Raw genomic sequence first — 72,089 nt, forward strand, 5'->3', positions numbered from 1 at the left:
TACTGTGGAGATGGGAGGTCTGACTTGAGAAACTCTACCATGTACTGACCAAGTGAAGATAATAGAAGCTCATCTCTTAGAAGACAGTGGCAGCTTATTCTATTAACTTTATTTTTTACAGATAAAGAAGAATTGGGATGTGGTTGTGTGACTTGCTTAGTTTATGCAGACTTGAAACACCTCTAGTTTTCTTGTGATGACTTTTTGTTCGGTCTTTTTAAAAACGAACTTTTGGAAAACTGAATTATAGCATACAGGTAGAAATATGCAAAAATCATAAACCTACAGCTCAATGAGTCACAAACTGAAAATATCCATATATCTACCAGTGAGACCAGGCTTAAATTTTAATTTTCCATTTTCATTGCAAGTAAAAAGTCCAAACCTCAAGCATTTCTGTACTGAGCTGTCAGAAATATGCTCTGTTCTCAAAAAGATGTTATGCGAACAACAGGTATTTATTATCCCAGTTGAGATTCTTTGATGCTGCAAAAAATGATATTCCAACCATGAAACTCTTCCAAGTGCCATTTTCTCCAGGAAAGAACCTGCACTTACATTCACATCACCAAAGGAGGAGAGCTTTTCTCTCACATGGGCAGACCGCTGGATCTGAGCTCATATCCAGCCCCTGGCACTTACTAAGTGCTGAATGATGACAAAAGCAGGGGTGTTGTGATAGTTTATTATATTACATTTTATAAATGTGAAAACATATCACAGAACATGGCACATGGTTGATGAAATTTTCTTCCTCTCCTCTGACAAGTTTTGTTTATCAGCTAACATTTTAAAAGACCTGCAATCCTTGCTTATGATGATAGTCATTTCATGATGTATGTTAAGTCAAATCATTATGCTGTACACCTTAAACTTACACAGTGCTATAGGTCAGTTATAGCTCAGTAAAACTGGAAGGAAAAAAAATCTGCAACTGCCTGTCCTTTTCCAGACAAGGAACAAGTTCAGAGTCCTATCAGAGTACTGTATTCCCTTGGCAGAATAAAACACTGTGTGCTGAACCCCTTCCCCAGCACCCCAACATTGTTATCCCGCTTCCCAAATAAGATGAAAATGAACAAGGGTGCAATACAATGCCATTGAAATGAGCAGAGGGACAGTCTGAGGGCTGTGTCTGGAACTAGGGAGGGGCAGTCACTCTTCACCTTGATAAAGATGGGCATTTATACAAGGACAGATGACTCAGATATCTTTGGCCCTAGCTACATGCGAAGCTCTCAGTATCCTCTGAATGTCTGCCCAGCCAGCAGCAAGGGGAACCCGAAGAACTGGGCCATGCAACCTGACCACCATGAACCGAATTGACTCCCTTTTCATGTCAATCATCCAAATCATAGGTTTGTATAGGTCAGCAAATTCTTTTAAAAATTATTTTAAGATCCCCATTCTTTATAGCCACTCATTTCTCTTCAAACACACAATCAATCTGTGATTATTCATTCAATATTTATTGGGTACACACAAAATGGCAAGTACTGTATATCTGCTACAAACAGAATAAGTGAGACTTCACCCTTTAAGAAGCAACTGAGGATTGAACTATTTTTAAAAATATTAAAAAAAAATACTCTATGATCAACCTTGCTATTTATAAAATATTTTATTATAAAAACAATATTAAAATGTTTAAAAATCATCTGAAACATTTACAAATCTGATTATGAATTTACTTTTGTTTATTTTCTATCTTTGTTTATATACATATATAATTTAATCTTGATACACTTTATTCATCAAACTTATATTGAGAACATAATATATGTAGATTTAATGCAAGATGTTGGCAATACATACAGTTCAATCAAAACAGTCTCCATTTTCAAGTAGTCTAATGAAGAAGATAAATACGTGGTGTGAATATTGTTATAAATAAGGTAATAGAACCTTAAGGAAGCACAGGAGCCATCAAAAATAAGGGTGAAATAGCACATTGTGTCCAGGGAACTGGAAGCATTTCTTAACTGGAGCTGAGAAGTGTGAGGGCAATAGAGTGAGGGGAGAGGATCTGCAGGTCAGTGTCCAGCACCGTGGCTCAAGCTTGGGGCATCCACATCATTTATCATCCACACTTGGACAGTTTTGAAAGTGGAAGTGTGGCCAATAATGAAGATTCCAGAAAACCGGTGTAAACAAAGATAGCCCTTGAATAATTGAACTATATGGTCTTACCCGGCTTCATGAGAGGACACTGGAGTCAGCTTCAGGATAAAAAATCAGAGGGCCAGATCTGCATGGCTGCTTCTCACATACTTCTACTGTCATTCACTGACATTCTCCTTTCCAGTCTTTCTAGAGGATAAACTAAGAAATCAGAGTTGTACACTAGAAGAAGCTGAATCCTAATCTGTCAATGAGGGAAACCAAATTGGGAAACCTACGTCATGCAGCAGAATCAGTCCTTAAAGACTCAGAAATAGACTGAATCAAGCCAGAAACTGGGCTAAGGGAAGATAATTAAAACAAAATGCTGAGGCCTTGTCAGTACAAGTGGGGGTAAAATACAGGACACCAGATAAGTGTGAATTGCAAAAGAACAATGAAGAACTTTTTAGTGTAAGTATGTTCCAAATATTAAATGGGGTATACCTAAAATAAAGGAGCATTCATTGCTTATCTTAAATTCAAATTTAATTGGTTGTTGTTTATTTTTATTTGCTGAATATAGCAACCTTACTTGGGATGGACACAGACCCCAGGAATGCTTCTCTACAAAGGAAAGAGAGAGGTGTAGAGAAAACAAATACTGGCTTCTCCCCTGTCCCTGCCTTGTGAGTTTCCAATGGTGTTTCTTACTAGCAGAATCTAACTGGAAGCCAACTGGCAAAAAAACACTTAGGAAATGTTGGATTTCAGGCCCCTAGTCACAGCAATACAGAGCAGAGGATAGAATAAGGCATCTGGAGATAACATAATTAGAAATCCTTTACATGAATGAAATAAAATTTTAGTTTAAAATACTTATGAAAACAAAGATGCCTCTTGGTTAATGTCTTTCTGGCCATGCTTTTGATTGCCTACTTTGGTGCTCAGACATTTTGACTACTTCTTTTGAAATGGGTAAAAGACAGCAATGATAACTGGAAAGTGCTGCTGCTGCTGCTGCTGCTAAGTCGCTTCAGTCGTGTCCGACTCTGTGCGACCCCATAGACGGCAGCCCACCAGGCTCCCGCGTCCCTGGGATTCTCCAGGCAAGAACACTGGAATGGGTTGCCATTTCCTTCTCCAGTACATGAAAGTGAAAAGTGAAAGTGAAGTCGCTCAGTTGTGTCCTACTCTTAGCGACCCCATGGCCTGCAGCCCAGCAGGTTCCTCCGTCCATGGAATTTTCCAGGCAAGAGTACTGGAGTGGGGTGCCATTGCTTTCTCCGACTGGAATGTGAGGTGTCATAAGAAAAAGAGGTCCACTCGGAAGTACCATAGGAATGCACAAGGACTGTTCATTCTGACCAGAAGTCCTTTTCAGGATGAGTGGCCTTTGAATGATATCTCATTTGCATAATGAAAGAGGAGGAAAGGGAAAGGCCTTCCCAGATGGACAATGAAATTGAAATCAGAGGAGAGGAAGTGTGCAGTGTGTTCTGAGAAGAGCTGAGGTTTGATATAGCTGAGTAAAGAGGATGTGTGGGTGTGGGATGGGGATCAAATCTGGTCATGTGTGAAGAGCACCTTGTTTGGAGGATGCTTGAATACCAAATTAACAATTTGGTTTTTGATCTGCCATATAATGCATAAGCAATGGGGACTCATTCAAAGACACTGAAGCCAAGGAAATAGTTAGATTTGAAGCACATGTATTTGAAGCCAGATTAATGGATGAGATTTCTCAGGAAGCAAATATAGAGAAATGGGTCTCAACCTTGTAGAGCCCATGGCCCTTATTGATAAACAATAAATATTCACAGATACCCATCTTGGGGAATCTTTATGACACTTACTATAGATCACTGCTTTCTTCTGCTTACCCCTGCCACATCCAGTTTTGTCAGTTTCTTTTTCTAGTACTTTGAAATAAATAATTAGCTTCTCTCTCCTAAATCAAAATATGTAATTCCAAAAACATTTTGTTTATCAAATTCTATTAATGCCATACTCATAAGCTATTTGGAGAAGGCAATGGCAACCCACTCCAGTACTCTTGCCTGGAAAATCCCATGGACGGAGGATCCTGGTAGGCTGCAGTCCATGGGGTCACGAAGAATCAGACATGACTGAGCGGCTTCATTTTCACTTTTCACTTTCCTGCATGGGAGAAGGACATGGCAACCCACTCCAGTGTTCTTGCCTGGAGAATCCCATGGAGAGAGGAGCCTGGTGGGCTGCCATCTACGGGGTTGCACAGAGTCGGACATGACTGAAGTGACTTAGCAGCAGCAGCAGCATAAGCTATTTGAGGTAATTGTTCAAAGTTATTTCATGAACAGTTTGGTAAAGCACATTATTTCTCATTGCAGTTAAAAAGAAATCAAAGTTGTAAGAGGACAGGGTGGGATAATAACATCTACATGATGTAGTTGTTATGACTTCATGCTTCTTCCAAGTAAAATGGAGCGGGACCCTATGGTCCTTGCCTTCCCCCACCTTCATCTCCTTTGTCTGCTTTTTGTCTGTGGAAAATTTTAGTCAAAGAATAAGTTTAATCAGATAAATGAGAAATGCAGAAACAAAGGAAAACAGTCAAAGGAGACAGTAATGATCATGTAGTCATTAAACCTAGTCAAGGGCCTTTAGTTCTTTCTCAAGGACTATAGATAATATTCTGGGCCATATTCATATTCTTATAGACACTGAAACCCCAGGGTGGAAAAGTTAACTACATGATGACCAGACTGTACCCAGGATATGAGCTTCCACAATTCTGAGAATTGGCCACAAAAAAATGGAAACAAATGGACCCTGGAACTGAAGATTGTTTTATTATTGGTCATGGGAATAGCAGACAGGTTTATATTTGCTTTGCCAAACGAATATTCATTGGAAGGACTGATGCTGAAGCTGAAGCTCCAATACTTTGGCCACCTGATACAGACGCATTGGAAAAGACTGATAACTCATTGGAAAAGACTCTGCGAAAGATTGAGGGCAGGAGGAGAAGGGGACCACAGAGGATGAGATGGTTGGATGGCATCACCAACTCAATGGACATGAGTTTGAGCAAACTCTGGGAAATAGTGAAGGACAGGGGATCGTGGTGTCCCACAGTCCATGGGGTCTCAAAGAGTTGTACACCACTTAGCAACAGAACAACAAAAACAATGAGATTTATTGTTAGCAACTTTTTTGAGAGGTAATGTAAAGTTGTATCTTGGCTCCTTGCAAAAGAGTACTATGCTCCATTTCCAGTGTCTGATGGTTAATTTTATGTGTCAATTTAAAGGGGTATGCCCAGGCAAAACATTACTTCAGGGTGTGTTAGTGAGAGTATTCCTGGAAGCGGTTAGCATTTGAGTTAGTAAACTGAGTAAAAAAGTTTGTCCTCACCAATGCAGGAGGGTATCATCCAATCCATCAAGCGCTTGATAGAACAAAAAGGCAACTGCTGCTGCTCAGTCACTTTCATCATGTCCAACCCTTTGTGACCCTATAGGCTGTAACCCACCAGCCTCCTCTGTCCATGGAATTCTCCAGGCAAGAATACTGGAGTAGGTTGCCATGCCCTCCTCCAGGGGATCTTCCCAACCAGGGATTGGACTTACATCTCTTGTGTTTCCTGCATTGGCAGGCAGATTCTTTACCTGGGAAGCGGGCACAGAGGCTACTAAGAAGCCTAGTGGAAGAATCTGTGACTCTGTCTCAGGTCAAGGGAGCCTTCCCAGGGCTGCTGCATCGTGCTGAGTCTGAGGCCCAGTGCATCATGCATGTTAGAGACAAATGGTAATCCAATATTCTCCAAGACTTGGACCTTTCTTGGCGAGTTCAGCTTGTGGGGGGCTTCCTTTCTTGAAAGCCACAGCTTTCTTTTCCATCAAAGTATTCCTCCTATGGAGAGTTGCTTCCCTAGAGGTTTGGGCAAAAATGGCCCTGAACAGAATCTTGATACCTTCTCTATGTCAGCTACCCTCCAGAGTTTCTATTTCAGGTTGGAGAACTGCCTCCATTCCTCAGATCATGTGTTGGAGCTAGCTGGCCAACATCAACCAGTTTGATGACCTGACCAAGCTTGTCCCCAGCTGGGGTTATTAGCTTCTTGCTTTTCCTCAAATGTTTACTGATGATGTTCGCTCCCACCCACATATACATGGTCTCCAGAATCCTTGTTACAGGCTCACAATAATCCAGTATCTGACACAGCCTATGAATAACAAACATCAGTTTCATAAGGAAAGAGGAGGGACATAACCTCTCAGCTGTGATCCAGAACACCAAATAAGTACATTTGTAGTATAGAAATAGCATAAAATACTAATTTAAATAATGTTCAGGGAGCCCCCAAATTATAAGCCAGTCACCCAAGAATCCCAAGTCACAGGGAAAGGCAAGGAAATTTGTAGACAATGTGACTGCATACCTACAAAACTCAGAGAACTGAACGACAAACGAAGACATTCTGGCCAAGACACAAGATCAACATACAAAGATAGTAGCATTCCTCATAGCCAGCAGTAACTGAGAAAAAACATTCTCAATAGCAATAAAAACTGTAAAATATTGAGCGGTAAACTCGGTAATATGTACACAAGGCCTGTATGAAGAAAATATTAAATCTTTACTGCTGGTCTTTAAAAAATCAGCCAAATAAAGAAAGAGATATAACATTGTAAAAATGCCAGTTCACTCCTAAAGTAATCTGTAAATTAAATTCAGCCTCAGTCGAAATCAACCAGTAACAAATATTTGTATAACATTTAATTATGAGTCAGTTACTATTTTAAGCATTGGAGGTACAGTGATGAGTGACACAGCACCTCTGCTCTCACGTTTACATTCTAATGCAAGGTGGGTGAAAGTCAAAGTCGCTCAGTCATTTCCAACTCTTTGCAACTATACACAGTCCATGAACTATACACAGTCCCTGGAATTCTCCAGGCCAGAATATTGGAGTGGGTAGCCTATCCCTTCTCCAGGGGATCTTCCCAACCCAGAGATGAAACCCAGGTCTGCTGATCCAGGGATCGAACTCAGGTCTCCTGCATTGCAGGCAGATTCTTTACCAGCTGAGCTACAAGGGAAGCCCAATGCAAGGTGGGAGCGGGGAGATAAATACATCAACAAATAAACAAGATGCAAGATTTCTTTCCTCATTCTGGGACCCAGGCTTATGGAGCAGCCACTGCCATGAACACTGCCAGTCACTATCTGAGGGATCTTACACAGCCAATTAAATGTTCTGGGCCACAGGCACCCCTTGCACTTCTGCTCACAATTCATGAGCCAAAATGAGTTCCATGGCCTCATGTGACCACGGGGAGGCAGGAAGTGCTGTCCCACTGTGCACCCAGCAAGGGGGCAAACCAGATCAGTTTGGCAAATAGTGTGAAGAACTACCTCATCCTAACGATGGTCTGATTTTTTTTTTTTAATCATTCTGCTTTTTAAGTTTAGATTCTTAATGTCTGGAATTTCTTTATGAACAGTATATCTGGTTTCCAAATGTATAGTAAATCTTTTCAATATTGCAAATTTAAAAGACCCCTACTTTTTAATAATTGTGTTTGGTTTCAAATAACAGACACCAGGAAAAAACCCAGGTGGTCAACAACTTAGAGGTTCTGTTTTGCTCGCATGCAGGGATTTTTTTTTTTTTTTTTTTTAAGGATAAGGACATATTGCCACTACTAGTAAATTTATTCGTGTATGTGATCAGATTTAAGATACAATTTGGAGGCAGTAGCCACAAGACTTGCTAATGAATTAGATATGAGTGAGAGAGCATTCAAGATATTAATAACTCCTAAGTTTTTTGACTAAACTAGGAGGATAATGATGCCATTTACTGAGAAGAGGGAGAACTGGGCTTTAAGGAGAAAAGCCATAGTTAAACTCTATGTCCTTTAATAAAATTTGACAAGCTGATTGAAATTTGGTATAGAAGAGAAAATAGGCAAAAAAAAAAAAAAACCACAAATAATCAATAATAAGCAGTTTAAAAACCTTTACATAGTGGGAGGTGCAGAGACAAGTACATCGTACACTGACACACACACACGCACACACGCACACACACACACACACAGTGTAAGTCAATCCCCAGGAGACAGGTAGCATAAGCATGAAAATATACAATTGTTGTTGTAAGCTACCAAGAATCTAAGTTTGTTCATTACTATTGCACAGCCTAGCTTATTCTGGTTGATATACTATGAAAACACACACACATCAGAAATGTGTGTGTGTACTTATAAAGAAAGTTTGCTAAGAGATATTATTAAGGGAAAGAAATTCTACAATAGTACAGCTGGTAAAATATTACTTTATGTTAACCTCCATCCCACAAAATAGTACACTATATGTTTCTCAGATATATGTATGTTAATGTAAGGAAAAAAAATCTAGAAAAAGACACATGAAACTGGTAAGAGTTTGTCTTCCTCTGAGGGAGGCTTGGTTATAAGGAGATTTTTGCTGTGTCTGCATTTAAAAAGTACAGTAAAAAAAAAAATTAACTAAAAAGTGCAAAACATTACAATATGAAATAAATTATATACTGTATATACACATTAAAAGAAAAGAAGAAGGGAATTCCCTGGCGGTTCAGTTGTTAGGACTTCAGCGCTTTCACTGCCAAGGACTCAGGTTCAATTCCTGGTCAGGGAACTAAGATCTTGAAAGCTGCACAGCATGGCCAAAAAGAAAATAGTAAGAAAGGAAGAAAAGGAGGGAGGGAAAGAAGAAGAAGTAAAAGGGTAAATGGTTACCAGGGTCTCTCCCACTCAGTTAAGGAAATAGAACATTGCCTATACCATGAAGACCTCTGGGGGCCCCTAAATGATTGTTTCCCCCTCCTCACCCAGAAAATAACTGTTAACCTGTAGCTAGTGTTACTCACTCCTTGCTTTTGGTTTTAGGTTTTTTTCTATAGGAAAAATATTCAGCATTATATAAGTAACATATAAAAAATAATACTTATTATTATTTTTACTATACTATACTCTTACTATACTATTAAGTATTAATTATTACTTAATTACTATACTTACTATAACTATTAAGTAATAATTATTTAATTACTATAACTTACTATAAATAAGTTACAGTACTATAACTTACTATATTACTATAAGTAAGTTATAGTACTATAACTAATAAGTAATAATTATTACTTAAGCTATATATTGTTTACTAAGTAATAAGACCTAAGTTATATATTACTAATGTATAAAAAGTAATATATATATTTCTAAGTAATATATCATTTAGTTTATTTTCTACTTTATTAATTTCTGTTTTTATCTTCATCATTTCCCACATTCTGCTTTTTCTGCTTTGTCTCTTGTTTTTGTTGCTTGTTTATAATATCGGAAAATGAGTTCTCATTTATTCTCATCTTTTTCTTTTCCATATAAGCATTTATCTGTAAATTCCCCCAAAGTAACATTTTAACTGCATGCCACACATTTTTACTCATTTTCTAATTACCATTGTAATTTTTTCCTTTGACCCTTCAGTTATTTAGAAGTTTTTTTCTAAATTTGCAAATATGTGGAAGTTTTATTATTTTTTTCTAGTTTAATTTTATGCTGGTCAAGAATACTGGTTCTTGGACATTTATTGAAATACTTTATGTCCTAGTATGTGGTAATTTTTTGTAAAAATTCCACATACATTTGAAAGGGATGTGTATTCTCTAATATTTGGGTACAATATTCTATGTCTGTTAGGCCAAGTTTTGTAATTGTTTCTCAGAACTTGTCTGCATGATCTATTGATCAAAGAAAGAAGAATGTTAAAATATTTCTAACAGTGATATGATCATTTCTTCTTCAACTTTTGACAATTTTGCATCCCATATGTTGAAAATATTTTAGGTGCTAACAAAGTTAAAATTTTTATATCTTGCCCATGGATTGAATTTTTTTTCAATATGTAGTGACCTAGTTGACCTCTAGCAATACTTTTTTTCTTGAAGTTTGTCTGTTTCTGCTTTAGCCATCTCAGTTTCCTTTTGGTTAGTGTTCGCTTGCATTCCTTTCAAACTTTCTGTGTTTGTTACGGTGAGATGTGTATCTTCTTGAAGCAAAAAGTTGAACTTTTAAAAAATTCAACTGCCAATCTTTGACTGCATCAGAAGAATGTAGTTTCTTGAGATTGGCTGTGATTTAGTTATCATTTTATTTTTATATTTTCCATGTACCCCACTTTTCAATGTTTTCACTCTTTGTTTTAGTTGACTATACTTTTTTCCTTTTTTTATTCTTTTTTCACCTTTATTGGTTTGGAAAGCATAGAATCAATTGTACTTCTTAATGGTTACTGAAAGAGGCAGAGTTCTGAGATAGCTCCTCCTGATTCCCATCCTGTCATGTATAATTCCCTTTCCATGAGTGTAGGTGGGGACTGTAAATATAATGGATATTACCATCTTGATTAAATCATATGGCAAAAGTGAAAGAATTTTGAAAATACAATTAAGGTTCCACTTTTGTTGACTTTGAGTTGATTAAAAGGGAGATTATCCTGGTTGAGCCTGACCTAATCAGGAGAACCTACTGTAGGAAAGGGTAGGTACTTCCAGAAAAGGGAAATTTGAAGCAGCAGACTTTTCTTGCTGGCCTGGAGGGACACAAAGAGTCATATCGTGACTTCCCTTGAGGGCAGTCTCTGGTAGCTGAGGCCTCTGGCCTACAACCACAAGACACTGAATACTGCCAGTAACCTGAATGAACTGGAAAAGGACCCTGAGTTCCCAGTGAGAATCCCAGCCTGGCCAACACCTTGATGGCAACCTTGTGAGAGAGACCCTGAGCAAAGGATTCAGCTATGCCCTGCCTGAGATCCTGACCCACAGAAACTGAGAAGCAGATATATATTATTCTCAGCAGATAAATTTGTGGGAATTTGCTAGGTAGCAATGCATATGAATGAATATACTTACCTTGGAAATTTTAAGTTTATATTTAACTTAATGCCTGAAGAATAATCAGTGTGGTTATCCACGCTTAGGAAAATTAAAGAACCTTAGAATGTTTTAATTGCTTCCACCACTCTCATTATACATTCTGTTGTTGTCTAGGTGTGTCTAGCTTCCCTTATTTAACCCTCAAAATAAACATTATCATTGGTTTATTCAATAAATGTTTGCTTAGATTTATCGACATGTTTACCATATTCTTTGCTCACTATTTTTTCTTATTCACTTTTCTCTTTCTGTGCTTTTTATCCCTCATCCTAAAGTGCATTCTCTAGATCTTCGAATAAAGGTTTGCTGTAATAAAAACTCTCAGTTTTTTCAGTCAGAAATTACTTAATTTTAACCTCATGTTTGAAAGATAATTTTGCTGCATATTATAGGATATTTTGACATTTATCTTCTCTCAGCACATTTAATGTACCATTCTGCTGTCTTCTGGCTTCCTTTGTTGCTATGGGAAAATCCTTCAGTCTAAATACAGTTCTTTTATAGATAACACTGTCTTTTTCTCTTCATGCTTCTAATATAGTCTTCTTCCTATGGCATTCTAAAATGTCACTCTAATATGACTAGTTGTGGATTTCTTTTTACTTACACTGTCTGCAGTTCTTTCTGTTTTCTGATCTGTGTATTGGTATTTCTCATCAAGAGATGAAAAGAAGAAATTCTCTCCTCAAATTTTAGGATTTTCAATATTATTTCTTGGAATAGTATAATTTCTCCCTTATTTGTTATCTCCTCCTGAAACTGCAATTAAACATTTCAGAACTTCTCTGTGTGTCTCTTAATATTTCTTTTGTAGTTTCATTCTCTTTGTCTTCTGAATTTGTTGTAATTTCCTCCAATCTATTATGTATTATTTCTTCAATTGAGCCTAATTGACTCTTCAAGATTTCCATTGAGTTTCTAATTTCAGTTATTACATCTTTAATATGTAGTAGTTCTTTTTGGTTCTTTTTCAAATCTCTGTGGCCAATTCTGATAATTTATAGTTTGGTATTCTTTCAATAATCTTTCATATACATTAAACATATTGGTACTTCTATTTTATTCTGTACCAGGTCATTCCATTATTTGAAGACTTTGATGCCTGACTTGGCATTGTGCTAGTTCTGCTATTTCCTCACATATTGCTTCCTCTTGGTATTAGGGACACTCCCAAGTACCTTTCTTAAAAGTCTTTTGTATTTATTTATTTCTGACTGGGCTGGGTCTTCGTTGCTGCGTGTGCTACTCTGCAGTTGCAGGGCACAGGCTTCTCATCTCAGTGGCTTCTTTTGTTACGGAGCACAGACTAGGGTGCACGGGCTTCGGCAGTTGCGGTACGCGGGCTCAGTAGTTGTGGCACACTGGCTTAGTTGCTTCACCTCATGTGAAATCTTCCTAGACCAGGGATGGAACCTCTGTCTCCTGCACTGGCAGGAGGATTCTTTACCACTGAGCCACGAAGGAAGCCCCAGCTTCATTTTTGGCCTGGGGCATTTTTTTTGAATGTACAGTTCTAAACACATGTGGAAGTAGGTTGATGAGTAAGAATTCTCAGGCCTTTCTCTTCTTGCTTCAGCTCTGCCCAGAGCCCAAGTGAGATTGGCAAATATTACCACTAACCCTCTGCTGTATGGGATTTTTCTAGTTCAGTCACCAGAAGAGTCATCCTTGAAGATACCCCATCCTAGCTCCCATCTTACTTTGGACCTTGGTATTCTCTTTGTCCCTGAAGCACTGGGCCCATTAAAACTTGGACTGTTGGCCACTAAGATCACGTAAACACTGAGGGCTTTGCTATCCCTCCAGATTTTGCTTTCTTTTCACCCAGCTTATAAAAAATTCCCTTAATTTCTTACCAGTTCAGCCTCAGACAAATATACATAAAATATTTTTGTTTGTTTTGATATTTTATATGGGATTTTTACATGTGCTATACTGGGAAGGATTTTACTTAAGGCCTAGTTCATCATATTACTAGAAATTGTTTACAGTTTTGTGAGAATGTACTCATATTTTAGAATTTTAAAGACATTTAAAATATTAGAGGAAAATGTTGAAGAATATGTTAATAACATTGGTGATACACAGCCTTCTTAAACTAAAATTCCAAAAATTATAAAGCCTATAAAGAGTTAATATTGATAGCTATACTTAATTAAATCAGCATTTCTGTATTAAAACACCTTAAATAAAATCAAAAGAACAAAAGAGCTTTAGGAAATATTAACAATATAGAATGAAAATTTCATATACATAATACCTAGTAAATTCATACGAGTCAACAAAGAAGAGGGGACACATGGTTTTGCAGCATTAGCCTGCTGTGGCTCCCTCTGCCTGGCAAATCAGTAAAGCTATTCTTAAAAGAAAAAGGAAATTCCCTGGTGGTCCAGTGGTTAGGACTCCATGCTCTCATGGCCGAGGGCCTGGGTTCTATCCCTGGTCAGGGAACTAACATCCCACAAGCCATACAACACAGCCAAAAAAAAAAAATGAATAAATAACAAAGATAAAAAAGACACACAAACAAATTAGAAAATGAGCTGAGGATATGAACAGACAATTCACAAGAGGATATACAGGTGGTGAGATATTATGTGAAAATATGCTGGATATCACTGGTCACTAGAGAAATGCATATTAAAATAGTAAGAAACTATTTTTCACCCATCAGACAAAAATTGATAATATGTTAGACTCAATCACTATTAGAGGGAGTACAAATTGATACCTGCCTTTTGGATGATAGTTTGGCAATGTATCTACTAAAATTTAAAATATATTATTTTGGGGGATTTTGAGCCAGTGGTTAGAGGATATACCCATTCCTGACAAATCCTCAGTAATTAGTAATTTCTTTATATAAATCAGTGAGTGAAAATTTTCTGAACTTCAAGAGACATATATCAGAAAAGTTTTTCAGAAAAGTCATTTTATTTCCTTTGCCAAATAATATTAAGTGCTCAGATATTACACACTTTGTTTTCTCACCACTTACATAGTGAAGTTTACCACATTAACTGTTGAGACATGTCCGTGGAGCAGATACAAGTCTTGAGGTCTATCACCTTGCCTATGACCTGGCAACTCTGATTCTCTTGATATGACCCACCTTCCCCTTCTTGAACAAGATGACAGACAGTAATGACTAATAACAACATTTCCTTTCTCATTCGGAGTATGGAAGGCCACTTCCTCTGTTCATTTATAAAGGTATCACAAAGTAGCAGGATGCAAAAATCTTTAAGACATAATGCAAATGCATGGGAAAGGGCTCTGAAGGATATTTTCCATACTGCTCTGCTGTGGAGAAAGACAACCACAGGATGGGATGTCAACGGGATGTTAAAGGACATCACGTGATTTTTATCTGTGGTCATACAACTTACATAAATTATCTCCTTGGATTGGGATAGTCTAAGTCTTGCCATGTCGTTCTGCCCTCATACATTTTAGCAAGCCTATGTGCTTTACAAGCAAGGAAACATTGCATGGCAAACGGCCAAGAAATCCTCCTTCTCAGGATATTCCCTAGAATTTACACGCACCCTTTAACCTAGCAAGTCAACCTCTAAGGATCTGTCATTAAAAAAAGCACTTGCACATGTCTCTAAAGAAACATGTAAATAAGTGGATGTTCATTGTTTATAAAAGTGAAAAATTACAAACAGTCTATAGTGTTATCAATAAGTGAGGTTGCTCAGTCGTGACCAACTGAGACCCCATGGACTATAGCCTACAAGGCTCCTCTGTCCATGGGATTTTCCAGGCAAGAGTACTGGAGTGGGTTGCTGTTTCCTTCTCCAAGGGATCTTCTCAACCCAGGGACTGAACCCGGGTCTCCTGCATTACAGGCAGATGTTTTACCGTCTGAGCTACCATAGGGTCATCAATAAAGAAGTTAAATATATTTTAGATGTATTTTCTTTCCTCTGTGCTACAGAATACTTACAGCAACTAAAACAAGAACAAGGGAGATGAATGGGCAGTGACATAAAAGGATATCAAGTAATTTAGTGGGGGGGAAAAAAGCAAGTTGTTAAACAGTACACAACAGCATAAAATTATTTAGGTTAAATATGTATAATATGTATATTAACATATATAATATGGTGGTAATAATGTATTAATACACACATTTATGTCTATTTTAGTAGGTACATAACGCATCTATCAGATCAGATCAGATCAGTTGCTCAGTCATGTCCGACTCTTTGCAACCCCATGAATCGCAGCACGCCAGGCCTCCCTGTCCATCACCAACTCCCAGAGTTCACTCAGACTCACGTCCATCGAGTCAGTGATGCCATCCAGCCATCTCATCCTCTGTCGACCCCCTCTCCTCCTGCCTTCAATCCCTCCCAGCATCAGAGTCTTTTCCAATGAGTCAACTCTTTGCATGAGGTGGCCAAAGTACTGCAGTTTCAGCTTTAGCATCATTCCTTCCAAAGAAATCCCAGGGCTGATCTCCTTCAGAATGGACTGGTTGGATCTCCTTGCAGTCCAAGGGACTCTCAAGAATCTTCTCCAACACCACAGTTCAAAAGCATCCATTCTTCGGCGCTCAGCCTTCTTCACAGTCCAACTTTCACATCCATACATGACCACAGGAAAAACCATAGCCTTGACTAGACGGACCTTTGTTGGCAAAGTAATGTCTCTGCTTTTGAATATGCCATCTAGGTTGGTCATAACTTTCCTTCCAAGGAGTAAGCGCCTTTTAATTTCATGGCTGCAGTCACCATCTGTAGTGATTTTGGAGCCCAGAAAAATAAAGTCTGACACTGTTTCCACTGTTTCCCCATCTATTTCCCATGAAGTGGTGGGACCAGATGCCATGATATTCGTTTTCTGAATGTTGAGCTTTAAGCCAACTTTTTCCCTGTCCACTTTCACTTTCATCAAGAGGCTTTTGAGTTCCTCTTCACTTTCTGCCATAAGGGTGGTGTCATCTGCATATCTGAGGTTATTGATATTTCTCCCGGCAATCTTGATTCCAGCTTGTGTTTCTTCCAGTCCAGCATTTCTCATGATGTACTCTGCATATAAGTTAAATAAACAGGGTGACAATATACAGCCTTGACGAACTCCTTTTCCTATTTGGAACCAGTCTGTTGTTCCATGTCCAGTTCTAACTGTTGCTTCCTGGCCTGCATATAAATTTCTCAAGAGGCAGGTCAGGTGGTCTGGTATTCCTATCTCTTTCAGAATTTTCCACAGTTTATTGTGATCCACACAGTCAAAGGCTTTGGCATAGTCAATAAAACAGAAATAGATGTTTTTCTGGAACTCTCTTGCTTTTTCTATGATCCAGCGGATGTTGGCAATTTGATTTCTGGTTCCTCTAGCTTTTCTAAAACCAGCTTGAACATCAGGAAGTCCATGGTTCACATATTGCTGAAGCCTGGCTTGGAGAACTTTGAGCATTACTTTACTAGCGTGTGAGATGAGTGCAATTGTGCAGTAGTTTGAGCATTCTTTGGCATTGCCTTTCTTTGGGATTGGAATGAAAACTGACCTTTTCCAGTCCTGTGGCCACTGCTGAGTTTTCCAAATTTGCTGGCATATTGAGTGCAGCACTTTCACAGCATCATCTTTCAGGATTTGGAATAGTTCAACTGGAATCCCATCACCTCCACTAGCTTTGTTCGTAGTGATGCTTCCTAAGGCCCACTTGACTTCACATTCCAGGATGTCTGGTTCTAGGTCAGTGATCACACCATTGTGATTATCTGGGTCATGAAGATCTTTTTTGTACAGTTCTTCTGTGTATTCTTGCCATCTCTTCTTAATATCTTCTGCATTTGTTAGGTCCATACCATTTCTGTCCTTTATCAAGCTCATCTTTGCATGAAATGTTCCTTTGGTATCTCTGATTTTCTTGAAGAGATCTCTAGTCTTTCCCATTCTGTTGTTTTCCTCTATTTCTTTGCATTGATGGCTGAAGAAGGCTTTCTAATCTCTTCTTGCTATTCTTTGCAACTCTGCATTCAGATGCTTATATCTTTCCTTTTCTCCTTTGCTTTTTGCTTCTCTTCTTTTCACAGCTATTTGTAAGGCCTCCTCAGACAGCCATTTTGCTTTTTTGCATTTCTTTTCTATGGGAATGGTCTTGATCCCTGTCTCCTATACAGTGTCACGGACCTCATTCCATAGTTCATCAGGCACTCTATCTATCAGATCTAGTCCCTTAAATCTATTTCTCACTTCCACTGTATAATCATAAGGGATTTGATTTAGGTCATACCTGAATGGTTTAGTGGTTTTCCCTACTTTCTTCAATTTAAGGCTGAATTTGGCAATAAGGAGTTCATGGTCTGAACCACAGTCAGCTCCTGGTCTTGTTTTTGCTGACTGTATAGAGCTTCTCCATCTTTGGCTGCAAAGAATATAATCAATCTGATGTTGGTGTTGACCATCTGGTGATGTCCATGTATAGAGTCTTCTCTTGTGTTGTTGGAAGAGGGTGTTTGTTATGACCGGTGGATTTTCTTGGCAAAACTATATTAGTCTTTGCCCTGCTTCATTCCGTATTCCAAGGCCAAACTTGCCTGTTACCCCAGGTGTTTCTTGACTTCCTACTTTTGCATTCCAGTCCCCTATAATGAAAAGGACATCTTTTTTGGGTGTTAGTTCTAAAAGGTCTTTTAGGTCTTCATAGAACCGTTCAACTTCAGCTTCTTCAGCGTTACTGGTTGGGGCATAGACTTGGATTACTGTGATATTGAATGGTTTGCCTTGGAAATGAACAGAGATCATTCTGTCGTTTTTGAGATTGCATCCAAGTACTGCATTTCGGACTCTTTTGTTGACCATGATGGCCACTCCATTTCTTCTGAGGGATTCCTGCCCGCAGTAGTAGATATAATGGTAGAAGCTATTCCCACACTGTTGTGAAATGAAGGAGATTGCCATGGAGTTGTAACGGGCTTCTGCCATCTCTTTTTAGTTTGTTTGTTGTGTTTTTTGTTTGTTTTGGCTGTGCCTTATGGCTTGCAGGATCTTAGTTCCCCAAACCCAGGCTCACTTCAGTGAACTGCCAGGGAGTTCTCAATTTCTTCATATTATCTTATCATGTTATATTGATAATATCTTCATAGAGTACTTGCGTAATTAATTGACTTTTAAAAATAATTTGTTTTTGTAAAGGAGAGGTTGGTTGAGATTAAAGGAGATGGAGGGAGATGCTTGATCCATGTCCAGGCTAACAAAAAGGTAAGAGAAAGTCTGAAGTGAGGATTTGAGGGCAGAACTTGTTGGATTCATGCATTCATTTAGTTTCATTCCTAAAACTTCCATTGTACATTAACTATATACCAGGTATTGAGTAAAGGAATATTCAGGGTTCACAGAGAAGTAAATACAGATTGATAGTGCAGTGAGGTGAGCAGTAAGACCTAGCTATGCTAAGTGAATCAGAAAAGTACAAAAGATAGGAGAAGCTCCCCATGCCCATCCACGCACAAGAGTTGGCTTTCTGGCATTCCACTGAATCTGACCACTGCCATGGTTGGAAGCCAAGACTGACCCTGTGTGTGCCCTGTGCATTATATCAGGAACTGTAGGACTTCTAGTAAAGTAAGATCTGTGCTAAGGGTGGACAATAAAATCTCCTCCATAGCTAACAAAACTTTCTGAGCTCTAATGACATGAACAACAGGATTTTAGTACCTTTACCCATCTCTCTCTACCATTACTATGCACTTACTGTGATATTTTCAACTTCTTTAACAGCTTATAGTATCTTTCATTATTAAAGACATGAAATTTTTAGTGAAAATGCTCTCTGAAAGCTATCCACACTAAAATATACATATCAATCTGTAGGCAACAAATAAGGAACAAATAAATGGATGACCAAATAAATAAAGTCAGATTCCTCCTGAAATTTGATAAAATGGGGAAAGAGAGAAAGTAACTGCTGTAGCAGATTAATATTATGATATCAATCATTCCCCCCCCCCCCCATACTTCCCATTTGTCCTGTGATCTCTCCCTCAACTTCAGGCAGCAGAGGGTAACTCCTTCTAAGGCCTCGGGGAAGGAAGGTCACAACAGAGACGCAAAGAGTCCATTTTCACTCAACTCTTGAGTTTCAAACCGGATTTTTAAAATGTCTGGCACAGACAGTTGATTAAGAGGAAGGGTTTTTAAGGCTCAAAAGCTAAAACCAATGCCATTGACATTTGGTTTTAAAAGAAGACATGATGTCAGAATGAGGTGTCCTTCCTCTATTAGTCTGCAAGGGCAGCTGTAACAGAATACCATGGACTAGGTAGAAGATAACAGAATATTAAAGGCAGAAACTGATATTCCCACAGTTCTGGAAGCTGAAAGTCCAAGATCAAGGTGCCGGCAGTGTGCCTCTGATGAGGCCTTTCTTCCTGGCCTGTAAACTGATGCCATCTCACTGTGTCTTCACATGGTCTTTCTTCTGTCGGTGCCTTCCTGGTGTCTCTTCCTTTTTTATATGGCTCTAATCCAATAGGCCCCACCCTTATGACCTCATTAAACACTAATTACCCCCTTAAAGGTCTTATCTTCAAGTACAGTTACATTGGGGGTTAGGGCTACAAATAGGAGTTTGCGCAATGGGGAGAGTCACAGTTCAGTCCACAACACTTCCTTAAATTTGTTAGATGAGCTCTGTCCAAAAGAAATACAATGTGATTTAAATTTTCTAGTAGCTACATTTTTTAAAGTAAAAAGAAACAAATGAAATGAATTGTAACACTATTTTACATTTAATTCAACATATCCAAAATAGTATCATTTCAACATGTATGTAAGCTATATTAAAAATATTAATGAGATATTTTAGAATGTTTGCTTCAAATAAATCTTTAAAATTAGTGTGCATTTTTGCTTTGCGTCCATCCCATTTTGGACCAGCCACATTGTAAGAGCTCAGTAACCACACATGACTAGTGGATACTGTAGTGTTAGATAATCTCAAAGGAGAAGAGAGAAAAAGTCAAATATAAGACAGCAAGGGAGAGTAACTTAAGACTGAGGCTCCAGAGGCAGTTGGGTGGGGAGGAGTCAGGATGACTGTTAGAATCCTCAGAGAGTTTTGGGGATCTGAGAGCAGAGGGACCTGTGTTCACTTCTCAGGTGAGACCAAGGTAAACAGGAATGGGTAGAAGTAGCAACCAGATGTGTCTAAGACAGCCCCACAAGTCTCCAGAATGGCACTGGAGGACATCCAAGTTTCCCAATCCCTAAGAGAGGTCACCTCATGTGAAGAGTTGACTCATTGGAAAAGACTCTGAAGCTGGGAGGAATTAGGGGCAGGAGGAGAAGGGGACGACAGAGGATGAGATGGCTGGATGGCATCACCAACTCGATGGACGTAAGTTTGAGTGAATTCCAGGAGTTGGTGATGGACAGGGAGGCCTGGCATGCTGCAGTTCATGGGGTTGCAAAGAGTCGGACACGACTGAGAGACTGAACTGAACTGAACTGAAGAAAAGTGAAGACATGGCTCAGGAAGAATCACCTCAGTCAAGATAAGGAGCTGCTGGGACTTCCCCAGTGGTCCAGGGGCTAAGACTCCTCACTCCCAAGGCAGGGGGCCCCGGGATCGATCCCTGGTGAGGGAAGTAGATCCCACATGCCTCAACTAAGAGCTCATATTGCACAACTAAAGATCCCACGTGTCACAACTAAGACCTAGTGCAGCCAAATAGGTAAATGAAAATAAATTAAAAATAAACATACAGGAGAGCATAGATAAATTGAAATTTTTAAAGAAGATAAGGAGCTGCTATAGCAGGACTGATGACTGGGGATCACAGGAGCATGGACATGAACACTGAATGTCAGCCTAAAGGGGCATTTGTGAACCTGGTACTTCACCTTGTGTGGCACCTAGAACTTAGATGCCATTCTGGGGAGACGGGGGTTGGAGTTCTGATTTCATGGAATTTACCAGACATGGTGGAAAAAACTCAGAAGTCAACTTATCTACAATCTTCTGAACTATATTTTCATTATCAGGCAGAATAGAAGCCTGAAATAGCAGGTTCAGTGATCACTTTTTACGTTCAGTTTTGCTAAATGAAAACATAGCTCTGGCTGCTCCAGACTCTGTGCAAAGGGGAGCAGTAATTGCCAAAAAGGTGAAAGAGTCCCTCAAAGCGCAACCAGGGCTTTAAAGCCATGTAGCGGGGAGGCCTCTGTCAAGGCCCCAAGCCCAGCCCAGCAGAGGGAATGTAGGTTCAGGAGGAGCCCCAGGTCACTTTGTGGAGGTATTTTATTCTGATCATCTTTTTTTTTTTTCCCCCACACCTTATTTCTTCTCTGTTGTCTCTGTATTGATTCCGCAGAATTAACTGTCCCTTCCGTTAAGTTGGTGTTCCTGGGACAGCAGGAAGTTAAGGTTGTGAAACTGTTGGAATTTATTGCCCTGAGCCAGAGAGGGTAGACATCAGAAAACAAAGGACTTCACAGTTTAGCTGTCAATGAATTTGATTGGCCTCTCCAACACTGGCTTCCAGATTCCCAGGTTTGTGGCCATTTCTTTGTTCCCTGGCACAGATCTTGTTAAGCCTTTTTCCCAGGGCTGGACTCCTGGAGTACCAAATACACCCTTACTCTTACACTGCCCACGAGAGCAGAGGCCTCCTTAAGCTTGTCACCCAAGGTACCGCACTGCCTCTGCCCAGCCTAGGCCCTGTGGCTTTCTCCTACCAGGAAGTAAAACTGCTTCCTGCCCAGCCCCTCCTGTGGTCTGCCTTTGTGGGCAGCCTTGCTGTTCTCTTCTCAGTGCCCCAGATCTCCCTTCCACACACATCTCATGCAACAATGAAGCAAATGCAAAGCAGCAGGAGGTCAGTCGTGTATATCATCCACTGGGTGGGTATGCATCACCCCACTTTTTTCCCTTAAGTTTTAGAATTACAGCATTTTGGACCCAAAAGAGACTTAACAATCATGTAATTTTATGTGCCTGCTAATATTCAGAATTTTGAGACTTTATATTTGTTTATTGGTTCATTTTACTTTGGAAATTCTCAAAGGGCTATTAATTAAGGTGTTTTTGTAACAAGAAGCTTAGAGAGGAAAAGTCATTCCCAGGACTGTCACCTGTTGAGAAGATAGTAAAATCCGGGTCAGCTCAAATCTGGAGCTCCCAGCAATCAGTGACACGATAATCAGAGCACTGGTAACAAGAGAGTTAAGGGCTTCCCTGGTGGTTCAGTAGTAAAGAATCCACCTGTTAATGCAGGAGGCTCAAGAGACTGGGGTTTGATCCCTGGGTTGGGAAGATCCCCTGTAGAAGGAAACGGCAACGCACTCCAGTATTCTTGGCCTGGGAAATCCCATGAACAGAGGAGTTGGCAGGCTACAGTCTATAGGTCACAAAAGAGTCATACATGACTTAGCAACTAAACAAGAGTCATAACTAGACCAATATGTAATAGAATGATTGAGTTCAAGCAGATATGCCCTTAAGGATTGGATGGGACCAAAAGCAATATTAAAATAAAAAATTTGAAGGTAAAATTATGAAACCCCTAAAGGACCAGTTTGAACAACACTAAAATAAGTAAAGTCAACTACTGGAGTATGTAATTCTATATCTACACTCATTAGAGACTGACAGACTGTCATTGCTAAGTGAGTCTAACATAGCATTTCCCTCTAAACACCAGCAACTGGGCTCTGTATTTAACTAAGTAAGTTTCTTAATCCTGAGAAATCCATTCAAACATGACAGTAATGAGTGAGCCATTTTTAATATCTTTCTACTTTGTATATTGTGATCTAATAACATTCCGGACTTCTAACCTTCAAAGCATTTGTAAGCACTTGATAAAATACCTTTCACCATCTACCTAAGTCTAAAAATACCATTAATAACATTTTATGAGTAAGGATCTGATACAGAGACATCAGTGACTCATCATCAAGAGAGCCAAGATTTGCACCCAGTCATCTGGGTCTCTAGGCCAGTGACTACTTCATGTGGACAGCCTCACTTCCGCTGCCAAGAGATGAGTCAATTAATTAATCTGATGGCATAAACATCTTTACTAATTTGAATTTTCTCAATTACTTCTATAAAGACTAAAGTACATCGCACTGTATTTATCCAATAGAAATGTTTGAGTTTATGTATATATTAGATATATATGTTAAGTTTCTCAGTTGCATAAATTTATTTCCACTTATTCTGGATTTCTCAAGAAACCTCACCTTACATAAATATTTTAAAGAGGTAATTTAATTCAAAACATTAGATAAAACTAGTTAAAATATAACCATAGTTAATTTTAAGAAAACACCCTTAAAGGATGGTTCAGAGAAAAATTAACTGCAAAAGGGTCCGCCAATCTTTGTCAAGTAATGAAATTGTGTTCATTTGTTCAGTCATTGTCTTCATTTATTCAGTCTTCAATTGACTTCTCTACTATAATTTCTAAATTATACTTCAGAAAAATAAATAGATATCTATAAAATCATTAATAATCCATCTAAAGATTATTGTTCAGATTTTACTTAATAAAACATAATAGTGCTTCCATTATTGGAGTTTTATTTTTCTGATTCTAAGTGTACATGATGACATAGCTTCTTAAATATATTCTGCTGATGTTTTATTTCTTTGTAGCTATCAAAATAGTTGTCAAGTTATCATATGACCTAACATAAAATTTTAAATAAAGTTGGCACTTCATTTATAATATGATGCTGGAGAGTCTGCTTATTAACTACAAATTCAAAGTATTATGAAATCAAATATAAAATACCATGGTGTTATTTATTAGCCACATAACAAAGATTTACTACCTTCTCTTAATGGTATATTTTTCATTCAAACCAAAGACACGTTCAGCTTAGTCATGAGAAAGGTTAAAAGATGGAAGTTCCTCTTGCCAAGAATGAACAGTATAATGAATCAAAAAAATGTTGATTTAATAACAGGGACCAATGTTCAGGTGGAAATGGCTAGAAATCAAATATAGGAGGGCTTCTGTTTATAGGGAGAGCTGCAACTTCTCTCTCTTATTTCGCATCAAGCTTTATGCTAATACAAAAATGTAAAAGAGCAAGCCAAATGGTGGCAAGGAAGTCTGTTGGACATAAAATAGCATTGAGTTTTTCATTTTGAAATCAGTGCAAAAATGAAGAGCTAAAAACTTTTATCAATTAACTCAAGGGAGGATACTTGAAAGATCAAAAGGAGAATCAATTCCAAGAAGTAAATTGGGAACTCTAGATTTTTTTTTAAGACATCTCTATCACTGAATCATTTAAAAAGTAGGCTTTCTGTGATTATAGTTTCAGTGTAACTGTAAAATGTTATCATTCAAGGAATAGAGTTTCCCTTGGCTGTAAGTACAGAAAGTCACTGTATCACTCTGGCCAAGTAAATGTAGGTATCAACATCTCATTTTGCTTTTCTGTAAAATGGTGGTCTCCCCAGAAGCTGCTAGAAGAATGTATTAGGCAGTAATTGTAAAAGGCTTTGCCATCCTGATATACAGGTTGCATGCTAAGTAAAAATGATTACAAATGAAGTATCCTTCAAAAAAAACTTAAGGGATAAACAAAACTACTTTGGGGTTCCTCTAAAATGATAGTTTGAGCCCTGGGTCAGGAAAATCCTCTGGAGGAGGGCATGGCAATCCACTCCAGTATTCTTGCCTGGAAAAGTCCATGGACAGAAGAGCCTGGCAGGCTACAGTCCATGGGGTCACAAAAAGTCGGACACAACTGAAGTGACTTAGTACACAGGCTCACACGCAAGAATGATGGAGACTCAGAAAGAAACTTTGACTCAAATGTTCTTGAGCAGCCAGGGACTCAGCAGAGGAAGCTCTTCTTCAGCCATTTTTAGAGAATACTTGGAAAAGACAAAATGGAAAGGAAGTTATTTATATCCCAATAGTGATGTTTTCTACTAATGCCAGTGCATATTCATATATATTTATATAAAAATATGTTTTTTAAAAGACTATATTTTAAGTAAGACTGTATTTTTAAACTTTTCTGGAAAATCACCTTCATTCTCTAAGTGATTTTGCTGGTTTTGACTACACTGGGATATGAGAAATTAGTTCAGTTAAGTTAGGATCATTATCCTAATAGGAATATCAATATTAATTAAATCAGTGAGAAAGGTCTACAAGACAGGTTGGGATGGAAGGAGCATGGACTTTGGAGTCAGGCAGACCTGTGTTGGAAAACTGCCTCTGCTGCTTGCTAGCTTTGGACAAACTACTTAACCTCCTGAGTCTCAGTTTCCTTGTCTGTAAAACAAATACTGTAATAATACCTCCTTCTTAGGGCTGCTGTGAAGGTTAGATGAGGTTACATTCGACAAGTACCTTACGTATTCAGAACCTGCCTGTCCATTATGCACTTGTAAGCAATAACGATTTTAGTTTTGAATCCTGTACTTAAACGTCGTGCACCTAAATGATCCTGTCTGAGATCATCTTGTCCAGAGGTTCATTAGTACTTTTACATGATGGAAGCAGGTCAAGATTTTCCTAACTCCAAGTGCTATAGAAAACTCTTAAGGGATAATTATTCTTTTCATGATCAATTTTAAGGTTCTACTAGTACTTAATGAATTTTATACAGGATACCCATTTTATAAGTTTTTCAAAGCAAATGTTATTTGTATATGAATTCCAGAAAAACATCTACTTCTGTTTCATTGACTGTACAAAAGGCTTTGACTCTGTGGATCACAATAAACTGGAAAATTCTTAAAGAGATGGGAATAGCAAACCATCTTATCTGTCTCCTGAGAAACCTGTATGCAGGTCAAGAAGCACCAATTAGAACCTTACATAGAACAGCTGACTGGTTCAAAATTGGGAAAGGGGTATGTCAAGACCATATATTGTCACCTTGTTTATTTAACTTACATGCAGAGTTATTGTTGTTCAGTCGCCCAGTCTTGTCTGACTCTTTGTGACCCCATGGACTTCAGCATGCCTGGCCTTCCTGTCCCTCACCATCTCCTGAAGATTGCCCAAGTTCACGTCCATTGTTTCAGTGATGCCATCCAGCCATCTTGTCCTCTGCTGCCCTCTTCTCCTTCTGCCTTCAATCTTTCCCAGCATCAGGAACTTTTCCAAAGAGTCAGCTGTTCATATCAGCTGACCAAAAATACTGGAGTTTCAGCTTCAGCATCAGTCCTTCCAGTGAGTTTTAAGGGTTAATTTCGCTTAAGATTGACTGGTCTGATCTCCTAGGTGTCCAAGGGATTCTCAAAAGTCTTTTGTTGGATAGCATCACCGATTCAATGGACTTGGGTGAACTCTAGGAGATAGTGAGAGACAAGGAGGCCTAGCGTGCTGCAGTCCATGGGGTCACAAAGATTTGGACATAACTTAGCAACTGAACAAGAACAACATGTAAATATATACACATATAATAAATACATGTATATATATATTTTATTATTCTTTTTTGATAGAAAACCACTGACAGCCTGTAGGATATGTCCTGTATTTTCAGGATGTTAGGGATTAGACATTTGAACTCTCACCCAGTCTAACAACTTCTCTTTACCAATGAGGAAACTGAGGTCCAGAGAGTTTGAAAAACTTGTCAAAAATAACACAGTGCTAGAATTATGAATAAAACTCATGTCCCTTGACTATCAATCCAATTCTTTTAGTGCCTTTATTTTTTACTTATTTTTTATGTTTATTGAGATGTGATTTACATATCATTCACCAATTTTAAGTATATAAATTGATGACTTCTGACAAATGCATACAGTCTACATGTCTACCATAATAGATATGTCGCGCGAGTGTATGTTCCTCGGTTCTTTGTCTCGTCACAACAAAGATTTGGAGCGACGGACATTAAAGCCCTCAGCGTGTCACAGCTCTTGGGTCTTGGACAAACTGTGCTACAGCTCTTAGGCAAATCAGTGTTACAGCTCTATTTTATTTAGAAGATAGCAGGAGAATCCAAGACTTGAAGAGAAGAGAGTGGAGGAGTGCGTGGGGAGGGAGGGAGAGAGAGTGAGAGAGAGACGGAGAGAGAGAAAGAGAGAGAGAGAGATAGAGCACATGCACGCGGGAGAGAGTCCGTGAGAAAGTGCTTTGGCTCCTCCTTTTATATATGTTTTTTTTCCTCCACCTGGGCCTGCCCTATGCAAATTGGGCTTAGCCAGGAGTGCTGTTTGCTCTGCCTGAAGTCTTCACTCTGGTCCTCGGACCTTCCTTTGACCTTCCTTGTCTTTTAGCCACTGCCATTTTGGACTCCTTTTCCCTAGTCTACCTACCTAACAGATATAATCATAAGCATACCACTTACCATTCTTAAACTATTTGCCATATCCTCTAGTATTTTGCAATTAAAGAATGCATGTTTATGATTATTAATAACTTTTTTTTACAATTTTAAAGTCATAGTGTATATAAAATAAAATACAAGTATACATTATTTCACTCCCTATTCCACTACCCACAGTCAGCTCTCAAAAACTTCTGGAAAGTCTCAAACAAATACTTTACATCTTCTTAAGATAAATGATCAGAGAAGGCAATGGCACCCCACTCCAGTACTCTTGCCTGGAAAATCCATGGATGGAGGAGCCTGGTAGGCTGCAATCCATGGGGTCGCGAAGAGTCGGATGTGACTGAGCGACTTCACTTTCACTTTTTATTTTCATGCACTGGAGAAGGAAATGGCAACCCACTCCAGTGTTCTTGCCTGGAAAATCCCAGGGACGGGGAAGCCTGGTGGGCTGCTGTCTATGGGGTCGCACAGAGTCGGACACGACTGAAGCGACTTAGCAGCAGCAGCAGCAACAAGATAAATGATATTGTATTATATATTTTAATTAGAAATGTCAACTACAAATTGGAGCTTGCCAAGGGCATTTGCCATCTGCCTCTGAGGAGATTGAATCCTGGGCTCTGCAGCTATTGACCTTCAACATGCCCTGAAGGGAGTTAGGGTAGAGAATGAGGCACTTTGTGCTCCAGGGAAACTGGGGGAACAGGTCTTTTGATAGTTAGATATTTTTAGAAACTGATTTCATGATCCCAATCCTTGCATCTCCTCATATCTAGAAAACCAGGAAATCCCTTCATGGTGACATCAGCTCCTCGTGACTAGCAGAAAACCTTTTGTAAGATTAGTGCTCCGTTGAATGTCAACTCCCCCGTCACCAAAATCACATATATAGACCTTCCCCCAGTACCTTTTTGGAGCAGTTTCTCAGAGCTCTCTGAGGTGCTGTCTCCCAGGCTGCAGTCCTCATTTTGCCCCAAATAAAACTTGACTCGCAACTCTCACATTATGCATCTTTTTTAAGTGAACAGAAATTGATTATATTCTCTATTATAGATATACACATACAGCATAGATAGATAAATATTTTGCTCTATTAGTACTAAATATGTATAGTTTCCTAAAGAGTGACACAGAATCTCTCATTTATGCCTTTTCTATGCTCCCATAGGCCGGAAACTTATTTTCCCCTATCTTTCTTTGTCTAAAACAAAACTCAGTTTTAGTTAGTTTTGATTTTATATACCAAGAGGCACACTGTGCTTAATTATAAAATAATATTTAGTGATTTTTTTTTTCTTTTGTCTCTTTACTTCCTAAACTACTCTACTTTCTATAATCTTCTTTTCAGGGAGTATTTTATTATTCTTTGTATTCCCAAACCTAGAACTATTGGCAAAATAAACACTTGGGGTTTTTTTTTCTAGTTATATTGAAGTATACAGCATAATTATTTGACTTGCACACATCATAAAATTATTATCAAATAAGTTTAGTGAAAATCCATCATGTCATATAGATACAAAATTAAAGAAATAGAAAAAAATTTTTCTTAGTGCCTTTAAATGAAACTTAAAAGACAGTATAACACACTGCTGCTTTTTAAACTAAAGTTCCCGATCAGAGATTTTAAATGTCTCCTTGGCAGGCAGTATATGTGATACATCTTTGTGTTCACACTGGTCCTAACAGAGTTATTTGGAATAGTGAGTGCTCAATACAAAAATTAATGGATCTTTCTTAAGGTTATCAGTGTGTGTGACTTTTTCTCTTTTGAAGGGTGGGATAGTTCAACAAAATTGGATTTTGCTATATATAATGGTCAGAAATGACATCAAATTTATGATGACATAAGCAAATGAATAATAGAATAGTTGTCTGGAATTTTTCAAAATTACCTGGCTACTGTAACCAACCAGGACCTGGTGGGGCTCCTGGACATGGAAGCCTTTCTGTGCCCCATTTCTTGTTTGTAGGGAATGGATTCTAGCCTTCATAATCTTCCTTGAATTCCAAAGGTCAGATTTGAACAGTTATTAATCAAGGGAGGAACAGCCAAGAAACCACCTGAGATAAGATTAAAGGAACGTCATTAGAGGTTCAGAAAATCTCATCAAAATTAGGAGACCAATTGAGATGAGATTAGAGTGCTGGCCCTGCACACACATCTTAATCTTATCAGCCAACCCACCATTGAACTTTTACTATAAAACTCCTCATCAAATCCTCCTGGGTTGGGACACAATGGCTTCCCTGGTGGCTCAGAGGTTAAAGCATCTGCCTGCAATGCAGGAGACCTGGGTTTGATCCTTGGGTCGGGAAGATCCCCTGGAGAAGGAAATGGCAACCCACTCCAGTATTCTTGCCTAGAAAATCCCATGGATGGAGGAGCCTGGTTGAGGGACACAGGAGCCCTCTGTTTCCCCCTTTGCCTGACAAAGCAGTAAAGCTATTCTTTTGTACTTCACCCAAAATTCTGTCTCAAGATTTGATTTGGCGCTGCTATATAGAGGTCAAGCTTTTGGTATCACTACTAGTATGGATGATACTAAAAGTCCCTTTTTTCTAAAGAATGAAGATTGAGAGTCCCCTCGCAATCCAGTGGTTAAGATTCCATACTTTCAGTGCATGGAGCACGGGTTCCCCTGGTCAGGGCACTAAGATCCCGTATGCCTTGCAGTACTGCCAGAAATAAATAAAGAGTGAAGATTATGTTTTTGTACTTAACCAGTTGCCTACAAATTTCACATTTCTTTCCTTATCTGCATTGAGTCTTGGTCTGTGTCTTTCTGAGGTCATGCATCTTGATGAAAACTGGAAAATAAAGAAACCATCGAGATGTTGATACAATCACAGAATAAATGAACAAATAAGCATACAGTTGTGATCAGTTCTAGAAATTATGCCTATTGACTTGCATCACAGTATTATATTTACTTGGTAAATTTACATAGAAAAGCCATTCCAACCTTTGCAGTATTGCAAAGCCACTAGAAGGTAATGGCACCCCACTCCAGTACTCTTGCCTGGAAAATCCCATGGATGGAGGAGGCTGATAGGCTCCAGTCCATGGGGTCGCTAAGAGTCGGACATGACTGAGTGACTTCACTTTCACTTTTCACTTTCATGCATTGAAGAAGGAAATGGCAACCCGCTCCAGTGTTCTTGCCTGGAGAATCCCAGGGATGGGGGAGCCTGATGGGCTGCCATCTCTGGGGTCGCACAGAGTCTGACTCGACTGAAGCGACTTAGCAGCAGCAGCAGCAGCAACAGCCACTAGAATCCATGATCTTGAAGATAATGTGACAACATGGGGGGAAATGTTTGTATTCTAATATTTCACTAGGAAATCAGTATTCATTGTCAGATAATTTTATAGAAGAGAATTCTGCATAGAAAAGGAGCAAAAAGGAAATATACCAAAATAATAACAGTGTCTATGTTAAGGTGGTGTCAGGCAGTCTCTACTTCTTTCTTATGTCTAGTTGTATTATTTCTGTAACAGAAAACAAATTTACAAGGGCAAAGAAAACGAGTTCTAGAAGAAAGTATAGGAAACATGTATAATATCATATAAGAAACGAATTGCCAGTCCAGGTTCGATGCAGGATGCAGGATGCAGGATACTTGGGGCTGGTGCACTGGGATGACCCAGAGGGATGGTACAGGGAGGGAAGTGGGAGGGGGGTTCAGGATGGGGAACACGTGTACACCCATGGCGGATTCATGTTGATGTATGGCAAAACCAATACAATATTGTAAAGTAAAAAAAAATAATAATAATAATATATAAATGATAAATGGTTAAAAATAAATAAATATCTGTTACACATGGCAGCCTTAAATCTGCTGAAAAACCACCCTACATCTTACATTAACAGTTCCCCACATTGTTTTATCCCAGAATTCTATTATCCCAGAGTAAATTCTAAAATTAAACATTTTGTAATCTCCCTAGCCCCTGACTCTAAGGTGAGGTCCCATACCTTAGTTTCTGCCTCTCAGTTGTGCCGGTCAGAAAATACCTGTAGAGCAGACAGGGCCCAGACATCCATTCTGCTGGCACAATTGGCTTCAGTGTCATGGTTCTGGGGTCAGCAGTGGGAGCAGTATCTTTTCCATTGCAAAAAAAGACTGCTGGGTTCTGGGGCTGCTGGTACTTGGCCTCGAACCTGTTCCTCCAGCCTTTCCAATGATTATCTGGGCTTTCTAATCTCCCTTCATAAATCCCTTCTCATTTAAATAACCTAGACTCAATTCTTTGTCTACACTTAAAAGTGCTAACAGTTAGAGGAGGCTAACAAAAATAGAGTTCACTTAAGAAAAGAATAAGAAAGGGTGACATAATTAAAGACAAGATTATTCTGAATTTCAAAAGAACATTATGATCAGATTTCCCTGGCAGTCCACTGGTTAAGACTCCTATTCCCTGTGCAGAGGGCACAGGTTTGATCCCTGGTCAGGGAACTAATATCTCAACATGCTACACAGAATGACCAAAAAAAAAAAAAAAAATTTGAGATCAAATAAAAGACCTTTACAGCAGATAGAAGTCATGAGTGACATTTCTGGCCAGAGCATCTAAGCATTGGTATGAGAATCTGCAGCTCTCTCTTCTGCTGCAGCAGCCATGGGATCTCATGTTCTAATAATGCAACAATAAGATATTGGACTCCCCATCAGTCCAGGTACTTAAGAGACTGTGTGGAAAAGAGCCCACCACTGACCCAGAGAGCACGGTTAACATGAGCAAGACAGAAAATTGTTAGGTGAGGCCACTGAGATTTGAGAGTTAATTTGCTATCATGACATAGATAGCCTAGCCTAACCAAAGCCTGATTAATACACAGTGGTATCAAAAATGGGATATATTCAATGATCAAAATAAATATATAAGTTTGAAAGTCTTGTATGATTATAAAACATTTTAATCTAATACAAGTAAATCAAGCAAAGCATGGATTAAGGATTCGTTGTCATTTTTTATCAAGTAAAGCTATCTGGGTTTACCTGAAAGTAATAACAACAGAAATGTAGCACATTGTGAAAATGTCTAAATATTTAATGGTCTTAAAAACAACAAATAGGTTATGCATTTCAATTCTCACATTATAAAAAAATAGAATTTGTGATACATGTTAATTTTATTAAAATAATCCTTCCCAAAGCAGTATGAAATAATAAAAAAGCAAATCACTTTTACTTATTGTGAAATTCTGATGATCTGTAAAGAGAATTGTGAGAAAATTGCTAGCAGGATTTATTGAAATTGCTTTGGGCAAAACTAAAAGAGACATGAACGCAACACTCACTGGGACAGATTCATCAATGTCTGCTTGCTTCTGCAGTCCTTTTCATTTCCAAATGTCTGCTTCAGCCTCTACAACAGTAGTTTTTCTTTTCTTTTTTTTTTTTGCTCAGTAGTAACAGACCTTTATTTCATAAAATGTGTACTCTGCCTTCACCTGAAATAGCCACTGACAAGGTTATTTTCTATCTGCCTGTTATAATCAGCACTGTCCTGTCTGCACTGAGTGACCTGGGCCACTGGGCCAACACCGGCAGAGGAAATCATCATCGCTGTTCTGTTGTTCGGATGCTGCTGCTGCTGCTGCCGCCAAGTCGCTTCAGTCGTGTCCGACTCTGTGCGACCCCATGGACTGCAGCCCACCAGTCTCCTCCGTCCATGGATTTTCCAGGCAATGTTACCAGTGTTCAAACACCTTGATAAATGATCCTTTACCATTTCTTAAAGACTAAAGGGGTTTTGAAAGAGTTGGCTTTGTTTTGTTTTGTCTGTAGTGTTGTGGTTGTTAAGTTGCTAAGTCATGTCCAATTCTTTGCAATCCCATGGACTGCAGCATGCCAGGCCTCCCTCTCCCTCACTGTCTTCCAGAATTCGCCCAAGTTCATGTCTATTGAATCGGTGATGCTATCCAACCATCTCATTCTCTATAGTCCCCTTCTCCTCCTGCCTTCAATCTTTCCCAGCATCAGGGTCTTTTCCAATAAGTCTATAGTAGAGAAGAGCCAATGAGAAAAAATGGGTTTAAAATAGGAGAGATTTCTACTGGCCATAAAGAACTTCCAGACTACTAAAATAAAATGATACTGGAATGGGTTATTGAGGGAGACTGCCTGGTCTTTTGTCAGGCACATCATTAAGAAAGACTAACTTTTTAATAAAAGAAAAAAATAAACAAATGGGACCTAATCAAACTTATAAGCTTTTGTACAGCAAAGGAAACTATAAGCAAAATGAAGAGACAACCTAAGGACTGGGTGAAAATATTTGCAAATGATTCAGTCAACAAGGGCTTAATTTCTAAAATATGCAAACAGATCATACAACTCAATAACGAAAAAAAAAATCAAAAAATGGGCAGAAAACCTAAATAGACAATTCTCCAAAGAAGATATACAGATGGCCAACAGGCACATGAAAAGATGCTCAACATTGCTAATTATTAGAGAAATGTATATCAGAACTACAATGAGATACCACCTCACACTGGACAGAATGGTCATCATTAAAATTATACAAATAATAAATGTTGGAAAGAGTACAGAAGAAAGGAAACAGTCTTACATTCTTGGTGGGAATGTAAATTGGTGCAGCCACAATGGAAAATGATATAGATATTCCTCAAAAAACAGAGTTGCCATATGATCCTGCAATCCCACTTCTGGGCATATCCCAGAGAAAACTATAATTCAAAATGACACATGCGCCTCAGTGTTCATAACAGTACTATTTACAATAGCCAAGACATGGAAGCAACCTAACTGTCCATTGACAGATGAATGAATAAAGAAGATGTGGTACATATATGCAACGGAATACTCAGTTCAGTTTAGTTCAGTTCAATCGCTCAGTCAAGTCCAACTTTGCGACCCCATGAACCGCAGCACGCCAGGCCTCCCTGTCCATCACCAACTCCCGGAGTCCACCCAAACCCATATCCATTGAGTCGGTGATGCCATCCAACCATCTTATCTTCTGTCATCCCCTTCTCCTCCTGCCCTCAATCTTTCCCAGCATCAGGGTCTTTTCAAATGGGTCAGCTCTTCGCATCAGGTGGCCAAAGTATTGGAGTTTCAGCTTCAACGTCAGTCCTTCCAATGAACACCCAGGACTGATCTCCTTTAGGATGGACTGGTTGAATCTCCTTGCAGTCCAAGGGACTCTCAAGAGTCTTCTCCATCACTACAGTTCAAAAGCATCAATTCTTCGGTGCTCAGCTTTCTTCACAGTCCAACTCTCACATCCATACATGACCACTGGAAAAACCATAGCCTTGACTAGACAGACCTTTGTTGGCAAAGTAATGTCTCTGCTTTTCAATATACTATCTAGGTTGGTCATAACTTTCCTTCCAAGGAGTAAGTGTCTTTTAATTTCATGGCTGTAATCACCATCTGCAGTGATTTTGGAGCCCAAAAAAAACAAAGTCTAACACTGTTTCCACTGTTTCCCCATCTATTTCCCATGAAGTGATGGGACCAGATGCCATGATCTTCGTTTTCTGAATGTTGAGCTTTAGCCAACTTTTTCCCTGTCCACTTTCACTTTCATCAAGAGGCTCTTTAGTTCTTCTTCACTTTCTGCCATAAGGGTGTTATCTGCATTTCTAAGGTGATTGATATTTCTCTCCGCAATCTTGATTCCAGCTTGTGCTTCCTCCAGGCCAGCATTTCTCATGATGTACTCTGCATGTAAGTGAAATAGCAGGGTGACAATATACAACCTTGACGTACTCTTTTTCCTATTTGGAACCAGTCTGTTGTTCCATGTCCAGTTCTAACTGTTGCTTCCTGACCTGCATATACGTTTCTCAAGAGGCAGGTCAGGTGGTCTGGTATTCCCATCTCTTTCAGAATTTTCCACAGTTTATTGTGATCCACACAGTCAAAGGCTTTGGCATAGTCAATAAAGCAGAAATAGATGTTTTTCTGGAACTCTCTTGCTTTTTCGATGATCCAGAGGATGTTGGCAATTTGATCTCTGGTTCCTCTGCCTTTTCTAAAACCAGCTTGAACATCTGGAAGTTCACTGTTAACGTATTGCTGAAGCTTGGCTTAGAGAATTTTAAGCACCACTTTACTAGTATGTGAGATGAGTGCAATTGTGCGGTAGTTTGAGCATTCTTTGGCATTGCCTTTCTTTGGGATTGGAATGAAAACTGACCTTTTCCAGTCCTGTGGCCACTGCTGAGTTTTCCAAATTTGCTGGCATATTGAGTGCAGCACTTTCACAGCATCATCTTTCAGCATTTGAAAGAGCTCAACTGGAATTCCATCACTTCCACTAGCTTTGTTTGTAGTGATGCTTCCTAAGGCCCACTTGACTTCACATTCCAGGATGTCTGGCTCTAGGTGAGTGATCACACCATGATGATTATCTGGGTTGTGAAGATCTTTTTTGTACAGTTCTGTGTATTTTTGCCAGGTCTTTTTAATATCTTCTGCTTCTGTTAGGTCCCTACCATACTCAGCCTTAAAAAAGAATAAATGTCATTTGCAGCAGCACGGATGGACCTAGAGATTGTCATACTGAGTGAAGTAAGTCAGAAAGAGGTCAAACAATACATGATATCACTTATATGTGGAATAAAATATGGCACAAATGAACTTATCTTCTAAATAGAAACAGACTCACAGAACAGACTTGCGGTTGCCAGCGGCAGAGGGTGGAGGGGTGGGTAGGGAGTTTGGGATTAGCAAATGCAAACTATTATATACAGAATGAGTAAACAACAAGGTCCTGCTATATAGCACAGGGAACTATATTCAATTTCCTGGGATAAAGCATAATGGACAAGATATGAAAAAGAATCTATATGTATGTATAACTGAATCACTTTGCTGTACAGCAGAAGTTAACACAACATTGTAAATTGACTACAATAACCCAGTTCTAAAATGGGCAAAGGACTTGGATAGACATTTCTCCAAAGCAGATATACAAATAGACAATGAGCATATGAAATGACTCTTAACATCGTTTGTTATTAGGGGAATGAAAAAAAAAAACCTTAAGATACTTCACATCCACTAGAATGGCTATAATGATAAAAATAGAAAATAACAAGTGTTGGCAAGGATGTAGAGAAATTGGAATCCTTATAAATTGCTGATATTGTGAAAGTGGTACAGTCACTTTGGAAAATGCAGTAATTTGGCACTTCTTCAAAATTTAAAGAGTTACTGTGTGTGTATGCTAGTTTCTCAGTCATGTCCAACTCTTTAAAACCTCATGGATTGTAGCCCAACAGGCCCCTCTCTCCATGGAATTTTCCAGGCAAGAACACTAGAGTAGGTCGCCATTCCCTTCTACAGAAGATCTTCCAACCCAGGGATTCAAACCCCATCTGTTACATCTCCTGCATTAGCAAGCGAGTTCTTTACCACACTAGTGCCACCTGGGAAACCCAAAGAGTTATCATATAACCTAGCAATTATATGGAAGAGAAATAAAGTATATATTCATACAGGTATATACTCAAGAGAAATGAAAACATATAGTCATATAAAACTTGTATACAAATGTTCATAGCAATATTATTCATAAAAGATAAAAAGTGAAACAGTCAAAATGTCCATTAACAGATGCATGCATAAATAAAACGTGGTATATACATGCAATGGAATATCATTTTGCTATAAAGAGGAATCAAATACTATTTCATACTATATAACATGGATGACCTTGAAAACATAATGCCAAGTAAAAGAAGCTAAACACAATTGGCTATATCATTCAGTTTATATTAGACTCAAATCCATAGATATCGAAACTGGACAATTTTTTTGCCGAAGACTGGAGAAAGGGGCAAGGAGAATAACTGCCAACAGGTACAGGGCTTCTTTTGGGGGTGGTGGAAATGTTCTGGAATTAGTGGTAATGGTTGTATCCATTATGAATTTCTCAAAACCAATGAATTATACACTTTTTTAAAATAGTAACACATTATATACATCATATCTCAGTTTTCAAAACCGCTATTAAGAAAAGACAAAAAAGTTAAGTAGATCATGATCTCCCACTAGTTGAACCATGCAATAGCTTCCTATAGTACTCAGATAAAATTCAGTCTCCTCACCTAGTCGCACAAGGCCCTATATGACATCATCCTTACCTCCCTCTCTCATCACTCCCCATCTCTCAGTTGCATTCCATTCTGGGCTCACTGGCCCTCCCACTGCCAACTTTACACCAAACCCTTCTCCTACTTAGAGCATTCTTTGGGGCTTCTCATGGCTGCCTCTTCCTTGTCACGGAGGTCACACATCAATTTCACCTCTTTAGAGAGGCCTCCCTCAGCATCCCCATCACTGTCTATCATATCACCATGTATTATTTTCTTCATAGCATGTATCGCCGTCTGAAATTGTTTGTTTATACACCCATTCTCTGAGAGCAGAGATTTTGTCTACCTTGTTCACTTATATCAGCCAAGTACTAAGAATAGTGCCTGGCACAGACTAGATGCTCAAAAATTACATTTGAATGGGACCTAGTTTGTGAACTTTGGAAATTTAGATATTTTGACGGGACTTGGAGTGCTGAGAGCTTCAGCTGATTTTTGAATGAGGACCTCAGAAATTCCATTCCTGAATACATGGAGGCTACACATAAAGCCTCCAGGGAGAGTGGTAAGAAACAGGAGGGGTGGGGTTTCCTCACCATCATTTCCAAATTACCAAAGACAAAATTTTATAGTTGTGGAAACCATGATTTAAAAAACTGCACAAAGTTTATGAAATTGGCTGTATAAATCTTGCCATGTAATTCATGATTCTGCGTGTTCTCTGAGAGAGAGTTGAGGCACACACACTCTTGATATTGGGGCACTGGAGGAGATCAAAGGGAGCACAGCCACAAGGCAGCACAGTGAGGCGTCTTTGAGATTGCAGGGCTGCTCTGGCCTCATGCTTTGTTCCTGGGAAGGGGCAGTGATAAAGAACAGAGCCCCTGAGGAGTACAGAACACAAGGTATATCTGCTTGGGGACCCAGGAAGAGGGTAAGCTGGGAGAGCCGGGTGGCGTGACAATAATTGAGAGTGGCATCGAGGAGCAACCCAGAATATGCCTGTGTTGGGAGGGAGGGGGATGTCAGGGCAGTGGGGACCACAGGGCTGACACTGGAGGTCGAATGAGGCTGCCGGGAGCAGCGAGACAGCCTCTGTAGCAGACACCCTACTGTTTTGCGAAGGTCCTGAGGCCTGGAATTTCCGTATCTTGCTGATGAAGACTGAACCACAAGTGGCTGTTTCTTGTTTCATCAGTACGACCTACAGAAATGTGATGACACGTATAACATAGAGAACAGTGTTCATATTCCCTTATCCAAATGAGGAAAATATCCTTTTTTTTTTCTGAGATAATCTATGAATCATATATCTGGAATCATTAAGTGGAAGCAACATTAGGGGGAGAACCATCTGCCACCGTATATTTTAGTGAATTTGATCAGGAGGCAAAAGATGCCTTTAAACTAAGCCAGGAAAAAGAATGTAGAGATAATTTAGGTTTGGATTATCAAAGGGAAGAGAAAAGGTTACTGAGGTAGGAAAGAAAACCTTGGAGGATTGAGAAAGTGAGGGAGTGCAAAGAAATCAAAGGCTGGTTTAGAAACAATAGCCAGTATTATGAAATGGAAAGAGTAGATTTTAAAGCTTAAAAAGTTAAGGCTTAAAAATTTTTAATAAAAGTAAGGCTTTATTTTAAATCAGTTTGAACATTTACATGCAAAGTATTGAAAGTAACTGAAAGTGATTTTTAGGAAGTTTAAATATGAGACAGTAGGCAAAACATGATGTGGCTCAGCTTGCCCTGACCCACTGAGGTCACATCCAGGGATGACTTCGATCATGAATTGGACACATGTCCGGTTCTAAGAACCTGGGCTTCCCTGAAATGCAGGAGACCTGGGTTTGAACCCTGGGTGGGGAAGATCTGGAGAAGGGAATGGCTACCCACTCCAGTATTATTGCCTGTAGAATTCCATGGACAGAGAAGCCTGGCAGGCTACAGTCCATGGGATCACAAAGAGACAGCTACAACTAACACTTCACTTTCAGGTTCCAAGAAAGAACCTGCTGCCAGCTTGCAGAGATCTGAAATTTCCAGAACAGCCTGCTGGATGGCCTCCACTGTTAAGCCATCCTGCACAATCCATTACCCAACTAATCTGCCCAAAGCTGGACTTTAATCACTTTAAAGCCTTCACTGTTTTCCCATGTCTTACAAAATCTACCCTGAACTCTGCCAGGATCTCTAGCCCCACCCTACCTATTCAATCTTTGCTTTTAGTTGTCTCCAGGACACACCCCTCTCAAGCTTGTCTCTTCACTTGTCCTACCTCTGGGTCTTTGCCCAAGATGCTGCCTGTGTGTGAAATGTACGCTGTCTCCCACCTGCCTAGCCAGATGCCATCCTTCTGTCCAGGTGGAGGCGATGTTTCAATTCCACCATGGGTCTTTCCTTGAACTCCTGAAATACAATGGCTCAGTTACATGCTGCTGTATATTATTCATTATTTTTATTTTTTTATTTATTTTATTTATTTGGCAGCACCAAGTCCCAGTTGTAGCACATGGAATCTTTAGTTGCAGCATGTGGGGTCTAGTTCCCTGACCTGGAATCGAACCTGGACCCTCTGCACTGAGAGCTCAGAGTCCTAGTCACTGGATTACCTGGGAAGTCCCTTATTTATTATTCTTATACATATATTAGCAGCAGGAGCTAGAGGAAAGAGAAAAGAGGAATTAATAACAGAGGGGAGTGAATTCCCCATTTTAGATATCCTGATTTGGAGGTGGGTGTCAGTAAAGGATAAGCACAGAAGAGTGATCCCAGAGGCTTTGGTGCAGAAAAAGAAGCAGGGTCAGCTGCAACAAGCGCCTTGCCATTCCTGTCACTTGGCAATAACCTCTCCAGTTTTAAGTTCAGCATCATGAGGAATGAGAAATTTATCCGGCTGCTCCACAGAATGAAAGCTTACCATGCAAATTCTTGGGTTCCACCCCATCTACTGAATCAGAATCTCTGAGGGTGGGGCCCAGCAAAGTTTTAATCACACTCAAGGGAATTTGGATGCATGATAATGTTAGAGAACCACTGCTTTAGAGTACAAAAGCTTGAAAATTACTTGTCTTTTGGAATGGAACAGACAAAACATAAAGTGGCCCTTTCTTGTGGGGCCATCACCATATGAACATGAATTCCTGCCCAGTGCCATTGTAAACAGGCAGCACACCAAACAGAATGCCCAGGCACCACGCTGCCAGGGCAACTGTCCACCTGGTCACCTCATTCAGGCAGCTGACCACAACTGTTGTTTGCGTCCACTCAGCCCTGATGGTTGTCTATAACAATACTGGAGGGATTCTTTCACTTGGGGCTTAATAAAAACAATAAAAAGACTAACTGAGTGAATCACAGACAGAGAAAATGCATGCCTTTCATTAATTATACCCACACCTACAGGACAGACACTGGGCAGTGGTGTTCTGGTATCCTGCCTTCACTAAAGAAGTGGTGGGCATTCTTAGGCAACTCGCAAGAAATGTTTCTGTTCTCAACTGGATTGCACTTCTTACATTGTCCAGGCTGTACCAGTCCTCCCCTGAATAATTGACTCCATTTTTGCCACATACCAGTTTGCCCAGGAACAACAGCCACTTGACAAGTCCTTTAACAGAGTTTTCAGAATGTGTATTGGCAGTTGCTCAAAGTTCAGATTTACTGGAAGAACTCCCTGGACCTCGGCTGTGGACGCATAGCTTTCCTTGAGTACAGGGTGCCGAGCCTGACACCAGCTTTGTACAGCCCCTTTGCCACACTCACAGCTTTGCCTCTGGCCAGCACCTCTGTGCTCTGCCTATCATGAGGTTTTCAGTGAGATTCATAACCAGCTCAGTTCCTTTTAGAAAGAAATAACTTCCAGATTGAGTCCAAACTGAAGGGGATTTCCTTGGGCCCCTATGAAAATTTGACAGACACTACCAAAACATCTCTCGGGGCGGGTTACCAATGTGTCCCAGAAACAGAGGTGTCTCACTGGCAGACACAGAAGTGTCTTCTTCCCGTGGATACTTCGCGACCTACGACATCTTCCCGTGCCAGTCACCACAAGAACTTCAATCATCTTTCTTCAGATGCTGGTCCTTCCTCTCAGATGCAGTTTTCGTTTTCAATTTAGTTCAAAGAATTGAATCGAGAACTTACTTTGAAACTAGTCCTCACAAGTATAAAATCACAGAGCTGGCTATGATATTTGTAATGACCTCTATTCTTTTTCTCTTTGAAGATGAGTCAAGAGTTTTAAAATCAAAAAGAAAAGAAAATTTTAAACGACCCTGCCCCTATTTGTGTAATAGAATTTGGAGTCTCATGTTATCTGTCTCCATACCAAGACTTCTCTTTTGTTCCTATTCATAGGAAAACACTGCTATTTATGGGAGTCAAAAGCTTACTTTGCCACAACAGTACTGTCCTACTCTTCATTTCTAATACAGCAAAAGTTCAAAAGTTAACCACTAATGCAGAATGTTAATTTTAAGGGAAACTGGACAGAAGAGAAGAAGTGTATATAGGATCCTTCTGCACTTTGTACACAATTTTTCTGTAAACTTAAAACTTCTCTAAAAAATAAAATTTATTAATTGTAAATTATGCAAATAAGTCTTTATTACCACTCCATTATTATAATATTTGTGAGATAGGATAAAACCAAATAAAACAAACTGTGTGTCTATTTCACTTCTTATAGAAGCTCCCAGAAGTTCGGTAACTGTCCTGATCACAGTGTTCTCTGGTGTAGTCAGGACTTAAAATCAAGTATATCTAAGAAAAAATAAAATTTCTAAAGGTCATATGCTGTGTGATTTCATTTATACAACATTCATTCATTTCATTTATACAACATCATTCATTTCATTTTGTCTTGAAATGACAAAATTGTGGGGGTAGAGAGCATATTATTTAGCTGGGCATTAAGGATGGTATTTTGTTGTTGTTTGGTTGCTAAGTGGTATCTGAATCTTTTGCGACCCCATGGACTGTAGTCCACCAGTTTCATCTGTCCATGGGATTCTCTAAGCAAGAATACTGGAGTGGTTTGCCATTTCCTCCTCCAGGGGATCTTCCCAATCCAGGGATCAAACCCGAGTCTTCTGTGGCTCCTGCATTGCAGGCAGATTTTTTTACCACTGAGCCTCTGTGGAAGCCCCCCTGGTTCACTGACCAGGGATTAAACCTGGGCCTTCTGTATTGGGAGCTTGGAGTTTTAGCCATTGGACCACCAGGGAAGTCCCTGGGCATATATCTTGCTTTGCTCCATGTATGTGTAACCAGACCTAGTTATGCACCTCAGCAAATTTACATGGCCTCCACTTATGCCCATCCCTTCTGCTACTTGTAGCTACTACTACTCCATCTTCTAACATCATCAACTTCTCAGTTCCCCTGAGGATGAGGGCTGGGCTTCAGCAAGAAGTCCAACAGATAAATTCTTTTCCCTCCCTCCATGCACTGTTCCGTGTTTCAGGAAGGTTTCTTTTCATGCCTCATTTCTCTTTTACCCTGACTCTTGCTCCCCTGAGACTGCACCACCAATAAACCCTTACGTGGTGGGTAAGGCAGAGGCAAACCTCTGCCTCAGGTTTTGTTTTCCAGGAAAACTGAACTGAGATAATGTGTGTTGCCAAAAAGTTATGCTCAAATCAAATTTAGTCAGATTGAATTATATTTTAAATGAATTTAGGGGGATTGTTCTGCTTAAAATTATTTTAATGGGATGAGAACCTTTCTGTAATTCATATAAATACAATCTACTGTCACATTCATTTTTTGTAAGGTTAGATTTTTGCCTATTAGTTTTTCATAATTAAGTTTATAAAGCACAGGCAAATGCCTCATACTAAAACAACCACAATTTTAAAATATATATGTTTCTAGGGACTTTCTTAGTGGTCCAGTGGTTAAGACCCTGTGCATCCAATGCAGGGGGCCTGGGTTCAATCCCTAGTCGGGGAACTATATGCCACATATGGCAACTAAGACCCAGCACAGCCAAATAAAAAAAAAATTTTAATACATTTTTAAAGTTTCTCCCCAGTAGCAACGAGCATGCCCAGTGTGCCCAGATTTTGAATTCTAATACATTCTCTAATAAAAAGAACCAAGGCTCCTTTACGAAATGGCTGCTTCTAAAGCTGGGACAAGGAAAATACAAGATGAAGCATGCTGTTGTACTCAAAAAAACCAAAAGGATGAAGCATGTCAAGAAGATATGGGAGCCAAGTTGAAGGAGCTCCCAAAACAAAGCTGGGAGAATTTGAGAGCAAAAATAAAGTAGCATTGTACCAAAGTATAAAAAAATGTCCAGAAGTCCATACTGATAAAAATAAATGGCTGGAAAAGCAAAAAAAAGAGAGAGAAGACAAGTCTTTCTTTCATTAGAAATCCAAGTAATTGTTGGGGATACTTCCCTTCAAGGAGGCTGAGCTTAATCTGTGTTCCTGGCTTGAATATGGGCTGAGTTAGTCATTTGCTTCTATAGAGTATGGAGAAAGGGGGAAAGTTACTCTCCAGTGAAGAAACCTGGCAAATACTACCTAAACTAAGTAAGCAAGGTTACCACAACTAGTGATTAAGTTCTATTGATAGTATCTATCCCTGATATGATGTGATGAGAATGGTACTTCATCTCTGTGGTCATCCTCTCCAAAACCTGTAACCCTAGTCTAAACACAGAAACAAAATCAAATTGAGAGAGATACATACAAAGCAACTGACCAGTACTCCTCAAAACTGTCAAGGTATGAAAAATAAGGAAAACCTAAGTAATTGTCACAGATCAGAGGAGGCTAAGGAAACATGATGACTAAATGTACAGTGTTGTCCTGGATGGGATCCTAGAACAGAAAAAGGCCATTAGAGGAAAAACTAGTAAACTTCTAATTAAGTCTGGAGTTTAGTTCATAGTAGTATATCAATGTCAGTTTTTCACTTGTGCCAAGGTAGCTTGCTAGTGTAAGATGCTAACAATAGGAGAAACTGGGTGAGGGGCAGACAGGAACTCTCTGTACTGTCTTTGCAACTTTCTTGTAAATCTAAAACCATCCTATGTGCACACTGCTATATTTAAAATGGATAACTAACAAGAACTTACTGTATAGCAGGTGGTACTCTGCTTAATGTTATGTGGCAGCCTGGATGGGAGGAGAGTTTAGGGGAAAATGGATACATGTACACGTATGGCCAAGTCCTTTCTCTGTCTACTTGAAAACGTCACAACGTTGTTAATCAGCTATCAGTTCAGTTCAGTCACTCAGTTGTGTCCGACTCTGCGACCCCATGAATTGCAGCACACCAGGCCTCCCTGTCCATCACCATCTCCCGGAGTTCACTCTAACTCATGTCCATCGAGTCGGTGATGCCATCCAGCCATCTCATCCTCTGTCGTCCCCTTCTCCTCCTGCCCCCAATCCCTCCCAGCGTCAGAGTCTTTTCCAATGAGTCAACTCTTTGCATCAGGTGGCCAAAGTATTGGAGTTTCAGCTTTAGCAGTATTCCTTCCAAAGAAATCCCAGGGCTGATCTCCTTCAGAATGGACTGGTTGGATCTCCTTGCAGGCCAAGGGACTCTCAAGAGTCTTCTCCAACATCACAGTTCAAAAGCATCAATTCTTTGGCGCTCAGCTTTCTTCACAGTCCAACTCGCACATCCATACATGACTACTGGAAAAACCATAGGTTAATGGCTATACCCTAATACAAAATAAAAAGTTATAAATGATAAAACTAAATTTAAGGTTTAAAAAAACAAAAATATTCTAGCTTACCAGTTGTGTGTGTGTGTGTGTTGGTCTCTCAGTCATGCTCAACTCTTTGCGATGCCCACCAGACTCCCCAGTCCATGGAATTCTCCAGGCAAGAATACTGGAATGGGTAGCCATTCCCTTCTCCAGGGGATTCTTGCCAACCTAGGGGTCGAGTCTGGGTCTCCTGCATTGCAGGCAGATTCTTTACCATCTGAGCCACCAGTGATGTTCTAGCTTACCAGGTACTTATAATTTAAAATCAGAAACCAGAAAGGAAAAACACTGCATACAGATTCAGCGGGAGAGGAGAAAAGATATTACTTATTTTTCACGTGAATTATTGTACACTTCCTTTTTAAAAATAGTTCTGTGATGATGTTACTGGAATATTGTAAATGAAGAGGAAAGCAGACATACAGGAGAGCAAGAGGCAAGATCAGAGATTATAGTGAAGGCTAGGAAGCCGGAGTGAGAGGTCAGAGGCTGTGAGCAGGCATCACCAGTTCCAGGGAGCCCACAGGTGCGCTGAGCAAAACAACTGCTTCACCTCTTTCCCCAGCAACACCAACCTTGCCCAACACAGTGACTTGGTTGGAACTGAGCTTAATAATGCAGAAAGAGACATTTTTGTGTCTGGGGGATGTCATTAGGATCTGGAAATCTCCATATCCCAGAATATCCAGAACTGTCTGGGTCAAAATCTGGATATTGGTGAGGGTGGGGGAGAAGGCAAGTGACTGAGGGGAAAATTCAGCTTAGATTGTAGTTACTGTTTTCCCTGCAGGAGCTCACCATGGTGCTGTCCAATTTTCTCAGATGCAGGATATTCAGAAATGGACAAACTGCAACATCATTTTCCCTTTCATGGAATGGTGGTGCTGATTCATATTCAATAAACTACTAAGAAAAAGTACTTACTCCCGCCAATAACACTGATTTTAATTGATTCTTGTAGTTTGTGTGCGTGTGTTAGTCGCTCAGTTGTGTCTGACTCTTTGCAATCCCATGGACTGTAACCCACCAGGCTCCTCTGTTGATGGGATTTCTTGTAGCTTAAGTGACTATAAATTCTACTCTGCAAGAGAATATTAAGTCAGAATTAAAAATTTAGCTTATCTTTACTTCCATGTTATAAATGGATCATCATATAAAGTTTATAGTTTAAAAAATCTTAGCTGATTTTGTTATATCAGTCCAGTGGTAGAATAGATATTGTTTCCATCTTATAAATGAGAAAATGTGAGGATCTGAATAATTAAGTAAATAGCATACAGCTAGTGAGTAGCTGATCACGGTTTAGACATTTAGGATCCAAGTCACCTGACTTTAGTTCTCACTCCATACTCTCAACCTGCCTAACCCTGCCAGTTCCTTTTATAGGCTCAAAACTTCTAGCTTGAATGGGGTGAAGGTAGAGTCTGGTACACTGTGTGAATAGGTTGTGCCTCTCACACTGGCGGGTGAGCTTAACCTCACAGTTCACGATGTCCTCATCATATGCTGTCAAGCAGTGGGGAGCTGGCTTTTTGCATAGCCGCAGTTTCACAGAAAACAGTGGCTTCCAGGAAAGGCAAAGGAGATTTCTTACACAGCATTTAAAGTGTGTCCAGTGAAATGATATGTTGATTGAGATTCTGAGATTTGCTTTAAAATAACTGAGGAGAGAGCAAAGGGGAGAGAGGATGCCAATGACATGGAAATGGCCATAAATTCGTAGGAAATGGCATACACACACACACACACAGGAAATAGGAATGGCCTGATAAACACAGTTTAGTGATGAATATAGGGCTTCTTTAGGGAGCTAAAGTGGTGCTAGTGGTAAAGAATCCACCTGCTAATGCAGGAGACACAAGAGACGCAGGCTCAATCCCTGGGTCAGAAAGATCCCCTGGAGTAGGAAATGGCAACCTTCTGCAGTATTCTTGCCTGGAAAATTCCATGGACAGAGGAGCCTCATTGATTATAGTCCATGGGGCTGCAACGAGTCAGACACGACTGAGCGACTTGAACATAGGGCTTCATTATATGATTTCCTCTAATTTCATATGTTTGAAATTTTACAGAGTAAAAGCTAATAAATTACCAAATAGATACAGAAATAAATAACACCAAGACTAGAGCCTGGAGGGAAAATTAGGTATCTGAGTTTTGAAGAAGATAACTAATTAATTAGGGCAGGTTCACTTCTTTTAAAAGATAGTCACTTAATATAATGGAAGTTTATTTCTAACAAAGTTGTTCAGGGGGTATATTCCAGTCTGGAGGGATAGAGACTGTGCTCTGTGAATTCTTTCAGGGACTTAGCCGGCAGAGCTCTGCCATCTTCAACATGTGGCTGCCAAGTTCCCTACACTTGTTACCATCCTTGCCCCAGGAGAGGGAGGAAAGGAGTGTTAACACCCACTTTCTTGATTGCACAGTCCAGAAAGGAATGCAGTACTTCTGCTGCATTCCATTAACAAGAGCTTTGCCACATGAAACACTTAGCTGCAAAGGAGGCTGGACACTCCTGGCTGGACAGGCATGACCTAGTTACAGCCTCTATGGAAGAAAGAACAAATTATGCAGGGAAACTAGCTGTCTTTGCTGCAGCACTTTAATAGACAGCCATTAACATTGGCAGATACGAATTTATTATAAAGCTTATGAAATTCAAACTTCTAGGATTCTCACTTACATGGGCCTCTTCCAAGGCCCTGTGAGGGGCCTACATTCATTACCAGTTTCTTTTCTTTTTAAAAATTTTTATTTATTTATTTTTGGCTGTGCTGGGTCTTCAGTGCTGCTCAGGCTTTCTCTAGTTGCAGAGTGCAGGGGCTACTCTGTAACTGCAGCACGCAGGCTTCTCACTGTGGTGGCTTCTCTTGTTGCAGAGCGCAGGCTCTAGGGCTTCAGTAGTTGTGGCACATGGGCTCAGTAGTTGCGGCTCCTGGGCTCTAGAGCACAGGCTCAGTAATTGTGACACAGGGCTTAGTTGCTCCACAGCATGTGGGCTCTTCTCTCATCGGGGGTCGAATCCATGTCCCCTGCACTGGCAGGTGGATTCTTTACCACTGAGCCACCAGGGAAGTCCTACTTACCAATTTCTGTATAACAAACTGCTTCAAAATGTATCAGCTTAAAACAAAAGCCTTATTATTCCACACAGTTTCTGAGTCTGGGAGCAGAGAGCAGCTTTTCTGGGCTTTTCTGGCTCAGAGTGCCTCATGAGGTTGTAGCCAAGGTTGCAGTTATTTAAAGGCTTGACCAGAGCTGGAGGATCCCCTTCCAAGATGGCTCCCATGGCTGTGGGCTGGAGGCCTCAGTTCCTCACCATATGGGCTTCTCCACAGGGCTACCTGAGGGGTCTCACCACATGGCAGCTGGGTTACCCAGAGTGAGTGAATGATCCAAGAAAGAGAGGGATAGAAGTCATACTGTCTTTTGTAACCTAGCCTCCGAAGGGACATCACTTCTCCTCTATTCAGCTGGTCTCACAGACCAATCTCAGTACAGTGTTGGAGAAGTATTATACAAGGGCATGAACACCATGAGATAGGGACTATTGGGGGAAATCTTCATAAAGGGAGGGTGGCTACCACCAGGCCCCCAGCAGTTTGTTCACAGGTTCTTGTAACATTTGCAAAAGATACTTTTATATTGGTTCTCTTAATGAGCCCCACCCCCACCTTAATTATATAAACTTTTGGCCCCCTAAGGCCAAAAAGTTTGGTTGGAAGGATTGATGCTGAAACTGAACCTCCAATACTTTGGCCACCTGATGTGAAGAACTGACTCATTGGAAAAGACTCTGATGCTGGAAAAGATTGAGGGCAGGAGGAGAAGGGAACGGCAGAGGACGAGATAGTTAGATGGCATCACCGATTTGATGCACATGAATTTGAACGAGCTCTGAGAGTTGGTGATGAACAGGGAAGCCTGGCGTGCTGTGGTCCATGGGGTCACAAAGAGTCAGACACAACTGAGTGACTGAATTGACTTGGCCCCCGTAAAATATGAATCCTTATGTGACCTTGCTTGAACTTTAAGCATCATTTTAGAATTTGGTGAAACTATTTCATAAATCAAAGTCATAATAATTAAATTTTGAAGGGAATGAAGTAATTTTTTTAAATGTGTTTGTTTTGATTACCATTAATTTTACCTGATTTGTACACTGCTGGTTCTGTTATCAATGCTAGACAAGAAGTTAGGAGATCTGGATTCCAATCTAGAGTCTTCTCTAACATACTAGGTGACCTCTTTTTCATAAGATGCAGCCTACTGTATAAGTTGGCTTTCTGTCAATATAGTGGGATTGCATTAACTAATCCATTCGGGGTACTGCCATCTAGTTCTTTAAAAGTCTATCATTTAATGATGTCTCTCTGTGCCACAAATTCTTCATCCCTAAAAAGGCATAATAGTATCTACTTCATACAGTTGTAGTGATTATTAAATGAGGTAGCCTACATAAGGTGCCTAGAATATGCCTGGCAAGCAAAGCACACTCAGTAAATATTAACCATTCTTATTATCTTATGCCTAAAAAACAGCCTCAAGAAGCCTGTTTTGAATGCTTTTATACTATCACAGTAAGTTCAGTTTTCATCTTAGTTGTATAAGTTTTTATAAATTGGTAAAAGATAATATAAATATAAAGTAATATCAGGCTTCCCTGGTGGCCCAATGGTTAAGAATCCACCTTCCAGGGACTTCCCTGGTGATCCAGTAGCTAAGACTGTGCTCCCAATGCAGGGAGCCTGGGTTCAATCCCTATTCAGGAAACTAGATCCCGCATGCCACAACCAAGAGTTCACATCCTGCAACTAAGATCCAGAACAGCCAAATAAATAAATATTTAAAAATAAATAAATAAAAGAATCCACCTTGCAATGCAAGGGACACAGGTTTGATCCCTGGTCCAGAAAGACTGCACATGCCTTGGAGCAACTAAACCCAGGGGCCCCAGCTACTGAGCTGACGCTCTAGATCCCAGGAGCCGAAACTACCAAGCCCATGAGCTGCAACTACTGAAGCTCTCGCTTCTAGAGCCTTCCACAAGAGAAGCCACTGCAATGAGAAGCCTGTGCACCACAACGAAGAGCAGCCCCTGCTCGCTGCCACTAGAGAAAGCCCATGTGCAGCAGTGAAGACCCAGCACAGCCAAAAAATAAAAATAAATAAATCAAATAAAGTGACATCAAGAATGTGGAACAACTGAAACTCTCATACATTTATTGAGTATAATAAATTGGTATGGCTTTAGTAAAGTATTTGATAATATATTCACTTAAGCTGAACTTACTACATATCCTGGGATACAGCAAATCCTCTTCTAGCTATACACCCAACATAATAAGTGCTTATGTCGATCAACAGACCCATACAAGAATATTCATAATAGCTTTATAAATAACAGTCCAAACTTGAAATAAACCCAAATGTCTTTCAACAGTAGAATGGATAAAGTACCATGTAGTCATACAGTAAGATGAGTACAGCAGTGTAAAAGAATAAAACTCATCAATGTGATGTTGAGAAAAGGAAGCCGCTTCATTGTGTGGAGTTCAAAACCTGGCAAACGGGAGGGGGATTCAGGATGGGGGAACATGTGTATACCTGTGGCGGATTCATGTTGATGTATGGCAAAAACCAATACAATATTGTAAAGTAATTGCTGCTGCTGCTGCTAAGTCACTTCAGTCGTGTCCGACTCTGTGCGACCCCATAGACAGCAGCCCACCAGGCTTCTCCGTCCCTGGGATTCTCCAGGCAAGAACACTGGAGTGGGTTGCCATTTCCTTCTCCAATGCATGAAAGTGAAAAGTGAAAGTGAAGTTGCTCAGTCGTATCCGACTCTTCACGACCCCATGGACTGCAGGCCACCAGGCTCCTCCGTCCATGGGATTTTCTAGGGAAAAGTACTGGAGTGGGGTGCCATTGCCTTTTCCGGTAAAGTAATTAACCTCCAATTAAAATAAATAAATTTTTAAAAAAATCTGGCAAACAAATCCACGGTGGTAGGAAGTCAGAAATGGTTACCTTTGAGAGGATGCTCTTTGGCAATGAGGGAACCTTCTGTGCTACTGGAAATGTTCTACATATTAATCTGAGTAGTGGTTACCCTGGTATAGAATATACAAAAGCCAGTCAAACTTTAGATTTAAGATCTGTACATTTTAAGATGTATTTCAATAAAACACTTTTTTTAAGTTGCTGTAGAGAAGCACACTGCTGATATCCTTGATGTAGAAAGAAAGGCTTGGTTATTTAGATTTATACAACTCTGTTTCATTTTAGCTAACTCTTTGATAATTATGTTCATTAGCCAGTAATTGATGAACAATTAATTATTTATTATTCCCCTGTGGTTTACAACCTTATTGTGTCAACTGTTCACTCATTTCACAAATATTTAAGTGCCCAAAACTCTGCTAGGTGATGGGACCACCAACAGTGAACAAAAGAGACATAGCTCATGCTTCCACTGAGTGAGGTCTATCGGGGAAAAACAGAAAAGTAAAATCAGGAGTTATAATTGCTTGCTGCATAAGTATAATGGAGAAGTAGACGGTGCCTCCCTGCTAATAGAGAACAAAGCAGGGGCAACAACCCAGAAGGAAAGACTTGCTAAAGAAAATAATATCTAAGTTCAATTCAGGGCCTTTAGAGTAGGAATACCATGCTGTTCCTCAGGCCAAAGAGACTGTGGCATATTCTAGGACCTGAGAAAACTTGAGTAAGACTGAACACAAACTGTGCTGGAAAGGAGGCAAGCAGTGCAGGAAATGGTGCTGAAGAAGTCAACCCGTGGAAGACCTTCCAAGCCCTTCTGAGAAAGGGGTTAGGATATTATTTATTCTATGGACAGGGGAAAGACATGACTTTGCATGTGTTCTGAATGTATCAGTCTATCTTTAATGTGAAGAATGGATTAGAAGGAGGAAAAGACTGGTTAGGAGGCAATAAACTAGGCTGGAGATGATGGAATCTAAAACTAAGGGGGACTTCCCTAGTGGTCCAGTGGTTAAGACTCCATACTTCCAATGCAGGGGACATGGGTTCGATCCCTGGTTGGGGAACTAAGATTCACACACTGTGGGAAGCGGCCCAAAAAATAAATACACAAATAAAATAGCCTATTCCCAGGCTCTCTTACAAAAACAAAAGCAAGAAAAAGACAACTAAGGCAGTAGAGATGAAAGATGTTTGAGAAGTAGATTTTGTAGGACTTGAGGAATCACTGGGTAAGCACAGGAAAGTGAAGAGGGAAGGCCAACACCCAGTTTCTGGCTTGAGCTCTCCTGTTGATGGTGGTGTTGGTGATCAGGGTAGGAAATATGATAAAGAAGTAGTTGCCTAGTTTGAAGGATTTTGAAGAGGTGAGAGGAGGAACTACTGAGTTCTGTTTTATATATCTTACATTGAAGGTGCTTTTGAGCCACTGAAGTAGAGATATTCAGAATGCAGCTGGTCCTGAGGAGAGGTAACTGTCCTGAAGAAATAAATTTGGAAGTCAGCATTGTACAGGAATTCATTAAAGCTGTGGGAGTAGAGAAAAGCTAAAATCACCCCTGAATACTATGTAGAGTAAGAAGAGGAGCAGATTTGGTAGAGAACACTGAGAAATACTCATCTAAAATGATCAGCAGCAGAGAAAGAAAGCCCTTCAGAAAATACTGAGGAGGAACAGAGAAAAAAGAAGGAAACCAAATGGCACACACAGCAGTTAAAGGAAGGGAGATTTTTCTATAACTTTTAGGTGGACAACAGGGTCAAATGTTGCCAAGAGATGACATCAGGGAAGTCTTGGTGATCTTAACAAAGGCAGTAGCAAGGGAGGTAGATGTGAGATTTCAGTGGTTGAGGACTGAATGGGAAGTAAGGGGGTTATTGTGTCTGAATCACAAACATTCACCCCCTCTCTGAAATTGGGGGATTCTATTGCTCTTGCACTGATTAGTTTAGAGACATATTCACTGGAGTATTCATTTTATACTACAGAGTACACACATACTAGTCGAAGCAGAAAAGGATTTATTACAGGGTACTCGTTAGTTTACAGGATGTCCAGAAGGCTAAGGAACCAACCTTGGCTTTTGCACAAGTCATTGACACCACAGCCACTTTACATCCATGGTTTCTGGACCCACGTATTGTGGGCATGGAAGATATGCATTTACTGCATCCTGACTGATAGCATTACCCTCACAAAGTATTATTTCCCAGCCTGTACCTTTACAGGATTTCCCAAAGGACTGTCTATCTTCCTAAAAGTCCATCCACTTCTAGATGATGGGCTACATGATAAGATCAGTGAATCACAATAGTATTAGTTCAGTGCTTTACTTCATTCATCAATAAACAAATTCCCTGGTTAGAAGCAATGATTAAATGGATACCACAACAATGAACTAGGTACCTAGTAGGACTAGAGATAATGGTACAGATAAAAATCTGGCATTCAGGGAAAGTAAACCTATATCTATAGTAAATACATATTCACAGTGAGGAAATATTGCTGCCCCCTCCATGATGGAAGAAGCCTATGTAACCAATCTGCTGCTAGATGGCTGGTAAATATTCCAGGGCTGGGGCTGGATCAGGGTTCAGTTACTGATCACTGCTGCAGGTATGTTAGGTACTCAGAAGGTGAAGTAGCCCAATCAGCCCTGCTGGAGGAAGTTGATGTTAGACCTACACATAATCTCCTTCCCTGCCACTATGCAGCTTTTTTTTTTTTTTTTTTTTAATATTTTGGTCATGTAGCCTGGCATGCAGGATCTTAGTTCCCCAACCAGGGATCAAAGCTGTGCCTCCTGCAGTGGAAATGCAGCGTCTTAACCACTGGACTGCCAGGGAAGTGCCTATGCAAGCTAAATCTCTTCAGTCATGTCTGACTCTTTGCAACCCCAGGAGCCCTGCCAGGCTCCTCTGTCCATGGGATTCCCCAGGCACGAATACAATACTGAAGTGGGTTGCCATGCTCTCCTCCAGGGGATCTTCCTAACCCAGAGTTCGAACCTGCGTCTTCGCCTTCTGCATTGGCAGGCAGTTTCTTTACCACTAGCACCACCTGGGAAGCCCCTTTTTATTTTTTAAATTTATTTATTTTTAGTTGAAGGATAATTGCTTTTACAATATTGTGTTGGTTTCTGCCACACATCAACGTGAATCAGCCATAGGGATACATATGCCCCCTCCCTCTTGAACCTCCCTTTCACCTCCCACCTCATCCCACCTGTCTAGGTTATGACAGAGACAAGTTTGAGTTTCCTGAGTCATACAGCAAATTCCCATCAGCCATCTATTTTACTTACAGTAGTGTACATGTTTCCATCCACTCTCTCCCCTGTGGAGCTTTTTAAAACGAGCCTTTTGAACAAACAATTAGATGCCTAGGGCAAGGCCATTTTGTCCACCTAAGTATTGAGAACCTTCTCTGCAGGAGTCCTTGGCAAGTATCCCCATGGGACAGGTATTCTCATAATCCAGGCACAACCTAAAGCTGTGCGTCCCTGCACTTCCTTCCTCGTATCTCCTTGTCATAGTTTTCAATCTTCTTTTTCCATGACCTGATGTAGCTCAGGAATCAGTATAGATCCATACCTCAGAACATCTCCTTCCATACAAAATGGACCATGAGATAGTCCTTCTAAAACACACATATGCATCTGCTTGGCAGAAAGAAGCTTCTTACACAGAAAACCTTGATGATGATTTCTTTTTCCCTGTAAAGAGGCAAAGTCATCTGATAAAAGTGAGGAAGAAAGAGACGGAATCAGAGATTTGAAGAATTCAGAAGTTTTAAAATAAGGAGAGAGCCAATTTGGAAAACAAATGATTTGGGAACCATTTCAAAGGTGCCAAGTTATATAGTTACGTCATTTTTCTCCAGAAGCCCTACTGTAAGCCACTGAGAAGCAAAAACCACGCCAGTGGATAAGTAAAGCCTATTTACTGCAACTTCAAGACTATCCATTCACCTGTGTTTAAATTGAATTCCCATTTCACAATATCAATTTACTGGTTCTGACTAAATCAGGGTTATTATTTAGATATAAGGTATGGATTTTTAACAGCAATTTTTGTCTACTAAGGCAAGGGGTAATATATAAAAATTATTTTTCTAAGTAAGGATTACTTGGGGTAATTATCTTTTAATCTGTAAAATCAATTGATAACGATGGTTGCTTCTGTGAAGGAGTATTAGGTGGTTGAAACATAACAGGAGAGGTTCATGTTTGACGTACATTCCTTTATAGCTTTGAATCTATACCTCTGAGTTTTGAATTTATATCAAGGTATAAAAATACATCGATAGTCCTTCAATGTGTCCAGCCCCACTGGATAGAAGTACACTTTTCTGAGAGGATGGTTTCTGTGCAGCTGTGGCATTCTGATCCTTCAGTTCAGTTCAGTCACTCAGTTGCATTAGACTCTTAACAACCCGATGGACTGCAGCACACCAGGCTTCCCTGTCCATCAGCAACTTACAGAGCTTGCTGAAACTCATGTCCATCGAGTTGGTGATGCCATCCAACCATCTCATCCTCTGTCGTCCCTTTCTCCTCCTGCCTTCAATCTTTCCCAACATCAGGGTCTTTACCAATGAGTCTTCAAATCAGGTGGTTAAAGTATCGGAGCTTCAGCTTCAGCATCATCCTTCCAATGAATATTCAGGACTTATCTCCTTTAGGATAGACTGGTTTGATCTTCTTGCTGTTCAAGAGACTCTCAAGACTCTTCTCAACATCACAGGTCAAAAGCATCAATTCTTCAGTGCTCAGCTTTCTTTATGGTCCAACTCTCATATCGATACATGACTACTGGAAAAACCATAGCTTTCACTAGATGGAACTTTGTTGGCAAAGTAATGTGTCTGCTTTTGAATATGCTGTCTATGTTGGTCATAGCTTTTCTTCCAAGGAGCAAACAACTTTTAATTTCACGGCTGTAGTCACCATCTGCAGTGATTTTGGATGCAAAAAAAATAAAGTCAGTCACTGTTTCCACTGTTCCCCCATCTATGCCACGAAGTGATGGGACCAGATGCCATGGTTTTAGTTTTTGAATGTTGAGTTTTAAGCCAGCTTTTTCTCTCTCCTCTTTCATTTTGATCAAGAGGCTATTTAGTTCCTCTTCACCTTCTGCCATAAGGGTGGTCTCGTCTGCATATCTGAGGTTATTGATAATTCCCCCAGCAATCTTGATTCCAGCTTCTGCTTCATCCAGCCTGGTATTTAACATGATGTATTCTGCATATAAGTTAAATAAGCAAGGTGACAATATAGAGCCTTGATGTACTCCTTTCCCAATTTGGAACCAGTCCATTGTTCCATGTCCGATTCTGACTCTTGCTTCTTGACCTGCATACAGATTTCTCAGGAGGCAGGTAAGGTGGTCTGGTATTTCCATCTCTTGAAGAATTTTCCACAGTTTGTTGTGATCCACACAGTCAAAGGCTTTAGCATAGTCAATGAGGCAGAAGTAGATGTTTTTCTGGAATTCCCTTGCTTTTTCTATGATCCAATGGGATGTTGGCAATTTGATCTCTGGTTCCTCTGCCTTTTCTAAATACAACTTGAACAACTCAAAAGTTCTCAGTTCACGTACTGTTGAAGCCTAGCTTGGAAAATTTTGAACATTACTTGCCTAGAGTGTAAGATGAGTGCAATTGTGTGGTAGTTTGAACATTCTTGCACATTGTCTTTCTTTGGGATTGGAATGAAAACTGACATTTTCCAGTCCTGTGGCCACTGCAGAGTTTTCCAAATTTGCTGGCATATTGAGTGCAGCACTTTCACAGCATCATCTTTGACGACGTTAAATAGCTCACTGGAATTCTATCACCTCCATTAGCTTTGTTCATAGCGATGCTTCCTAAGGCCCATTTGACTTCCCATTCCAAGATGTCTGGCTCTAGGTGAGTGATCACACAATCATGGTTATCTGGGTCATTAAGATCTTTTTCGCATAGTTCTCCTGTGTATTCTTGCCACCTCGTCTTAATACCTTCTGCTTCTGTTACGTCCATACTGCTTCTGTCCTTTATTGTGCCCATCTTTGCATGAAACGTTCACTTAGTATCTCTAATTTCCCTGAAGAGATCTCTAGTCTTTCCCATTCTATTGTTTTCCTCTATTTCTTTGCATTGATCACTTAGGAAGGCTTTCTTATCTCTCCTTGTTATTCTTTGGAACTCTGCATTCAGATGGATATATGTTTCCTTTTCTCCTTTGCCTTTCACTTCTCTTCTTTATTCAGCTATTTGTAAAGACTCCTCAGCCAACCATTTTTATTGTGGATGATTTTGATCACTACCTCCTGTACAATGGTATGAACCTCCATCCATAGTTCTTCAGGCACTCTTTCTATCAGATCTAATCCCTTGAATCTATTTGTCACTTCCACTGTATAAGTGTAAGGGATTTGATTTAGGTTACCTGAATGGTCTAGTGGTTTTCCCTACTTTCTTCAATTTAAGTCTGAATTTGGTAATAAGGAGTTCATGATCTGACCCACAGTTAGCTTCTGGTCTTATTTTTGCTGACTGTATAGAGAGCTTCTCCATCTTTGGCTGCAAAGGATACAATCAATCTGATTTCAGTATTGGCCATTTGGTGATGTCCATGTGTGGAGTCATCTCTTGTGTTTTTGGAAGAGGGTGTTTGCCATGACCAGTGTGTTCTCTTGGCAGAACTCTGTTAGCATTTGCCCTGCTTCATTCTGTACTCCAAGGCCAACTTGCCTGTTACTCCAGGTATCTATTGACTTTCACTTTTGCAATCCTATCCCCTATAATGAAAAGGACATCTCTTTTTTGGTGTTAGTTCTGGAAGAACGTGTAGGTTTTCATAGAGCTGTTTAACTTCAGCTTCTTCAGTACTGGTGGCTGGGGCATAGATTTGGATTACTGTGATATTGAATGATTTGCCTTGGAAATGAACAAAGGTCATTCTGTCGTTTTTGAGATTGCACCCAAGTACTCCATTTTGGACTCTTGTTGACTATGAGGGCTACTCCATTTATTTTAAGGGATTCTTACCACAGTAGTAGATATAATGATCATCTGAATTAAATTTGCCCATTCAAGTCCATTTTAGTTCACTGATTCCTCAAATGTTGATGGTCACTCTTGCCATCTCCTGTTTGACCACTTCTAATTTACCACTTTCCCCCTCTGTTGGTCTCTCCCATCAGGAAGCTTTCATAAACCTCTTATCCTTCTCCATCAGAGGGCAGACAGACTGAAAACCATAATCACAGAAAACTAACCAATCTGATGACAATCACCACAGCCTTGTCTAACTCAGTGAAACCATGAGTATGCCATGTAGGGCCACCCCAGGTGGATGGGTCATGGTGGAGAGTTCTGACAAAACATTGTCCACTGGAGAAGGGAATGGCAAACCACTTCAGTATTCTTGCCTTGAGAACCCCATGAACAGTATAAAAAGGCAAAAAGATAGGATACTGAAAGATGAAATCCCCAGGTCTGTAGGTGCCCAATATATTACTGGAGATCAGTGGAGAAATAACTCCAGAAAGAATGAAGAGATGGAGCCAAAGCAAAAACAACACCCAGTTGTGGATGTGACTGGTGATGGGTAGTAAAGTCTGATGCTGTAAAGAGCAATATTGCATAGGAACCTGGAATGTTAGGTCCATGAATCAAGGCAAATTGGAAGTGGTCAAACAGGAAATGGCAAGAGTGAACATTGACATTTTAGGTATAGGTGAACTAAAATGGACTGGAATGGGTGAATTTCACTCAGATGACCATTATATCTACTACTGTGGGTAAGAATCCCTTAGAAGAAATGTAGTAGCCATCATAGTCAACAAAAGAGTCCAAAATGCAGTACTTGGATGCAATCTCAAAAACAGAATGATTTCTGTTCGTTTCCAAGGCAAACCATTCAATATCACAGTAATCCAAGTCTATGTCCCTACCAGTAATGCTGAAGAAGCTGAAGTTAAACAGTTCTATGAAGACCTACAAGACCTTCTAGAACGAACACCCAAAAAGATGTCCTTTTCATTATAGGGGACAGGAATGCAAAAGTAGGAAGTCAAGAAATACCTGGAGTAACAGGCAAATTTGGCCTTGGAGTACAGAATGAAGCAGGGCAAAGGCTAACAGAGTTTTGCCAAATAACGTACTGGTCATAGCAAACACCCTCTTCCAGGAACACAAGAGAAGACTCCACACATGACCATCACCAAATGGTCAATACTGAAATCAGATTGATTGTATCCTTTGCAGCCAAAGATGGAGAAGCTCTATACAGTCAGCAAAAACAAGACCGGGCACTGACTGTGGCTTAGATCATGAACTCCTTATTGCCAAATTCAGACTTAAATTGAAGAAAGTTGAGAAAGCCACTAGACCATTCAGGTATGACCTAAATCAAATCCCTTACACTTATACAGTGGAAGTGAAAAATAGATTCAAGGGATTAGATCTGATAGACAGAATGCCTGAAGAACTATGGATGGGAGGTTTGTGACATTGTACAGAAGTTAGTAATCAGTACCATCCCCAAGAAAAAGAAATGCCAAATCGTTGTCTGAGGATGCCTTACAAATAGCTATGAAAAGAATAGAAGTGAAAGGCAAAGGACAAAAGGAAAGATATACCCATTTGAATGTAGAGCTCCAAAGAATATCAAGGAATGATAAGAAAGCCTTCCTAAGTGACCAATGCAATGAAATAGAGGAAAACAATAGAATGGGAACGACTAGAGATCTCTTCAAGAAAATTAGAGATACCAAGGGAAATTTTCATGCAAAGATGGGCACAATAAAGGACAGAAGCAGTATGGACATAACAGAAGCAGAAGGCATTAAGACGAGGTGGCAAGAGTACACAGAACTGCACGAAAAAGATCTTCACAACCCAGATAATCGATATGCTGTGATCACTCACCTAGAGCCAGACATCTTGGAATGGGAAGTCAAATGGGCCTTAGGAAGCATCTCTACGAACAAAGCTAATGGAGGTGATAGAATTCCAGTGAGCTATTTAACGTCGTCAAAGATGATGCTGTGAAAGTGCTGCACTCAATATGCCAGCAAATTTGGAAAACTCTGCAGTGGCCACAGGACTGGAAAATGTCAGTTTTCATTCCAATCCCAAAGAAAGGCAATGCCAAAGAATGCGCAAACTACTGCACAATTGTACACGTCTTACACTCTAGGAAAATAATGTTCAAAATTCTCCAAGTTAGGCTTCAACAATACATGAACTGAGAACTTTGAGTTATTCAAGTTATTTAGAAAAGGCAGAGGAACCAGAGATCAAATTGCCAACATCCATTGGATCATCGAAAAAGCAAGAGGGTTCCAGAAAAACATCTACCTCTGATTTATTGACTATGCTAAAGCCTTTGACTATGTGGATCACAACAAACTGTGGAAAATTCTTCAAGAGATGGAAATACCAGACCATCTGACCTGCCTCCTGAGTAATCTGTCATGTAATGCATGTCAAGAAGCACCAGTTAGAACCAGACATGAACAACACACTGGTTCCAAATCGGGAAAGTATGTCAAGGCTATATACTGTGAATTTGCTTATTTAACTTATATGCAGAGTACATCATGAAAAATGCTGGACTAGATGAAGCACAAGCTGGAATCAAGATTGCTGGGAGAAATTTCAATAACCTCAAATATGCAGATGACTCCACCCTTATGGCAGAAAGCAAAGAAGAACTAAAGAGCCTCTTGAAAGTGAAAGAAGAGAGTGGAAAAGTTGGCTTAAAACTCAACATTCAGAAAACTGACATCAGTGGCATCTGCTCCCTTGATGGGATCATGGCATCACTTCATCTGCTCCCTTGATGGGATCATGGCATCACTTCACAGCAAACAGATGGGGAAATAATGGAAACAGTGACAGACTTTATTTTTGGGTGCTCCAAAATCACTGCAGATGGTGACTGCAGCCACGAAATTAAAAAACGCTTGCTCCTTGGATGAAAAGCTATGACCAACCTAGACAGCATATTAAAAAGCAGAGATATTACTTTGCCAAGAAAGGTCCATCTAGTCAAAGCTATAGTTTTTCCAGTAGTCATGCATGGATGTGAGAGTTGGACTATAAAGAAAGGTGAGCGCCAAAGAATTGATGCTTTTGAACTAAAGCTGAAGCTCCAATACTTGCAAACTCCAACACTTGATGCAAAGAACTGACTCATTTGAAAAGACCTTGATGCTGGGAAAGATTGAAGGTGGGAGGAGAAGGGGAGGACAGATGATGAGATGGTTGGATGGCATCACCAGCTCAATGGAAGTGAGTTTGAGTAAACTCCAGGAATTGATGATGGACAGGGAGATCTGGTTGCTACAGTCCATGGGGTCACAAAGAGTTGGACATGACTGAGCAACTGAGCTGAACTGAACTGAATTTACCTCGATTCATGGACCTAACATTCCAGGTTCCTATGCAATATTGTTCTTTACAGCATGGGACTTTATTTCCATCACCAGTCACATCCACAACTGGGCATTGTTTTTGCTTTGACTCAGCCTCTTCATTCTTTCTAGAGTTATTTCTCCACTCTTCTCTAGTAGCATATTGGGCATCTACTTACCTGAGGAGTTCATCTTTCAGTGTCCTATCTTACTGAAGTGGTTTGCCATTCCCTTCTCCAGTGGACCATGTTTTGTCAGAACTCTCCACCATGACCTGTTCATCTTGGGTGACCCTACACGGCATGGCTCATAGTCTCATTGAATTAGACAAGGCTGTGCTCCATGTGTGACAAGGGTGTGATCCAAGTGATCAGTTTGGTTAGTTTTCTGTGATTGTGGTTTTCATTCTGCCTGTCCTCTGATAGATAAGGATAAGAGGCTTGTAGAAGTTTCCTGATGGGAGGGAATGTCTGTGGGGAAATCTAGGTCTTGTTCTGATGGGTGGGATCCTGCTTAGTAAATCAACAATCCAATTTTCTGTTGATGTGTGGTGCTTTGTTCCCTCCTGGTAGTTGGGCCTGAGATTACTTAGGGCCACTCTATACCAAATGAAACATATTGGTGCTTTTCTAAGTCATTTCTTGACATCAGCTAACTGGAGGGATATTTTCCAAAATCTGTATAGTAGAAATACAGATATTCCTGTGATGAGAATATGAATTACTTATTTTTCCCTGTACTCTCCAAACTTTCTCTAATGTACATTGTTTTTTTGTTGTTGCTAGTTAGTCACTAAGTCATGTCTGACTCTTAGTGACTGTAGCCCATCAGACTCCTCTGTCTGTGGAATTTCCCAGGCAAGAATACTGGATTGCCATTTCCTTCTCCAGGGGATCTTTCCAACCCAGGGATTGAACCCTCATCTCCTGCATTGGCAGGCAGATTCCTTATCTGTGAGTCATCAGGGAAGCCCATAGTGTACATAATCAGGAAAAAATATATTATAAATATTTTGTCATGTATTAATTCATTTATCCTTGTATTTAATTTTTTGAGTACTAGTGAGCATGTATGTGGGGCTTCCCAGGTGGTTCAGTGGTAAAGAATCCACCTGACAATGCAGAAGATGTAAGAGACATGGGTTAAATCCCTGGGTTGGGAAGATCAATTAGAGGGGGAAATGGCAACCCACTCCAGTATTCTTGCCTAGAAAATCCAATGGACAGAGGAGTCTGGTGGGCTACAGTTCATGGGGTCACTAAAAAGAGTTGGACACAACTTAGCAACTAAACAACAACAATAATCAGTTCAGTTCAGTCGCTCAGTCATGTCCCACCCTTTGCAACCCCATGGACTGCAGCATGCCAGGCTTCCCCGTCCACCACCAACTCCTGGAGTTTACTCAAACTTATGTCCATCGAGTTGGTGATGCCATCCAACCATCTCATCTTCTGTTGTCCCCTTCTCCTCCCACCTTCAATGTTTCCCAGCATCAGGGTCCTTTCAAAGAGTCAGTTCTTTGCATCAGGTGGCCTAAATATTGGAGTTTCAGCTTCAGCATCAGTCCTTCCAAAGAATATTCAGGACTAATTTCGTTTAGGATTGACTGGTTCAGTCTCCTTGCAGTCCAAGGGACTCTCAAGAGTCTTCTCAAACACCATAGTTCAAAAGCATCAATTCTTCAGTGCTCAGCTTTCTTTATAATCCAACTCTCACATCCGTGCATGACTACTGGAAAAACCATAGCTTAGACTAGATGGACCTTTGTTGGCAAAGTAATGTCTCTGCTTTTTAATATGCTGTCTAAGTTGGTCATAGCTTTTCTTCCAAGGAGCAAGTGTCTTTTAATTTTGTGGCTGCAGTCACCATCTGAAGTGATTTTGGAGCCCCCCAAAATAAAGTGTGTCAATGTTTCTTTTGTTTCCACATCTATTTGTCAATAAGTGATGGAACTGGATGCCATGATATTAGTTTTCTGAATGTTGAGCTTTAAGCCAACTTTGTCACTCTCCTCTTTCACTTTTATCAAGAGGCTCTTTAGTTCTTCTTCACTTTCTGCCATAAGGGTGGTGTCATCTGCATATCTGAGGTTATTGATATTTCCCCCGGCAATCTTGATTCCAGCTTGTGCTTCATCCAGTCCAGCGTTTCTCATGATGTACTCTGCATATAAGTTAAATAAGCAGGATGACAATATACAGCCTTGAGGTACTCCTTTCCCAATTTGGAATCAGTCTGTTGTTCCAGGTCCAGTTCTAACTGTTGCTTCTTGACCTGCATACAGATTTCTTAGGAGGCAGGTCAGGTGGTCTGGTATTCCCATCTCTTGAAGAATTTTCCACAGTTTGTTGTGATCCGCACAAAGGCTTTGGCGTAGCCAATAAAGCAGAAGTAGATGTTTTTCTGGAACTCTCTTGCTTTTTTGATGATCTAAAAGATCTTGGCAATATGATCTCTGTTTCCTCTGCCTTTTCTAAATCCAGTTTGAACATCCAGAATTTCATGGTTCATGTACTATTGAAGCCTGGCTTGCAGATGTTCAACAACAATGGACTAAGAGAAATACCCTTTAATCTGTCACTCTTGGGAATTCCCTGGTGGTCCAGTGACTAAGACTCTGAGCTCCCAGTGTGGCAGCCCCAGGTTCGATCCCTGTTCAGGGTCTAGATCCCACATGCTGCAACTAAGAGTTCACATGCCATAGCTAAAAGATCTTACATGCTGCAACTAAGACTTGGCACAGCCAAATAAGTAAATATTTTTTAAAAACTGTCACTCTCATAGCTGCTGAGGATTGGATTGGAGAAGAGGCAAGTGTGAACAGAGTGGCCAGTGAGACATTTTTTTCGGTTGTCCAAGAAGACACAACAGTGGCTTGGACCAGGGCAATGGCAATGCAGATGGAGGAGAGTGGACAAACTCAATACATATTTTGAAGGTAGAAATATCACTTACTGGATGTGAATAAGTGATCACAGGGAGATGGAATTTTCAAGCATGGCAGTCAGATTTCAGACATGAGCAACTGGGTGGACAAATATACCATTCACTGTTAAGAAGAACACCCAGATAGGCATAGATAAGGAGAGAAATTGAAAAGCCTTCAGTTAAAAGATGTGAGATGTTCCTTTCTCTTAACAATGGTAATAATAATAACAATAAAGAAAGAATGTAGTGATTAGGTAAGAATTGAGTCACAGGATTTTTATTTTCAAAATGAAATATGCCTAAAGAGTTAGAAGGTAGAAGTCCTAGTGTTTAGATGCTGCAAAAGCAGGCAAGGAAGTTACTGAACAAACTTTGAACTTTGAACAACTTATTTCTGAATGGAAATGCTAATGACTGTATCTTAGGTTGGTAATATCTCATAATGAACATCAGCAAGTTAGTTCTAAGCAGACCGAGCGCCCCCAGTTGACCAATCATACCCTTGTGGATATAGTAGTTCCCAGAATGTAAAACCCTTGAAGCTAGGACCAAACAACTCTTTCAGCATTTGCAAAAACACAAGTTAGAATCATGAATGACCAGACATTTCTCTTCTGAGTAGGACAGAAGAATATTTCTGAGCTCTCATCCAATGACCTGAGAATAGCAGGTGATGATTTCTCTAAGCAAGAATAAAGTTTATTCTACTAATATTCTTATAATGTTTCACTGCCAAGTGGTGTCCATATTGTGAATGTATTTTCTATGTTCAGTTCAGTTCAGTTCAGTTGCTCGGTCGTGTCCAACGCTTTGCGACCCCATGGACTGCAGCATGCCAGGCTTCCCTGTCCACCACCAAATGTTCTGTGTTAATATATCATAAAATTGATTTGCTCAAGTGTGTTTTGCTTTCCCACATTGGTTGGCCTCTCAAGTCAAACAATGTGAGGTTACTAGAAACAGCACTGTGTCTTACCCAACTTCGAGTCATAGTGGATATTCAGTGAATGTTTGCTAGGTGAAGAAATGAATGTTTATTGATTGGAATAAAAAACACAGAAATATGATAAATGAATTCAATATAAATATTAAGGTAAATGCATTGGAAGAAAGTAACTCAGATCGCAGTAATGAAATACTGAGTTGTGACTTGTCAAAATACAACCACGAAAGTAATCCAGGACATGAAAAACTAGTTTATGGGAAATATCTATGCTCTGTTTTAATGCAATGAATTATAAACAGAGACTATATTCACCATTATTTTAGATATATAATATTCAGATATCGAAGACAAACAGGTACTAACCACAAAAAGACAATTTTTCATATGAAAAAAAATCAAACAGTGAATACAAAACAAAGTGACACACTTACAATTAGGTTTATAAAATCGGAAAGTAGATTTATCTTGTAATATATCTATCTCTTTGGAAACTTCTTTCAAAATTAAACAGTCATTCAAATTCTCTGATATTGAGGGAGGAAGAGTATTTCGTAAAAATATAAATTAAAAGGAAATTGTTTCAAATCTCTGATGAATATTTTACTTATTACCGTTTGTTTCCATAGTTTAGTTTCTTTAGCATGGTTAAATTGTAACCTACATGGTACCTATTCAGTGATCCACAACAGGGCACTCTAATTTTTATTGTGCAATCATTTATAAACCTTGGATCACAGCCACTTTTCATGTAAATAACACCAATGATGACTCTTAGGAAACCAGTGCTGTGTGGTTCTTTCCAATAGTGCTGAGGCTATAGCCCAATGTGTTGTTTTTTTTGGTCCTTAAAGACTAAGACTGAGTTTCAAAAGGATTAATTCAGCACCTACTTATCAAGTTTAGCTTCAGAAACTTGTATTTTTCAGAGGGAAATGAAGATTGGGAAGAAGATCTGGGACAAAGATTTGGTTTTTATTGGATAACCTCCTAATGTTTGATTTTCTTTATGTACTTTTACCACATGTATGTATTATCTTACGGTAACCACAAGCCACAATTTTTTTTTTAAGTTAACTACATTTTTAAAAAACCTACAGAAGTGGGTTTTTTGGGGATTTTTTGGTTGTTGTTGTTTGTTTGTTTTTTAAATCTCTTCCTTGGAGATGGTCAGCGCTTTCCCCAAAGTTTCTGAGAATTTACTGATATTCTTACTGTAACACTCTCTATTATATTATGTAAAAATAAAGCTGAACCTCTGCATAGTCAATAGAAATGAGTTAATTCTCTGTATTCCCAGGATCATGATACCAAATATAAACTGGACTCTTCAAAATTCAGATCTCTTATTAATCACATGTTTTGATCCAACCTTTGTCAGACTTTATTTTTTGGGGCTCCAAAATCACTGTAGATGGTGATTGCAGCCATGAAATTAAAAGACATTTACTCCTTGGAGGGAAAGTTATGACCAACCTAGATAGCATATTAAAAAGCAGAGATATTACTTTGCCAACAAAGGTCCATCTAGTCAAGGCTATGGTTTTTCCAGTAGTCATGTATGGATGTGAGAGTTGGACTGTGAAGAAAGCTGAGCACCGAAGAGTTGGTGCTTTTGAACTGTGGTGTTGGAGAAGACTCTTGAAAGTCCCTTGGACTGCAAGGAGATCCAACCCGTCCATCCTAAAGGAGATCAGCCCTGGGTGTTCTTTGGAAGGACTGATTCGAAAGCTGAAACTCTAATACTTTGGCCACCTCATGTGAAGAGTTGACTCATTGGAAAAGACTCTGATGCTGGGAGGGATTGGGGGCAGGAGGAGAAGGGGACGACAGAGGATGAGATGGCTGGATGGCATCACCAACTCGATGGACATGAGTTTGAGTGAACTCCAGGAGTTGGTGATGGACAGGGAGGCCTGGTGTGCTGCAATTCATGGGGTTGCAAAGAGTTGGACACGACTGAGCGACTGAACTGAACAACTTTTTGTTAAAGCTATTCATAGGAAATAAAACGAGGCTTAGATGAATTGACTTAAATTGTCTTTTATTTCTTAACCTTAAGCTCCAATCAGTGTGTTGTAAGCAGTGGAAATGCACTTAAAAAAAAAAAAAGGCAGAGACTCTGGATAAGTCATGAAAGAATTCAGTCACTGGATGGATAAGAAAGGACTGGCTGGCTGTGTAAGGCAGTGAGGTTAAGGCACTAGGAAACAAAGCAAGTCGAAGTCAACTGGGGTCCAGGGTCCAAATTCGCCCCGGAAATGAGCCCCAGATAAATCAACTAATCTTATCTGTGCTCATCTATGGCTCAGTTGTACTAGTAAATTAACTTATTAAAAAATACTGGACAAAGAGATCTAGATCACCTCCACTTCCTTTCTCGATGAGGTAGGCCCACTTGGGGCTCCAAAGCCAGATCCAAAATTGTTATGGAGAAGTCCAAACCAGAACCTAGGACTTCTATGTTCATCAAAATTTGGTTTAAAAAATTATTTTCCTCCTCCAGTTCTATATTGGTTCAAAAATATGGAACCAGTTATGGAGAAAAATATTTTGTTGACAAAGTCATCCTTTTCTCTTTAAGACTTGTCAACATTCATTAGCCCAATGTTTTTATGAAAAAAAAATTAGGGATAGGTAAGTTTTCTAGGATGATCTACACTAAAATATACAGCCTCTGCACATAGTTAAAATCTCTCTCCAGTTAGCCTTAATATTTCATATTTGTGATTTTCAGTCAGGGAGGGACAGGCTTGACCTGTGTACTATAGTTTGGAAAATATACCACAGTGATTTGAATATATCAAGTCAGTATCTATCCAACTCTAATGAACACCCTCATGCGCAAGCACGAAAATCAGGGTCTATGTCAATATGTCTCAGACTTTATCATTCCATTCCATTACAGTGCCTTCTCACAGTTGAATAAGTCATCCACAACTGAACAGATTTTATCAAACCTAATTCTCTAAGGTTGTATTAGGAAAACAGTAGTAGTCATATTCAATACACTTTAAAAAATTACACATTCTCTCTCACTCTGAGAATAATTGTTCTAAGTTTACCCTTCAATTATTCTGCTAACAACACCCTTTCTTAAATATATTTCTCACACCTTTATGATGGCAAAATTCCAAATTCATAATAATGCAATGTGACATTACAAAAGATTATTCTAATAAGTTTTGGGTGAGTTTCTACATAATGTTGCCATAATATATTGTGACATTTGCTGCCACTTATTAAATTCCCTTTTATGGTTTTGACTTTCAAAAAAATTTTATTCTCATTTCACAAAACTCCCATGTAGTAAGGCACAGCAGATTTTGGATTAAAACTATAGGGCCTGAGATTTAAATGATAATTTGCTACCGAATTACAAAATTATAAAGTGAAATTTTCATGTTTTATCTTAAAATAATCATCTTTACCAAATTTATTATTTTAAATTATTTTAAAGCCACTTTGAAAAGTGCAGTTGGCCCTTGAATAACACTGGAGCAAGGGATGCCAACCTTCCACGAAGTTGAAAATCTGCATATGGTCAGCCCTCCATTTAATTGGTAGGGCTTCCCAGGTGGCCCTAGTGGTAAAGAATGTATGCTTGTTATTTTATTCCTTATTCTTTTTCCTTATAACAATTTTATATCACATCAGATCTTGATATGTACTTGTTGCTCATTTTTATATGAATTCAGTTTTACTGAATTTTAAGAAGAAAGCTTTGTTCAGAAAACTTTTATAGCTTTGTTCTAAATACAGCAGCTTGCTCTCAGATGTTTCCTGATATCTCCCCTTTCCCACATTAATTTAGGTCTTCTTTTTCTTTCTTTCCTTTTTTAAAAAATTGAAGTATGGCTAATTCACAATACTCTGTTAGTTTCAGGTATACAGTAAGGTGATTTAGTTATAAATATGTTTTTCAAATTATTTTCCATTATAGCTTATTATGAGATATTAAATATAATGCCCTCTGGTATACAGTAAATCCTTATTGCTTATCTGTTTTATATATTCTAGTTTATATCTGTTACTGTCATATTCCTAATTTATCCCTCCTCCCACTTTCCCCTTTGGTAACCATAAGTTTGTTTTCTATGCCTGAGAGTCTGCTTCTGTTTTGCATGTAGATTCACTTGTATTACTTTCTAGATTCCACATATAAGTGATACCAAAAAATATTTGTATTTGTCTGACTTACTTCACTAAGTGTAATAGTCTCTAGGTCCATCTATATTTCTGCAAATAGCAAAATTTCATTCTTTTTATGGCTGAGTAATATTCCATTATAGTCACATATACACCACATCTTCTTAAGCCCATAATCTTTTAATGGGCACTTGGGTTGTTTCCATATCTTGGCTATTGTAAATAATGCTGCTATGATCACTGGAGTGTATGTATCTTTTCAAATCAGAGTTTTCTTTTTTTCTTTCTGAATGTATATCCAGGAGGGGATTTGTAGGGTTATATTGTAGCTCTATTTTTAGTTTTTTAAGGAACCTCAATACTGTTTTCCAGAGTGAAAAACAGTATGAAACTGAAAATATTCTCACCAACAGTGTAGGAGGGTTGGTTCCCTTTTTGATGATGACTGTTCCGATCAGTGTGAGGTAACATCTCATTGTGGTTTTGATTTGCATTTCTCTAATAGTTAGCAACGTGGAACATCTTTTTATGTGCCTGTGAGCCATCTGTATGTCTTCTTTGGAGAAATGTCTATTTAGGTCTTCTGCACATTTGTTGATTATGTTGTCTTTTTTTTTAATATATTGATTTTTATGAGATGTTTGTATATTTTGGATATTAACCTTTTGCTGGTTGCATCATTTGCAAATATTTTCTCCCATTCAGTGGGTTGTCATTGTTTTGTTGATGGTTTCCTTTGCTGTGCAAAAGCTTTTAAGTTCGATTAGGTTTGACTTATTTTTGCTTTTATTTCTTTTGCCTTGGGAGACTGACCTAATAAAATATTGCTACAGTTTATATCAGAGAATATTTTGCCTATGTTCTCTACTAGTTTTATGGTGTCATGTCTGATATTTAGACATCTTTCTTGACCATCCTTGTCCTGTTGGATTTTAATTATGCTTCCAGTCATTTCTCTTCAGTGTGAAGCCCCAGACTTGAGGTGAAACTGATGGGTCAGTCTTGAGAATTCATGGACTTACACCACCACTTCAGCCTGTTGGCTTTACCTAGAGATCCTCAGTTTCCTGGGCACCTACTAGTTTTGTGACCTTGGACAAAAATTGCTGTACCTTTCTATGCCTCCATTTCTCCATTTGTAAGATGAAAAAGTAATAGCCTGATGAGTTTTCATTCAAGGTGGTTAACACATTGACACTCAGTGATCACTTTTCAAATGTTTACTTAATAGGGAAAATATCCATCTGCTCCTTCTTTATGAATTCATCATTATGTTGTAGAAGCACTCAGGTTATCCAGTCACAACTATCCAAAGTCCCCAGTGCTTCAGGAGTCTGTTCATGAGCTGTGTGCTGTACTGTGCTAAGGCACTTCAATTTTATCTCGACTCTGTGTGGCCCCAAGGACTGTAGCCTCCCAGTCTCCTCTGTCCATGGGATTCTCCAGGCAAGAATACTGTCGTGGATTGCTATGCCCTCCTCCAGGGGATCTTCCCAACCCAGGGACCCAACCTGCATCTCATGTCTCCTGCACTGGTGGGCGGGTTCTTTACCACTAATGCCACCTGGGAAGCCCATTCATGGGCTGCTGCTACTGCTGCTAAGTCGCTTCAGTCGTGTCCAACTCTATGCGACCCCATAGACGGCAGCCCACCAGGCTCCTCTGTCCCTGGGATTCTCCAGGCAAGAATACTGGAGTGGGTTGCCATTTCTTTCTCCAATGCATGAAAGTGAAAAGTGAAAGTGAAGTCACTCGGTCGTGTCCGACTCTTCGAGACACCAGGGACTGTAGCCTCCCAGGCTCCTCCATCCATAGGATTTTCCAGGCAAGAGTACTGGAGTGGGTTGCCATTTCCTTCTGCGATTCATGGGCTAGCCATAGTTTAATTTACCCACTCAACACATGTCACACCATTTGGTTACTAACAAAAGACTCAAGAGAAAGGAAAGCTCCTCACAATGTCATCCTACTAAGAATACAAATACCCTTACTTTGGTGTTGAGTCATTTCATATTACATTTGTTTGGTTTTATTCCTCCCTAGGCTCTCTAGGAACTTGGAAATAACTTTATTTGTATATAATCAAATAGGACTTCTCAACACCTGATACTTCAGCACAAGTGCCAGTCTTTTTAGAACAGCCCTGGAGAAACTTTTCTTGAAAGTCCAGAGCATTCCTAAAAGGCTTTTGAAATTTTCATTTTGTATATATGATTTACTGCTGACAATTTGTATTATCTACAGTCAAAATGTGCCACTTCTTTAACCTGTTTGATTGTATGTTTTCCCCTTTTAAGCAACTTGGCTTGAAAACATAAATACAAAAAGCGCTAACCAACCAGGTTTTTGGAATTCAAGTTGCCAAAAAGTATTTTTCTACATTAACCTAGGATTTATCTAGAAAAATATGAGCCCAAAAAGTATGTGTATAGAGAAACTCACAAGAACTAAATGTAATGTGTGGTCCTGGTTTGAATCCTGG

At 39.7% G+C, this 72,089-nt stretch overlaps 1 long non-coding RNA gene across 1 annotated transcript; it reads right to left on the reverse strand.

Moving 5' to 3' along the window:
• Positions 1 to 1,676: 1,676 nt before the first annotated feature.
• LOC129643952 (uncharacterized) lies at positions 1,677 to 31,470 on the reverse strand. The gene is made up of 5 exons (XR_008710625.1): positions 31,336 to 31,470; positions 30,078 to 30,163; positions 29,248 to 29,416; positions 28,260 to 28,363; positions 1,677 to 2,322 (listed from the first exon to the last, which is right to left on the reverse strand). It is a non-coding gene; the product is annotated as an uncharacterized LOC129643952 (long non-coding RNA).
• Positions 31,471 to 72,089: the final 40,619 nt, after the last annotated feature.

The sequence above is a fragment of the Bubalus kerabau genome, chromosome 2, assembly GCF_029407905.1.
Source record: "Bubalus kerabau isolate K-KA32 ecotype Philippines breed swamp buffalo chromosome 2, PCC_UOA_SB_1v2, whole genome shotgun sequence".
Lineage (NCBI taxonomy): Eukaryota > Metazoa > Chordata > Mammalia > Artiodactyla > Bovidae > Bubalus > Bubalus kerabau.